We start from the raw sequence: 72,089 nt of genomic DNA, 5'->3' as shown, positions 1-72,089 counted from the left end.
TTGATTTTTTGCCTCCACAATCTTTCCTCATGGCCCAAAAGTATTTGAAATCTTTTTGTACACTCTATTTCTTTTATAATGAATACCTCATTGGAAGGGTCACTGTGTAAACTGTGATGTAAGGACGAGAACTGTTGTCAAATTGTTGCAATGGATTCCCCCGCATAACCAAAAACCTCCTTGTTCCATTTACACAAGTCAGCCCTTAACCTCTTTAGTTTTGTAACAAAGTGATACATGGGTGTACCTCCCACTCTACCTTTCCAGAAGCACATATAACATCAATAAAATCAAGATACTTGAAGGGTTTTGGGCAAACCAGACCCAAATCTGAGATAGATACCAGTAAAGGGTAGTGACCAGAAATCCCCTTAAGAAGTAACTCGACTTTGGATTCTGAATAAGCCAAAACCCAGTCAGTAGTTGTCATTGCATGACCCAATCTCCTTCTAATACAGCTCCTTCTTAGTTAGCTGTTAGACTAAAAGAACCACCCTCTGACTACTCTAAGATCAGTTAAAGAACAATTCGACATCACTTGAGCAAAAACACCTGAATCTGTAGGTAAAGAACTGCTACCCCCACTCTTTCTGAATTATCGAATAGAGTTTTAAAGTCCCTTAATATCAACCAAGGAACTGTAATAGCAGCCCTTATAGATCACATATGATCCCATAACATAATCTTTTGGGACACAAAATTAAACGCATAAACCCCTGAAACCATTGAAGTTCTACGATTGCATGTTCGAGTAGCCTCAACATTTAGCATTTGATCATTTATGTTAAGTAAATTCAAGGATTCCATAAAAATAAGATTCTATATCTACCGTTAACCTCATTGGCTATATCATTATTATAAAACCCCAATTTTTTTACCAAACACGATTCAAATCTACATGCAAGTTAGTCTCCAATAAGAATAAAAGACCACTATTGTGCAGATTTTTTATAACCCTGCTATCAGAAAATCTAGCCCGGCTTTGAAGGCCCCTGACATTCAAGGCTATAACTGACATAAATACAATCTAAAAATTTGATTGTTTGGTAAGGGAAGCCATTGCGGCATGTTGTGCCTTATGAAAAATCCCCTTCTTACCACTAATAGCGAATAAAGAAGCTTTTTCATCTGCGATCTAGTTCGAGCTTTGGTTAGCCCCTCACCGATCCGGCACCCGCTTACTAGGCTTATCCCCCTTATCATCTTTATCTGCCAAAGACATGCCAGGCTTATCCACCTTATCATCTCTATCTGCCAAAGACATGCCAGGCTTCAAAACTGTTGGAACCATGGGATTTTTAGCGTCAAACTTTTGCTGATAGTTTGCTCCTTTTCCATTGAGGTCATAACACTTCTCCAACCTCAAGGACGACAACCAACCTATCATCAACATTCGACTCTAACCCTTCTCTCTATACATCTATCAACATTAGACGGTAACTGCTTTAGCCCATCATCTACAACAATATTCAAATCCAGCCCTTCTCTCTCTACATTAACAGTAGATGACAACTTTTGAAGCCCAATGTCTTCGTCATCAGCAGCTGCTTCAGCAGCATCCAAACTCACAGTTTGATCCAATGATATATCAAGATCCCGAAGAATCAGATTTTTTATATTATTTTAATATAAAATTTTCCTTTTCTAACGCATACCTGCAGCCTGCAGCCACCGTTTACATTATTTTAATATAAATTTCTTACATATATACCGCAAGTACCTAAGTACTTAGGTACATACCTGCAGCCTGCAGCCACCGCTTACATTATTTTAATATAAATTTCTTACATATCTACTACTGGTACCCAAGTACTTAGGAACCACAACCATAATTAACCAATGTTTACATTATTTTAATATGAATTTCCCACAAATACTTAAGTATTTAGGAGCCACATTATTTTAATATAAATTTCTTACATATCTACCACAGGTACCGAAGTACTTAGGAACCACAACCATAATTAACCAATGTTTATATTATTTTAATATGAATTTCTCACAAATACCTAAGTATTTAGGAGCCGCAACCATAATTAACCAATGTTTACATTATTCTAATATGAATTTCTTACACGTCTAACACAAGTACCTAATACTTACAGGCCACCACCATAATGAGCACAAAACTTTATGTATGGGCCAACCGATCAAGTTTTTTATGGCTATTTTAGCCATTAATCGACAGATGTGGGACTATCCCTGCTTGTTTTTTAAGTTGCGATGGAAGACATATGTCATTTTTTCTTTAGCTAGTTCTTCTACTTGATGCCATTTTTTTTTTTTTGTCACAGAAATAAACATGATTGAATTGTGGCAATGTCGAGCAATGAACAAGCCACTTTTATTTATCTATTTATTTTATTATCTTTATTTTTTCTATTTTTTAAGGGTAAATTTTTTTGTTTTAATATCATAATATTAAAATTTATAAGGGGTTCTAATTTTTTATTTTAATCCTATGAAATGGAATTACTTACCCAAAAAAAAGAAAAGAAATGGAATTGTTTTCTAATGAGTTTGAAATCATGTTTATTATAATATTATAATTAATAATTATACAGACACCCAGACAGAAAAACAGTGTCACAATATTCATCTATTTTTACAAAGTAATGAGAATACATAAAGCATCACTTTTAATTTCTTTTAGAAACTAAAAAAACACTATTTTTAAATATTCATAATAATTTTTTAAAAAATATTTTGAGACAAAATTTGCTAATTTGTCCGATTTTCTTAATTTATTGTTAAATTTTTAGATTTTTAAATTAGATGATATTATAAGACAAATTTCAAAATTATTTTTATTTATATAGTAAAATGATGATAAAATAATAAAATACCTACCAATAACTCTAATTTCAATACATAATATCGTCTTTAGTTAGATTTTAATAAATATTAGTTAGATTTTAATAAATATTTGATGACAGGGAATGAACATCTCAACATTCGCATATTGATGAAATAAAATGAAAGTTAATAATATAGTATCCCAATTTCTTATTGAATTATTAGAAGACAACATTTATAATGAATTTTAATATATTTTTTTTGATTTTTTTAAGGCTTATTCCGATCGATTCGATCGACTTCCGATCAAGATCACCGATTCATCGATCCAGTTGGATTTTTAGGGTTCGTAATTCGAAGCACCGATCTGTTTTTTAAACCCCTGTACTCAACAATGGTATGGGCAACAGCATCCGAAACTTCATCACCTTGCGCACGGGAAGAAAATACCCCTGCAACCGAAGTCTTCATCTGAATTGGAGCATCATTGACATCGTCATCTTTGTTCTCAACTAGAGCTTGAAAAGCGTTAGACAAAGATGCCACGTTTTTCTTCTTATATATCGTCTTTGTTCTTCCCTCTTGACAACTTTCCATCCTTCCTCCCCGGAGGGTAATAAAATAGCGGAGCCACTGAGTCTTTGCAATACTTCTTAACTTCGACGAATCCCTTAGGACAAAGGTTGTATTGCATAGATTAGTCATATGTCCAGTTCTTTTACATTTCAAACTGAGTGGCTGAGATAAATTCATATACAATCTGGCAATACTCTTTACCCATGATATCAAACCACACCTCCTTTAAAGACGCTTTATTCACATCTATTGAAACACAAATCCTTCGCTCAGCGTAAGATTGCAATTCCCTAAGTTTGTCCATAAAGATGGGCTTTCCTACACTTGAAGCAATTCTAAACAGTAACCCAAGCTCCCACAAAATAAGAGGAAGATTAGGGAGTTTTATCCATATTGGGACTGTCTGTCGTGTGCGTCTAGTAGGTTAAACCAAGGGGTCCCATTCCTGTAACACCAAGCATTTTTTATTGAAAACCCATAGGCCACCGGTTCGAGCTATTTCCATTTCCTCCTTCAATTTAAAGCGAAAAATAAGAAATCCATCTTCAAGTGAAATGATGTCTAGTTCACTCTTCAACCTCCACATCTTTTGTAACATGTCTTTGTAACATGTCTTTCATATACATCCATTAAGGTTTGCATCTCAAAAAATATGTCATAAGACAGTTATCCCACTTTTCAAAAAAAGATTTAACCATTTCGTTCACGCATAACAGTTTCAGTTGACGTAATCTCCAGACTATCAAAATAACACACTCCATTTTGGATCCTTTTAGCACCGAAGAGCAAGTCCATAGGCTTGCCCAAATCCCAACAATTGTTAGGGGATGGATCCTTCAGCACCTCGGTCTTCTCTTTATAAAGAAGATTTTGTAGAGAGCGAAAATTAGAGCTGCAAAAATAGAGAGAAAATGATTGTTTTTTTTAATCCTTGGGTAAGTGTTCTAGAGAGCCCACACTTAGGCTTTCATGCCAGCGAAGACAAGTAAGAAAACATATACGCGTTATTGCAACGGTTTTCGCACTAGCTGTTGCTTCTTTCTTTCGAGCTATAGTTTGTTGGGGAAAAAACAATCCAACGAATGCAAGAAAGAAAACGGGTGTGCATTAACGTAACAAATTTCGTTCTAGGCTAGTCGTTGCTTCTTGCAAGAAAATAGATCCGTGTTAACACAATGGCTTTTGCGCTAGCAATTGCTTCTTGCTTTCAAGTTGTAGTTTGCTAAAAAAAAAAAAAAAAACTAATTAATGCAAGCAAGAAAATGGATACGCGTTAGTGCAATGCCTTTCGCGCTAGGCTAGCCATTGCTTCCTGTAAAAAAACGGATGGGCATTAGCGCAACGGCTTTCGCACTAGCCATTGCTTTTTGCTTTGGAGCTGTAGTTTGCTGGAAAAAAAAAAACCAACAAATGCAAGCAAGACAACGGATGCGTGTTAACGCAACAGCTTTCATTCTAGGCTAGCCATTGCTTCCCCATAGGCATAGGCAACTTGCCGAACTACGTAAATTTTTGTGTGTTGCCACATTTTTTTTTTTTCACTAGTTTTCTTTCCCTTGTTTTTCCCAAACCTTGGTTTTTATCCTCTACATAAGATATATCCATTTTAATTGTTATAAGAATTAACAAAGTTTTTAGGACATATTAAATGTATGCCAACCAATTAAAATAAATTGTGTGGAATACTACAACTTTATGTGTACAAGTACAACCATTGCCTTGTATAAACTTTCTCTTATATGAAAACTCATGTTGCATAGCTTATACTATACGACCTCTTTTATATTCTTTAAGCATTTCGAGTCATTTGTGTCTTATTCTTATAGGAAAAGGTATTGTGTGTCCGGGGACACAATTCTACATTTCCATTCCCTCTCCCTCACGCACCAAGGACTAAAATGAATGGTGAAGAATTATTCTTCAAAATTATAAATTGTTTAATTTTTAAAATTTATTTATTTATTGCTAATTAACGATCCTCGTCTTGGAAATTATATATGTATAAAACCTATCTCAAAAATGGTTAATGAATAGAGGATGCACTGGTACACATAAGTAACTTGAAGGGGTAAGTTAGGTATATATACATTGTTTTTATGAGATTGTATACAATGAGACCATTTATCTTTTGGTTCAAGGAGGTCATAATTACTTACAACCATCCGATGTGAAATCTTATAGTTTGAGTGTTAAAGTTCGAGAAAATTTTGTTTGAAGTTTGAGTTTGGTCAATTAAATAAATGCAGCCACACAATTTCACATCTAATGGTCAAGATTAATTGTGACCATCTTGAACCAAAGATAAACGATTTCACCATTTACTTTCCCTTTTTTATTTGAACGGTAAATATGTATACATTTTTACAGTAAATCGACAAACATATAACACATTCATATGATACCATATTTTTGTAGGCCCACAATTATTTCATTCATTTCTTTTCCCATAATGATCACATGGAATCAGTCACCCAATTTCATCGAGGGAAACAATAAATTTAGAAAAACAAACAATGAACCTTGTTTTAATTTATTTGTATTTATCCAACATAAAAATACTTTTATTGTTTTAAAAAATTCACAATAAACGTATGTATAGAAACTTTCATGTTTGTAATTTTCATTCTTTATTTACATGGTTTTAGAAAAAGAAAATTGAGAATGCCGCTTAGTTCGCCTTTTTTTAATCAGGGAATTTATTTTTTTGTTGGGACAAAGAGTACTTGCTTATAGTAATAGAATTGGGCCGCATTTCTACAATATGCGGTCTAACGGTATAAAGCATCCATCTTAAAGATGGATGCAAATAGGTGGTCTATCTAAAAACAATTGTAACTAATTGTCCAAATATTTTTTAATATTATTATTATTTGTAGATTCCATTTTATTATTTTTATTTTTTCATATTCGTGATCTCCATGTTAAAGATTACATATTCTCTAAAAATCATGATCAAATTATATTTAAAAAATATATTTATTGCCAAGCCCTTATTTTTACAATATGCGGCTGGCCGTATACTACCACGTCCATAGTAATATGGGTATTACAGCGTAGGGAAAAGCACATTATAATCCTCCATCTACAACCAAAAGATTGGAAAGAGATACTCCCTGTTTTGCAAGTTAATCCGCCTCACCATCACCGTCCATGTACACATGGGAGAAGGAGACATTCAACGACCACAATTTTCATCCATACCGATCTCAACTTCCAACGTACTATTTGTCTTTTAGAACACCATCTTAGTACCTTTATCCTTGCAAAGGAAGTAAAGCCTCACTTTATAATGCATCGAAAATTGCAATTCAAGCATTGGAAAACCATTACATCGATCATCTTTGCTTAAACATTATGGTTATAGAAAAAAAAGTAGGATTTTTTTTCTTTTGACAAAATTCAAAAGTTATTAAAAATAGATGCAACTTACACAAGGGAAACTACATTATCAGATATCAAAAGCGAACCCAAATCCTCTCCCCTCTTAGCCAATAAATCAGCCACATCATTTTCCTCCCTATACACATGGGCTACGGGATAAAGTAAAATATGACATCAAATCAAAGGTTTGCAAACCGATCAATCTAAGTTGCCAAGGGAAACGTTGTTCTTTCTTACACCATTTAATAACATTCAGTGAATCCCCTTCAATAATGAATCCACTTCCAAAATTTCTGGCCACCAATAATTTTAAACCATGGAATATAGTAAATAATTTAGCATGGTTTGTCGTAGTAACTCCATACGGGCCAGCACATGCAACTATTACATTTCATTGTCAATCACAGACCACTCAACCGAATCCAACTAGGCATGGATTGCCCAAAGACCTACCATCAAAATTTAACTTGAAAACACATTGGTCTGGTGGCTTCCATCTAGCGCATAGCCTATTTTAGGCACATCCAATTGAAATAGATTAAAAAGATTAATCATAACATCAATCTTCGATATCCCCCTTCCTTCCTTAGTAACGAACAACGAAGACCATAGAGATAGTGTGATGTTGTTTGACACCTTATCAAAGCTACAAAGCACCCCTTCAAATGTTATATGATTCCTCTCCAACCAAACTTCCTACAAGATAACTCACCGTAAAATCTTTTAAATAGATCCACCAATTTTCGGTAAAGGCACCTCCATTTGAATTATCAAATCCAAAACATATTGTGGTAAAGTTAGATTTATCCCCATGATTTGAAAACACCACCACCAAATTTTGGATATGAATAGCAATGAATAAACAAGTGTGCCCAGTCTTGCCATCTTCATTACACATTAAGCACACATTCGTGATTATTTTCCCTCTCTTAATCAGATTATCAACAATAAGAACTTTATCTTGAACCGCTAACCAAAGGAAAACTTGCATTTTATGAGGAAGAGACCATCCCTAAATCTACAAAATCTTAGGAAGATTCCATCGCACTATATAAAAAAAGAGTAATTTGTAAACAAATTTGACAGAGATCTGCCCATCATTTTCTATTTTCCACACCAATTCGTCCTCATAATGCTGCCTAATAAACATCTGCTTAAAGTCCTGGAAAATGTTGATAAGCGGCAGATAAAGATAACTTTGAATTCCATTATAAGGGAATATGATGTTTCAACTAACCTTATTACCTCTAACTTCCACTAAATCTGGTATCGTAACTTGGGGAGAACTGACTTTTTCAAATAAAAAAGGATAAACATATTTTAAGGGTAAATCTCTCAATCACTTATAATGCCAAAATGATACTGAAGCCCCCTAACCAGCCAACCACCTAATATTGCGTTCCACCATCTGTTTGAAAGCATAAATATCTCTCCAAAGAAATGAAGTTATTATCCCTTCCATCTCCTTTATTAATCCACATACTAAAATTATCCACGCCATATTTAGATACAAGCACTTTACATCAAAGCTGCTCTTTACAGTGAATACTTCTCCACCACCATTTGTACAAAAGTGTAGCATTCATTAGTGGTAATCTTCTCAATCCCAGACTCCCTTCACCCTTGAGTGTACATACCTTATCCCACGTAATAAGATGATATATACTTCATTTCTTCTCCAAAAGAACTCTATAAGAAATTGTGCATCATGAATTCAATATGCCTCCCCATAACCCTTGGCATAAGCATTAAGGACAGATGATATATTGGAAGATTTGCTAAGCACGAAATTAACAAGGTAACTCAGCCCCCTAAAGCGAAGCACTTAGGCTTCCAAAGATTTAGCTTAAATTGTACTCTTTGTATAACATTGTCCCATGCAACAATGGGCAGGTTCCCATCTGAGATAGGTAAACCCAAACATTTGAATGGAAACACATCCACCCTAAACCCAAGTCTCAAAGCTAGATCTCGAACCACCTCATCGTCACAATTCACCACGATCAATGTTGTTTTTTTCAAAATTAACTTCAAGCCCATTAACACCTCACAACAAGCCAGGAATCTCTCAATATTATTGACTTAGGCAATATTCGCATCACAAAACAGCAATGCATGAGAGATTTGTATACCATTCTGAGCAACCTTAAAGCCTGTAAAATTCCCCCTATCCACTGCATTGCAAATCATTTTATTGAAACATTTCGCATACAGTGTGAAAAGAAACGGTGATAAAGGGTATCCATGTCTAAGGCCCCTAAAAGCCCTGAAAAAGCCTTTTGGGCTTCCATTAATAAAGATAAAAAAATGTGCCGTCGAAAGACAGCCAAAAATCCAACTTCTCCATCTAGAACCAAAGTCCATATTTTTCATAATCTCTAACATAATACACCGCTCAACTCTATCGTAAACTTTTTCCATATTCAACTTAATCACCACACCCGGTTCTTTGGTTAACAACCTCGAGTGAATACACTATTAAGCAATGAGCACACTATCAGAAATCAATCTATTTTGAATAAAGACTGACTGAGTATCAGAGACAAGCAAAGGAAAGACAGTCTTCAACCTCTCTTATAGAATTTTAGCGATAATTTTATAAAGGCTAGTAAGCAGACTGATGGGCCTAATATCATAAGGAGAAGAACTGACATATCTCTTAGGGATTAATGTTATTAAAGTAGCATTAATACCTTTAAAGAATTCTCCCATCTCCATAAAATCTCTAACCATCTCCAATAAGTCCAGCTTAACCATTGGCCAAAACCGTTGAAAAACGAATAATGAGAAGTCATCCGGTCCAAAGGACTTATCCCCAAGAAGTATAAACGCAACTCTCTTTAATTCTTTCATCGATACCCCAATTTCAAGGTTATACGCAACCGTAGAGGGAATAGAAGAAAAAGCTAAGCCATCCAGCATAGGCTTAAAGGGAATTTATGTAGAAAAAACTTTTTGAAAATAAGAAATAATATTAATCCCCCATACAATATTATCATCTTCAACAACATCAGGAATCACTAAGCCTAAAATATCATTGTCTCCTTGGAGCACTAGAAATTGTATGAAAAAACTTAGTATTACGATCCCATTCGCTAAGTCATTTCACCTTAAACCTATATTTCCAATAGCTCTCGTCCAGCTTAAATAATTCAACCAAAGAGGACAATAAATTATTTCTATTACACAAGTCAACCTTAGAAATGAGACCCGTCAATTGAACATCCTAATCCCAGCTCTGGATATCAAGAAGGATTTGGTTGATTTTGATTTTAAGAGATAACCAGTTCTCAGCTTTGCATACTAACAATTTATGCTTAACATTGATGAGTGTTTTATGAAGCTAAAAATTAATTGAACCAAGCTAATTGAATTTTCCCATGTGGATTTTATTAAATCAACCACCCCAGGTTCATCTAACCAACCAGGCTCCAACCTAAATGGCCTCCTTCCACCACTAATTAAATTTATATTAAGCAGTAATGGAATTTGAATAGATGAAAGTCTTGGCAATGCTTTTACAGTTGCCAAAGGGAAGGCTTCCATCCAATCCCGAGTCACCAGAAATCGATCTAACTTGGACATTACCAAATGAGCCTCACTGTTATTGAACCAAGTAAATTTGACACTCGTAAGAAACAGATCAAACAACTGAAAGCACTCAATAAAAGAATTAAACATATGCATCATAGAATCGATAGGTATATTCGAAGAGGTTTCATTCGGCCAACAAATAAAATTAAAATCACCATCAAAACAGATAGGCAAATTATAAGAGAGCAAAACATCACCCAAAGCATTTAGAAAGCTTTCCTTGAGAGCAAGTACAACATGAGCATAGACATTAACAAGTCCCCAAGAAATCCCAGAAGCAGGCCTTTGAAAAAAGATAGCAAAAAATTTATCCCTTCTCAAAACTTCCAAACTATGAAGAGTAAGAGGATATCAAAGAATGCATAATCCCTCAAAGGCCCCTATAGCATAAACTCCCTCAAACTTAACTGCCCCATGACCCCAAATCTCTTTAACTATAGCAAAATTAGGAGCAGTAGACTTAGTTTCTTGCAAAATTACAATATCAGATCTATATTTTTTGAATTAAAAGCTTAATGTCATTCCTATGTCTGGTATCACCCAAACCTTTAATATTCCATGATAAAATAAACATTAAGGGTGAGAAGAAGAACTTGACCCCTCCATGAAAGAACTAATATCGTCCCCTTCTTCAAAAACTGCTTCAGCATTTTGAACGTCGCTCGACCTAGAGGAGTCACTGCCGATGTCCACCACAAGATCTTCATTGAACCTGATACCCGCCAAGGCCTTAGGCTTAGGACCCTTAGCTACTGGACGAGCTAAAAATCTAACAGGATGGTTCTCCTTTTGGGACGAAAGCTGCAAACCTTTCTTCTTGGGAGTCACAGAGTGCGACTCTTTCACTGCAACTATTTTAGCTTTTTTAGCCGCCTTCATCTTTTCCTTGATGGTTTGCACAGTAATAATTAGAGGAACCTCAAAAAAGAAGCCAATATCATCCACCATTGAAGCGATCTTGCCCTTTACACCAACAAGACCCTCTTCTAAAACAGAATGGTTGCACTCAGACTTTTTGAACATATCAGCTGGCTGAGAATTCAGGACCTCCAGGGAAGCATTAGAACCTACACCACCAATGCCCTCATTACCACCAACTACCTCTGCCCGCACGGATTCTTGAAAACCTTCTCTACCAATGTCATCAGCCAGATCCATATCTCCCATACCATCATTAACCACCTCTTGAATCTGTCCAACACGTAAAATTGTTGCTTCATTGACAAAATGGAGAAGTAATGGCTCGCCTTGAGGGACCACATTAATTGGTTGATCCCAACCAGCCTCCACCACAGCCAAGTTATTCCCCTCTGGGACAAGGGAATCATCAGCAACATCGATTGGAACATCATCCTTAATGACAAACTCGTGATTCTGCTTCTCCTGTAAATCATCAATCAGAACCAAGGCCAAGGGATCAATGGGTTCCCTCTCCACCGAATGCAAGTGCGCCTTCTTTTTAGCAGTCAGGCGGAAAGGGAGGAACCTCATTTTTGAAACAGCACATCACCAGAGTTAAACTACCAGAAAGAAAGTCTTCACTGGAAATGGAAGATGGCTACAACGAACCTTATCTGACTTGGATGGAACTAGTTGAGGGCAACGAGAGAGAAAGACTCCCTACCATAAAATCTGATAAATCCAATTGGTGTGCCCCTTTGTTAGCACAATACCTAGAATATTGCAAATGATCCTTTTCCAGTGCCAAAGGATCGACAAATGGTGGTGAAGTGGCTTTTTTCCCAAAAAAGAGTGGATCACCTCCTTACCCCTTTTTTTGTATAAGAAGGCTCTGGTGTACCTGAAAGATCATCATCAGCAACTAAAGGCCGCTTACCCCAAATTTTTTAATACTTAGATGGTAAGAGATAGTCAAAATAATTGCTAGGAAAGCAGCCCACTTAAACCCAAATCTTTTTGAATTTCAAAACATTTGAACCCATAGGACCTCCACGTTTGTTCCTCAACTGCAGAAGGTGGGATTGGAAATTCGTATTGTGCCTCTAAACCTTAGTACCAACACCAAAATAGTTCAGATACTTTTTCTTCTTGTGGCTAACCACCGTCCAACCATCATATAATATAGGTTGATTACAATCAGAAACCAAAACTGACTTATCAGCTTTATGATTGCAATCCTCTTTAACCGAATCAATTAAAAAACTCTCGAGGCCCACTTGTAGGTGAATCTTGGAGGGAAAATGATCCTTGACCAAACGCCATAGTTTAACACGAACAGAATCCATGAGACCCACTTCCAGCATCTCCCAATCAATATCACAGTACGAGCCGCAAACATTTACCAATTTTTGGAAGATGGCAAGTTTCCAAGTATGCAATGGGATGCCCCAAAATCTAACCCAAACACATTCCCTCTCAACTAGAGACCCATGAATCGAAGGACACCAAGAATCTAGAGACAGAAGTTTACCACAAACTCTGACAAATCTATTAAGTGAAAGCACAAAATTAACCTCATCAGCAGATCTAAGAAAGAAAATCACTATCAACTCCCAGAGAACGAACTTTCGGTAAATAGGATTGGCCCCATCTCCGCCTAGCCCAGTCCCCAGTCCAAAAACATCATTAGAGGGAGGAGAAAATTATTCCACAACCACCAAATTTGTTCTAAAACTGGTATCCTCCACAAACTTTCTATCAACAACTATAGGAAAGGAAACCATCTTCAACTTCTACAGGGTGCCAAAAAAACAAATATTTATATTGTAACAAATTATTTAGACTGTCGATTTCAATCGAAAAATAAGTGTTCTTAAATCCGCAAGATCTTTACCATTTTTTGAGTTTCAAATTTCATAGTTGGAGCACATACAATGCTCCAACTATATGCCATTGTATATGCCATTTTTTTTTAAGTGTGCTCCGTTTTATTTAAACCTTTTCCCTTAAAAAAAATGGCATATACAATGCTCCCGTAGGAGCACACTTCGCATGCACTCCCTCGCTCAAAAAACAATTGTTTCCATGTTTTTTTCTCTCTAGAATTTCCTGGGCATCAATTTTTCTAGAAAATTCTACTCCCTATAGTCTCTCTCTATAAAATCCCTCTATAATTTTCAGGACGTGAAATTTTTCTAGAAAATTCCACTCCCTCTTCTCTCTACTCTCAATACTCTTTCTCTCTCTATAAAATCCCTCACCACCTTTTCTTTCTCCTCAGTTTCAGCGATCGAGTTCTTTCCACAAGAAAACCGGTGGAAAAATGTCTTTGATTCCAAGCTTTTTTGGGTGAAGGTCCAATGTCCATGGCCCCTTTTCTCCCGACATTTGGGACCCCTTTGATGCCTTCTTCCCTTCTCCTTTCAACACAAACCCCAATTCCTTTTCTTCCCTTACCAATCCCAGTGATTCTACTTTCTTGAATGTGAGGTTCGATTGGAAAGAGACTGAAAGTGCCCATGTGTTTGAGGCCGATCTCCCTGGACTCAAGAAAGAGGAGGTGAAGGTGGAGTTAAAAGATGGGAAGATTCTGTAGATAAGTGGAGAGCGAAAGAAGGAGATGGATGAGAAGAGCGACAAGGTCGAGAGAAGCCAGGGCAAGTTTCTGAGAAGGTTCAGGCTCCATGAGAATGCCAAGGTGGACGGGGTGAAGGCGGCCATGGAGAATGGGGTCCTCATTGTGACTATTCCCAAAGTTGAAGCTGTAAAGCCTGATGTCAAATCCATTGATATTTATGTCTGAGTTTCTCAGTTTTCCGGCTATGTTTCTGAATTTTCCGTCTGAGTTTTTGGATTTTTTTAGCTGAATGAATGCTAGGGATATGCATGTGCATGCATGTAAAGATATTGGTAATCATGGGGTTTTTTACTTGGAATGGATGAGAAGTAAATATAGTTTTGAATGTGTGAAACTTAATTGAATTTTGAGGAATGCAATGACTCTTCTCTTTTGATTTATTGCTTGCACTTGAATCCACACTCTTTGAAATTTTGCTTTTTTGAATAATTGTGTTAACACTTCTAATGGCCATTTTCATAGTTTTTGCTTCATTTTTCATGTGAAAGGAATAAAACGCTCACTTCAGCCCGATAAAATTGAAACGGTGCAGAAAAGATTAGCATGGCTCCTGTCCTAGGATGACATGCTCAAATCGAGAAATGGTCCAAGAATTTTTTTTTTTTTTTTTTTCTCAGATTCAATTTATCATACAAATTTATCTTTTTTGAAGATTAAATTCAAAATTTTTTTTGTCGGATTGAAATTATCATACCTACTGGAATAATTTTGACAAGCTTATCTTTTTTGAAGATTAAATTCAAATTGTAAGATATATCGGAGATATTTTTGCTATACTGGAAATTATTATTTTTCTTTCACAGATTCAAATTATCATACTTGCTGGATTTTTTTTTATCTTTTCTGAAGATTAGATTCATTATTATTTTTTTCATATTTAAATCATCATACCTACTAGAATAATTTTGACAAGCTTATTCTTTTTTCAAGATTAAATTCAAATTATGAGATATAATGGAAATTGTTTTGCCCATTTAATATAATTAGATCAAGAAAAATCCTCTTTTGTCTTTCAAAAATCTAAGTTTCTTTTTATCCTTTTGAAATTATATTCAAAATTATATCCTTTTAAAAGTTATATTCAAATTATGATGTTTACTAGAATTTTTCCTTTTGCTCAACTAATTCTTAAAACAAAAAAATTTCTCTTCCATCTTCCTAAAATCAAATTTATCTTTCTAAAATTCAAAATTATCATATCTGCTGAAATTGTTGTCCAATTTCATTCTTAAATTTTTATACTTCCAAGATTTCAATTTTGTTTTTTCTCACATTTATTTTTCCAAATTATGATATGAAATTTTTGCCCAATTTCCATTCTTTTATATCTAATACATGTCTTTCTTAATTCTATTTTTTTCACCGAGATTTCAGTTTTTGCCTTTCCTCAATTTTACTTTTCCAAAATAATGATATCAGCCGAAATTATTGTCTCAGTTACCATTCCTAACTGTAATACATGTATTTCTTAATTTTGTTTTTTCAAGATTTCAAGTTTCAAGTTCGGCCATTCTCTATTTATTTTTTGATGTTTTCAGTTCTTCTCTTTCTTCAAAATAGCTCTAATGTACCACCATCATCATCATAGTTTTTTCTCTAACTATTTGGAATTGGCTACACAAATTCAAGTCCGTTTTTCTGTTCCATCAAGGGCCATACTCTAGTGAGGTTCTAAACTCTCGTATATTTTCTTGCCACTTCCAACCATCTATTTTTAGGCCTACTCTTTTTCTGTTTTTAGCCTTCTACTTGAACTAACTCGGACTTCTTAGCTATTGTCATATTGGGTCTGCTCTACTCTCTCTTATCTTATCGTGTATTAGAGCCACACACGATTGTATTCATTTCGAATTCTATCCATTCTTGTCTCGCTACTTATTCAAAATATAACTTGATGTATCTCCAAGAAAAATGCCCTTATATTTTTAAAAAATTTTAAAATTGACAAATTCTTCTTTGATCCTTCTAATACTAAAACCCAAATGATGATAAGTACTAGAAGTTTTGCTTAATTTCCTTTTTAAATCTAACATATGTTAAGTTTCTATTTGTTGTCTTTCGATTAGAGTAACTCTGCTAGATCTTACTAGAAAAATGCCATATTTTTTGGTGAAATGAAAAAATATTCTTTCATTTTACATTCAAGTTTCAGAAAAGGGTCTCATATTTTTTTGAGATAAAATTATGTCACATATTTCTTGATATTAGAAAAAGCACGCATATTTTGATTTTAAAATTAAGTTTCCAATTTTTGTATTCTTTTATTCTTGATGGGATCTCTTTCTTTTTTGTGTGTCTAAATATCCTACATATCATGGTATTTAGAAGGAGGCACGGTTTCTACGAGTTAGAAACGAGTCACCTCTTAAAAATCTATTTTTGAGATGGATTTTTTTACTTAATTTTTAAAGATATGTAATTTCTAACATGAAGATCATGAATATGAATAAAGAAATAAATTTTGAAAATTAAAGATAGTAATTCTATTAAGAAAACAGTTGGACCGTTAGTTTTAATTGTTTTTAGATGAACTACCTATTTGCATCCATCTTTAAGATTGATACTTATACCTTAGGACCGCTTATTATAGAAATGCATTCTAGCCTACATGAAACAATTTTCCTTTAGAAAGTGTCCCTTTAAATCTCATTTCTCATTTTATAAGCTTATGTTACCTTCTTTTTTAGTTAATTTTTTACAAAATTGTAGTGCCTTTTCTTCCCCGTCCCCCCCCCCCCCCCCCCCCCCCCCCGGCCCCCGCAAGTGTCATATTGGTTCAGTATTTGAAGTTTCAAATTCATTTTTGGGTGCGCACAAAAGAACAACTATTCATATTTTACCCATATCTTTTAATTTTAAAGGTACCCATAAAAATACACTTGACCAGGAATACTTGAAAGATGGTGAATTGTTAAATTATTGGCAAGCTAGGAGTATTTCGATAAATTTCCATTGATTTTTTTAAAAAAGCTTAAGCTATTTGCAACTTGAAGTTCTAAATTGGACATACTTGTCTTTTTTTTTAGTAGCGAATAAGTAGTTTCGGAACTTTGAGTTTCAAATTGAAGATACTTGCGTGCAGTGTTATGAAACACAAAAGTATTTGATCTTGGCCAAGGCAAGTTTTTCAGATGAGTTCAAATAACTCGCCAAAATTTAATCCTATTAAAAAAGAAGAAGAAGTTAGAATAGAGATATATAATATAATCCGCCTCCATTCAACCTTAATTTGTTGAATGGTGTAGCGGCTGGATTGAGTATGACAGTCACAAGAGATCTTGGGTTTGATTCCTATTTTTTTTACACTTATATTTTGCTTCATATCTTTTAACACTTCGAAGGCAACATTATAATGGGGGGATTGGAACCTTTGTTGTGACGTGCTCTTGTATTTTGCTTTATGCATTTTAACACTTCAAAAAAAAATAACGATAAAGAGGGCGACATTATTTCAGGGGGATTCGAACCCTTGTTTTTTTTTTTTTTTTGTTGGGGTAATTCAATGGGGATAATGAACCCTACTTGATTTTTAAATCGTTAGTGGTTTTTTAATGCACTAGGTGAGAATGGAAGCTTAGATTTTAGATGGGGCTCAAGTGGTGCTACGACCACGACCCCAACCCCATTCTCAAATTCGAACCTTTGTTGTGACGTGCAATGTGCGTGAGCACCATTCAAAAAAACCTCGTGTAACTTTTGACTTGAAATAATTTATGTAAAATTGTAAACTATAAAACTTTTGGATACACTTTACTCGGTGGAATCTCGCCTTGCCCTTAGGGCGACGCCTAGTTGCTCGCCCGATTTCAAGTGACCTTGGCCGAGTCTCATAACAGCGATTGCATGTTTTTTGTGTGATTTCTTAGCTCTATTTTTGCCTGACTAGTCTTGCACTTGGCAAGGTTGGCTCAACTAAATAGAGAGCTACGAAAAAGAACAGGCACTGGTTTGAACATTGGATAGTAAAACGAAATAAAAAATGCTACAAAAAAAAAATGGAACTCGAGTATAAGTGTTTGCACTAAAAAATATCAGCAGAGTACTTGGTTCCCCACCTTGGTTTCTAGTACAAACATGTCGAAGAGTTGGTAGAAAAAGGGTCCCGTCAAATTACATTCAGAACAAGAATTGGACCACAAGGCCGTATCTCGCTCGAACTGTCAGCAAAGCTGGTTTTCCATGCACCTTAGCTTTGGAGTTAAAAAGAATTTTTTTCTGACAAAGGAGTTTAATAAAAAAAAAAAGAATGGGGATTTTAATGAAGATCTCTTGAAAACAGAGAGACAATAATAATATCAAAAACTGAACTACTTGAAAAAAAAACTTCAAATCATATTTATGAACTAACTCTGGAAACATTTAAAGATGATAGCAGTAAAGGAGAAGGGAAGGGAATATGAGCTTTAATAGAGGATCTTAGTGAGAGAGAGTTTAATGAAAGTGATGAGTGTTCATTAATGAAAATGGGCAATGAGACTGTACCGATTCTGATTAAGTGGTTGCACTGTCAATCCCGATCTTTCAGGTTTGGATGGGGCAAGTGAATGTAAGAGGAAGAGAACCCGAAAGGTCTAATTATCCAGGTCGTCTTCGAGATGAAGTGTAGTCGAATAGGTTAAAAGTTTGAGTTAGAAGCTTGGGTAGAGGTTCAGATTTGATTCTAGGTTTACTTGAGCAATATGCGAAAATTCCCCCTGTGACTTAGGTTCAATTCAACAAAGTTTACGCACTTAATGTGTGAAAATTCCATTTTTAAACCTGAGGTCAAGTGGTCTATTTATAGCCAAATCAGTCTTAAGACAGCCATTGAATCTTTTCTGGGGTCAATCCGGAAACGCCACTGGCACTGGCACCGGATTTGACTGAATCAGCATTAATTGCCGCCTCCGTTAATAAGCACTGAATTAATTGCTTTTTTGTCATGTGGTTTGATCGGGTACAACATTGTAGGCGGTGTGTCAGAGGTTTGGCACCACTGGTAGGAGCGTCATTGCCAATTAGAACTGCTCCTTATACAAAAGTATCACGTGTCATGCTCTGGGGCTTTTGATCAAGGTCAGCTGCCACTTGGACTTCCTCCAACGCCATTTTGAATGGTGATGGCTTCTAAAGGTTATCCCAAACGCATTGTACTTTCGGCGGCTAACGAGACACTTCCTAGTCCACCAAAAGTCGACACGTATGCTTATATCGTCATCAGAGGGCATGTCAGTACAGGCTGACAAGTGTTAGTCCATACTGACAAATATCATTACTTGGCTTTTATGTCACTTCTGTAGACCACTGTTGTTTTGAGGCAAACTGGTCTTTTGAAATTCCATGGGGCGCCTGCACCATTGGTAGTGGTGCCGAGCCCTTCACTCTCCTTTCGAACCGTTTTCTAGATGTTGTGCTCTGGTTGCCTTTTTGTCATCGTTGGGAATTGTATTCTTCTTCCTAAGTCACTCTTGGTTTGACAATTTTGATTACTGTTATGACATGTTTCAGATCATAAGTGATTCAGCCATGTTCGAGTGTTTTAAGGCTCTGTGGGGTCCAGTTTACAGCTGTGTCAAAGTGGGTATGAATGGTTTGAATATTAGGATGGTTTAACCAGGGCATTTTAATTCGTCGTGGTTTCCTCAGCCGAGATCGGGGTGTCTACAATAAGATAGAAAAAATGTGAGATTTTTTTCTTAGGAAGTTTATCAAAAAGAAAAGTATACAAAGATACCATTTACTTTTAATACGAGGAAGTCACAATCACTCTTGTCCATCAGATTTCAAATCATGTGGTTGTAAATGTGCCATTGCCTAGACTTAGAGTTAAAAAAAAAAGGGTGAGGTTTGTATAAGGTTGCCTCCTTATATTGTAGCAGTAAGGCAGAACTATAAAATTTATTTAGAGAGATCATTTCATCATCGAAAACCTTATAATAGCTTCAAAATCTCTTTTTATCCTTAGTTATAAAATTTAAAATTTAAAATTTGTATAGATTGAGCATATCAAGAAATACTTGAAAATAGACGGTCTAGATAAATTGTTACAAGATGCACTATTTTTTGGACTTGAAATTCTTTTTCTTCTTCATATTCATTCATCTCAAGGTCGAGATGATCAGTTGGAGAGTTCTCCTATGCTGGAACACTCTCCACTATGGAATTTTTGAGGTACACCTTACTTCAACAGTACAAGGTTGTAACCTTATATAAACTTTTTCCAAAAAAAAAATGTCTCAAACTTTGTGACACATCCCGAGATATTCAATTTGACAAGTAATGGCTTGAATTGTGACCTCTTTGTAATAAAGATAAATAATATCATCGTATATGATTCCTTATCAAAATATCCATGAGAGATACTATGTAAGCATTTATCACTATTCCAACTCACCATCATGTGTATTATGATGGGTATTTGAAGTTAAATCAATCTACATAGTTAAAATGGTAAATAGTTCATCTCTCATAAGTATTTTACTAAATTTCACTTATTTGTAAATTCTAAACAATAATAAGATTTATGGGTAAATGTCCTAAAAATACGAAAAATTGAGACACGAGTATCGTAAGAGACCATTTTCCAAATTTTTTAAAAAATTGAACTTTTTATAAATTTCCTTATTTCTGTTTTGCAAAGTTTCCATTCTGTTTTCCCCTAAGAATTAAATTCTTTAAGAAGTATTATCCCAAGAACATGAAAGAGATCAAGAAATAAGAGTAAGGCCTCGAAAAAACAAATGAAAGGAAATTAAATAATAAGACGTGGTTTACTAGGGAAAGTATATTTTTTAAGGAATTAAAATAGTGCAAGGCCCCAATGAACTGTGGAGTACTTCTATTTTCTCTTGAAAATGAATCCCCATGACTTTTTCGATCGTGTATCTTGAATTAGGAGAATAATCTGCGTACTTAGAAGGAGGCTAATTAAGAAGCATTTGAGCAATCATTGATTTTCAGTTCAGTATGACTATAATTTAATCGGTGCGGTTTGTATAGAGCTGAGGCTCTAAACAATCAAATTAAAGCCCACCTTCAAATAGTATCGAGAAAAGCAGTTTCAATACTGGAAATCTTTGATTAGCCTTAAAATATATTTTTATCTTTAATTATAAAAGTTAAAGCATAAAAAATAGTGTAGATCGAGCAGACCTATGAAAACTTGAATAACTTAAAAATTGACGCTCCAAATATGCATTTTAAGATGCACCATCTCCAAAACTTGAAATCCTTTTTTTTCTTAAGTCCGTGCATCTTGATGTCGAGAATATCAATTTGAGGATATTTGAGAATCAAAACAACCTCTTCTATTGAGATTTTTGAAGCAGGTTCTAATTTGATTATTTAGAGCCTAGGCTCTATATAAATTTTTCCCTAATTTTTATTATAAAAAGTATAGTGTTTAGTTTGAAATAAAAAGTCCTTCTTATTTCAATATTTCCATTTTACTTTTGGAAAAGAGCCTAGTTAAAATACAAACAGTTAAGAGTTTTAGAAGGAAAAAAATTATATATTGCAGAATTAAGGTGCACTTAAAAAATCCATCGAAAATTACTTTTTTGACAGTGAAAACTCATCTAATTGACCATCTCAAAGTTGAGATGTATGGATGGATGAAAAAAAAGATTTCAAACCCCAAAAATAGTATATCTTGCATCATATCTTCTTCAATAGCTACGATCTCTACTTGCATATCCTCTTCAATAGCTATAATTGCTATCGGATCATAAGTGGGTCAAACCGGGACCTGGATTTCTTTCTCATACCCTTCGCAATTGCTACTCGAAAAAAAAGAGGATACATCCTTTGTTTGAGAATCACTGTCAACAGGCAGGCCAATATCTTTTGCTTCAAGCTCCACAATGAAATCTTCTTCAAGGCGGTGAGACAGAAGAAACCAAAGTTAACAGATACAAGCCAAGTTGCCTCTTTATCTCTATCTCTTTCCAAAAAGAGGAGAGAGAAGCATTGTTTGTCAAAAGGAATTAAGGAAGGGATAGCCACGTTGACCGTGCAATCTTCATCAAAGCAATAGAAATCTGCATTGGGCAGCGCATCCACTGCCATATTCACATTTGTATTACCAATATTTTTAGCCAAGAACAGTGGTCTTGCCAGACCATCCCAAGAGGTGTCTGAGGGTACCGCAACGTACTCCTGAACAACCGAGAACTTACCAGAAACAATCGTCTCAAGAATCTCCTTCTCAGAATTTGAATTCAAATAAGTAATCTCCTCCTTCCAAAATTGTTTAAAAACCCCTGCAATGAATCCAGAAAGCGACCAATAGGAATCCACCTCTTCATGAATTTGGGGGTTACAATTTTTTTGAATTTCAAATTCCCTGCACCATTGTAATTTTTCGGGTTTGAATTCCGGCCAAAATTACCGAAAGAGACATTACCGAAATGTTTTCCGAGCTCCATCATATCATTTCCAGTATGCTCAGCCTCCTTTGAGATACCAAGCATATTCTCATTCTCCATCTCGTTCCCCCCCATAGAAGTAAAACTCTCAAACAATTTCGAAGGACGCAGACCATCATTATCTGAGATTTTAACTTCAAAAAACTCCTCATTGATACACAATTGAATAGAACTGGGGAGGGATTAACTTGAACAAATTGAAAGGTTGGACTAAAAAAAGAATCCCAGTCTATATCCCAGTAGACCCTACATCATCCTGTAATCTTTTTTATAATAGCCAAGTTCCATGTTGATAAAGGAACACCCCAGACTTTAATCCAAACATATTCCAAACGTTTAAAAGATGCATGATCCGATGCTTTCTACAAATCCAAAGAAAGAAGACTACTTCAAACTCTGCAAAATCTATTAGATAAAGCCCTATCCGCTTCCTTCTTCGAGCAAAGCTTAAAAACAATCTTGTTAGAACCAATGATCTTAACATCATGACGATAAGACAAGTTCCAGCCTCTCTGAGCCCAATCCGCCATGCCAAAAAGTCCTTTACAGGAGGAAAAAATGAACCGGATACGAAAAACTCCGTTTTGATATCAAGTTATTCCCAATCCCTTCTATCATTCACTACCGCATACGAAAAAGGGGCACACTAAACAACCCTATCATTTATGCCGTCATCTATTTTCCCTACCAAAACTTCCCTCCATTCCCTCCTTCCTCACACTTAACCCCCTTTAAAACTCCAAAAAACCTAATCTAATCTTCAAAACGAATCGCCAACGAAGTCCTGCAACCCAAGCTTGACATCACAGGCCAGCTCCAAAGTAGGGTACATTCTTGGAGTCGATTTGCCGGTCAATACTATACCATACCATACATAACCATTCCATCCTATTTCTACTTCTTTGCACACCACTCTCTGCTTTTCACTCAACTTTCTTCACAAGTAGATCTCACGCCTTTCTCAATCCTTCCCAAATTCCCAAACTCTTTCTCTGTAAATCAGGAGAGAGAGGAGTCTTGCTTGTAGATTTACGTTTTGAGAGGTGGCTCTGGAAGTGGCTTTACAGCCTGTAATTTTACCCCTAGAGAGAGAAACCCATCGCCAAGATGCAATCCAACCAAACCCTTGTCCTCCCTCTCTCTGTTTTAGCCACAGCTTCTACTCTGCAACTCTCGGAGTCTCAATCCTAACCTCTGCACTGCAACCCACCCCAAACCCTCGCTGCCCTTCAAAACCCACAGTTTTACTTTTTAGCAAGGTTTAAAAAATCGCCAAGTCGAGTCGGACTCGTCCGGTTCGACTCGGGATGGACTCGCATGGTTCGACTCGAAAATCGCCTGATACCGAGCCGGTTCCACAAATAAGCCGGGAATCGCTCGTGTCCAGATAGAACTGGGCGATTCCCAATAGTGAATCGCGAGTCAGATCGAGTCATCCGCAAGAACACAGGCTGCACAGTGTTCTTCACGGGATTTCAAATTTTTTTATCATTTTGTTATCGATTTTCAACTTTTTCAGCCGTATGAACGAATCTTGCAAGCTTTAATTCAAATTTCTCATCCATTTCAGTCAATAAAACGAATTAAAAAGTATCGTTTTTTATGAACAAATTTGGATCGAAGAGTGAGTTTTAGGGTTTCCGCCATTTCACTGATTTCAAATAGAAGATCGCAGCATTTTTTGTAAAATTTCAGGGTGAGTGATCGTAAGAGTGTTGGTCAGAATTTTTTGTTCATAATTTGTGATTATCTTGGAGGAATACATATCAATTTTGAGTTTGAAGGCACGGGTGCACGAATAACAAGTAAGAACTGTGCTTTCTTTTTTTTTCCGCCATGCGATCAAATTCAGTCAATATTTTACAAATCATGTATTAAATTTATAGGGTTTTGATTCGTTGTAAGGTTGTTTATCATCACATGTATTCAATTTGATTATATTTATTCAATTTGAGTTGGATTTTTTAGAAAAAAAGACTGATGTCTGTTAAAAAAACATGGACTAAGGTTTTTTTTTTTTTTCCACCATTCTCTCAATTTCAGTAAATATTTGGGAAATAATGTGTTGAATTTATAGGGTTTTGATTCGTTATAGTGTTGTTTATCATCACATTTATTCAATTTTATCTGATTTATTCAATTTGAGCTTGATTTTTTAGATTGAATGATTGATGTCTGTGAAGAACTGCGTGTTTTTTTTTTCCCACAATTCAATCGATTATATTTAATATTTTGATAATAATGTGTTAATATTATAGAACTTTGTTTCCTTATAGTGTTGTTTATCAAAACATGTATTCAATTTAATGTAATTTATTCAATTTGAAACGGATTTTTGAGTTGGAATGACTGTTGTTAGGTTGGTCTGTGAAGAACTAGGTTTTTATTATTATTATTATTCATGATCAATTGTTTTGAGAAATCGTGATTTTTCAAAAAATTGTTTTTGATTATCATGAGGAATTAAACAATATTTTTAATTTTTATTGTTAAATTTCTAGTTCAAAAAATTGTATGTTGAAAGATTATTTAATGCAAAAAAATACATGTTATTACATTTTTAATGCAAAATTGTAGTATCATGAGGAATTAAAATGAATATCATTGTAAAACAATCGTGACATGTTATTATATTTTTAATGCAAAACTATATTTTTTAATTTATTGTTAATGCAAAAAAATACATTAACAAATACATGTAGTTAAACTGTATTATATTTTTAATGCAGTTTTGAATTAAAAAAGTATTTTTAATTTTTTAAATTTTTAATACAAAAAATACATGTTGTTAAACTGTATTATCATGAGGAATTAAAGTGAATATCATTGTAAAAAAATCGTGGCATGTTATTATATTTTTTAATGCAAAACTGTATTTTTTAATTTGTTGTTAATGCAAAAAAATACATTAACAAATACATGTGTTAAACTGTATTATATTTTTAATTCAGTTTTGCATTAAAAATGTATTTTTAATTTTAAAAATTTTTAATGCAAAAAATACATGTTGTTAAACTGTATTATCATGAGGAATTAAAGTGAATATCATTGTAAAAAAATCGTGGCATGTATGATAATTATATTATCTTGCAATTTTCAATTTTATTATTAAACTTTTAATGCAAAAAATGTATGTTTTTTATAATTGAGTTGTAGCCATGTTTGGAGCTTGCATTTTTTATTATATTATCTTGCATATTTGTAATTGAGATGTACGACTCTTTATGATCATTTCAATCAAGTTGAGATTATGCCGACTATATCATTGTAAATTTTATTTGTGGCATTATGAATAACTATATCATTGTAAATATTTTTTGTGTCAAATATACGTGTAGTGGCATTATGGATGACTATATTAATGTAATTTTTTTCTTGATTCTAAGTGTGACTTATACAGACTTTTGTTTATCTATAATGTTGCATAAATTTTTTTTTTTTCTCAGTAGCAATTAATTCATGTTTGTCGAAATGAAGATTTGTGAGAAGTCCATATGCATTGTGAATTACTATACCATTGTAAATATATTTTTTATTGATACTATATCAATGTAAATTTATTGTTCTACATGTAGTGGCTGATATATGCTATTTTTATCTATAATGTTGCATAAATAAATTATTTTTCCCTGTAGGAATTAAAATATTGCATTAACAACAAATATAACTTCAGGAACTACCGCTACATATTATCACTACACATGGTGATTATCTTCATGTTGAATTGTCAGGTTAATTTTTAGTATTTTACATTTTAAAGTTGAACCATGGCAAGATCTGTGGACGAACCTGCATGGCAACATGGGGTCAGACTTGATCCCAACAAAAAAGACAAAATTATTTGTAATTACTGTCAAAGAGTGATAAGTAATGCGGTACATAGGTTCAAGCAACACTTGGCAGGGGTTAAGGGAGATGTTTCTGCGTGCAATAGTATCCCTAATAATGTAAGAAAGCAGATGACGGCATTTCTCAAGGCTACCAATGGTAAAAAAATTGCAAAGCAGATGATGGATGAGGAGATAGCTAATTTATATACGCCATCAAGCGAGAATGATCCAGAAGAGCAATATAATAATGACTTGGAGATGACCACAAGAATGAGTTTACATGAAACATAACAGAGCGAACGCGGGTTTAGAATGCCTGGTGGTTATGACATGAGCATGCATGGTGGGCATAGCTCAGACATGCATGGCAGCCCAGCTTGAGCATGTATGGCGGGCCCAGCTCAAATATGTATGGAGGGGTTGGTGGCAATATGTATCAAGAGGAATCAGACGTTGAAAAAATTGTTTCTAGCTTATCTAGGAGTGTCAGTATTGCAGGTCATGGTCGTATAGACCCATTTCTCTCAAAGCCTAAGTCAGAACAGATGACCCTCAAAGGCATGATGAAAAGTACGAGAAACATCTTGGGCAGATATATAGGAAAATGGTTCTACGATAAAGGGATCCCCTTTGATGCAGTCAATAGCCCATATTTTCCACTTATGGTCAACGCAATCCATAGAGCCGAGCCCGGGGTAAAACCCCCGACGGCATATGAGCTCAGTGGGCCAATATTGGATGAAGAGGTGGAGGAAGTTAGAAAGTGGATTGAAAAATATAAACAAAGTTGGCCAAGAACAGACATTACTCTCATGACTGATGGTTGATTGAATAAAGTTAGTAAAAGGAGTTTGTAAACTTCTTGGCTTAGTCCCCAAAAAGTATAGCTTTTTTGTTTAGCAAAGACGTATCAGGGAGGAAGAAGGATGCAAACTTCTATGTACGACTATATGATCAGATAGTGGAGAAGGTGGAAGATAAGCATGTAGTCCAGTTTATTACGGACAATGCGCGTGCATGTGTTTCTGCGGGCAGCAAGTTGATGGATAAGAGGAAGCATCTAGTATGGACCCCGTATGCTGCACACAACATCGATCTTATGTTAAAAGAGATCGGTGATATCAAAATTGTGAATGAGACTCTCCAGGAAGCAAGGTTGGTGTCAAGATTTATATATAACCATTCTAAAATTTTATTTTTATTCAGAAAACAGTCTAAGAAAAAAGAGATAGTCAGATCTGCCATAATATGCTTTGCGACAGATTACTTGGCTGTGGACTCCATTGGAGAATCTGAAGGTGCAATAAAGAGATTGTTTATCAGTGAAGAGTGGTTAAATGACAGCCTCGCGAAGTCCAGTACCGAGCTAAAAGTGGACGGCATAGTCTCAAATAGGAGGTTTTGGTCTCGATGTTCCAGTATCGTAGAGGCCACTGCCCCTTTGGTCACGGTGTTAAGAATGGTGGATGCTGACAAGAAAGCTACCATGGGCATCCTTTATGAAGGTATCGAGAGGGCCAAATCAGCTATTGGGAAGAAGTGTAGTTTTGCTAATAAAGTGATCGAGATTATAGAAATGTGGAACACTAAATTTGGACGTCCAATTCATTATGCAGGTAAATATATATTTATATCATTAGAATGTTTTATTGTAAATTATTTTTTTATGAAATTTTAAATGACATTTCTCTATCTATATATTTTCCAGGTTACTACTTCAACCCAAAATTTTTCTATTTGCCACCTGAACATCCCCATAAGATTATAGAAGGGGTCAGTAGTAGCAATACAAGAGGTATTATTTAATATTTTGGTAAGAACTTGATTGAGTTGTTATATTTGTGAGGAGTAATGCACTAAAACGAAATATTTTGTTTTAGCTTGCTATGTATAGGGATGCTATAGGATCCTTCGGAACTAGACTTGTCAGGAATTCTCGACTAAGATGGATCCAGGTTATCCCCTAACTAATATTTTGTTCATTCATATATTTAATCTTATGAATTGTTCTTGCCCTTACAATGCTTTTTGCATTTTAATTCAATTGAATGGTGGGAGATATATGGTAGTGATGCACCTCTCCTAAAGAGGATAGCAATCAAGGTGCTCTCCCAGACATGTTCTGCTACTGACTGTGAGCGAAACTGGAGTACGTTCCAATGGTTGCACACTACTAGAAGAAATCGACTCGCTTTGGAGAAGCTTCATAAACTAGTCTACGTTCATTACAACTTAAACCTCCGAGAGCGGCAAATAAGAAGGAAGCTTGAAGACTATGGACCGATAGACTTGGACACAATATTTATCACAGATACATCACAACAATTGGTAGTAGAAGAAGAGGAGCCAATGTTGCACAAGAGAGTGTTCCTCGAGGCTATCAATGAGGAAGATCTTGAAGAAGATGATGAGCATGAAAGAGGAAGTAGCCTGCCAACATATCCACACTTCATCGAAGATGTCGATGATATTACACCTAATGAGGGAGAGTGGGAAGGGGGTCTAAGGGTAAATAAGAGAGATGATGATTCTGAGGCCACCCAATCCTAGCCAAATTATTCACATAATCGAGTCCCAACAACAAGAGAGTAAAGATGAGCACGATAATCTAGGTGAACATAAAGGATAGACAAGCTTTGGGGATTTTGGATTAAGACCACACAAAAATACTAACACTCAGGGATTTGGGTAAAGTTAGGTGCCCACTAATTTGGATGATTCGTTTTTAGATCGAGTCAATGAATTGTCACGCGAATTCAATCAATGACACCAGCGTGACCAAGATGAAGAACGACGTCGTCTGTCATTTTATTTTTAGATCATATGTTACGAATTGTATGCTTTATTGTAGTTCATGTATGATGATATACTTAATCCATGATAATTCTATGTTTATCCTTTTGTGTGATGTAAATTAAATGGTAAATAGTAGTTCATGCAGAGAAAGAACATATCAATATTCGCATATTCATGCAAAGAAATGAAAATTCTTAATGAAGTACCCTTATTTCTTATTGAATTCCTAAAAACCAACATTTATAATGAATTTTAATATTTTTTTCTGATTTTTTTTAAGGCTTAATCAAACCCATTCAGCCGATTCCCTATCCGGATCACCGATTCGTTGATCCGGATGGGTCATCGATCCGCTTTTTTAACTACTGCTTTTTAGCAATGCAGTATGACTGATTATCGGACTTATATTGACTGGTGCAAACCCTTCATCAATTGAGTTATGGAATTCTTATAACACTGCCATATAATAACTTATATGAGTAGAGTAATTGTTCCCCTTCAAAAATAATAGGAAAAGATTATATACGGCGTCAACCATATAGTTTAAAGTAAAGCACACCTTTAAAACCTACCAAAAAATGTTGTTTCTATGGAAAACCCTCCAATTGAGCACTTAGATTCGAGATGTAAGGATTAATACTCACCATTTTTTAATCTTTAAATTTCAGTACTAGGGATAACAATAGATTTTGATTCCATAGTAGGGGTTTTTGGCACCTTGACTGCATCTTTTAACGGAGTTTGGAGGTATGTCTTACATCAATTATTAAGGGTGTGGTTTCTATAAGGTTGCAACCTTAGACAATCCAATTAAGACGTACCTGTAACATGTAATTTTTTGGTAAAAATTACTAAGATTATATTAAAATATATTTTCATATGTAATTATACAATTTCAAACTTCAAAAGTGGTTAACATCAAGTAGATCTATAAACATATGAAAGTCCTGAAAATGGACGGTCTAGATAATGTATTGCAAGATACATTATTTCTAGGACTCAAAATCGTTTTTTTTTTTTTTTCCATATTTATATATCTCAATGTTGAGATGATCAATTGGAGGGATTTTCAACACTAAAACAACCTTTTCCAATGCAGTTTTGAGGTGCATATGTAATTCTACAATTTAAGGTCGCAACCTTATATAAACTTTTTCCATTATTTAATATTGACCCTTTGTATAAACTACACCAAACAAAAAGTGTGTAACTCCTTTCTTACCATGGAGGGTAAGTGAAGTTGGTGGATTTTGCGTGGTGCCACCAATCAAATCATTAGTTCTTAAATTTCTAGTTAAACAAAAATTAAATACTTAGTCATAAAAACTATAAATAAATAAATAGAAAGTAACATATTTTTTAATTTGACTTACAAAAAAAAAAAACTATCTTTATAATGTGAATATTCAAATAAAACTATTTTTTCATTGAATATTCAAATAAAGTTTATTCATAAGGATTTTATTACATAAGAAATTTCCTAATTTTAATCCCTAATTTTAAAAAATAAAGAACCATTATGAAAAATCTAAAAAATGTATTTTTTTTTTGGCTATGTTGATGGTATAAATGGGTATAGATTGTGGGATTCTATTAACCACAAGGTTATAATTAACCTAGGTATTATTTTCAAAGAAAATTCTATGCCGAAAAAGAAAGATGAACCACTGTTGAGGTGGAATGTACCCATGAGAACCAACGAGAAAGAGGTCAAGACTAACAACCTGAAATTTGATAGTATTTTTTGTTTCAAAAAATATTTGGGTGTATTTCAAAACAACGATATAGTTTTGTAGTTCTTTCCTAAATTGTTCTGTAGAGAGAAATATATGGGTTTAAGTCCCACATTGAAGAAGAGAGAGTTTATTAAGTTGTTTTTAAGTGCACCTATTCCTATGCATTATACTCTTAGTACAAATGTGAAAGAGATGGTGCATACGTGAAGCATGCAAAGCGTGTGACACGCACGCATACGTGCGTATGCAAAGGTGCTTGATGGCGCTCATTACCATTTTGTGTGCCCGGCTCGTATGGGGGATCCAACAATCAGATAGTCGTTGATGGAGGCTGTAACATCAGCCATCAAGAGAGTTAAAGTATAACTTGGATTCATTGATGGTGTATGTAACTATCATTACAAGTGAGTTAAGGAGCTACATTTAACTTGTGGATATTGGTGGTGCATGTAACCACTACTATGATTACTATGCAGCCTCTTGTGGATGTTGGTGGTGCATGCAACCACCACTATGATAACTATGCAGCCTCCTTATAGCTCTATAATATGGGCCTCTTTCATATACGAGATAGATTTTTTTAGCATAGCCTCTCTATGCACCTTTCTCTGCAATTCCAACAAGCACAACAGTGGGCTTATCTCTCGCTATTTACTTGTTTTTTCTAATTTTCTCTCTCTAATACATCAGCCTAGTATGTGAGTTCCAAGCTTAGGTACATAGAGCTTAAGAACATTCAAAAATATCTTTTTGTTTTGATGTATCCTGATGACGAATTGCCCTAATTATGCATACCAAAGAAAATATTGAAGGGGGCAAATATCATCTTAAAATAACGCTCATGTATGCTCGAAAATAAGAAGAGTTCGAGATCTCATTTTTGAAATTATATCGTGTTTTGTCCACATTTCACCCAACCAATTTCCAGCAAAATTATCCAAGAGCTTGAAGAATATTGAAGTGGTCTTGAATTAAGAATATCAGATAAGACCAAAAAGACTCATGTGATGCTTAACGATTATGTCTTATCCTATGCTTGCTTAACATATGGTCAATTTCTTTTCGTGAGGCATGTGAGGTCGATGCAACCGGTCAATGGAGAGCATTCATTAAAGAAGAGATAGAGGCTATGTAAAAAAATAAAACATGAGACCTCGCCAAATTACCCAAAGAGCGAAAGACAATTGGTTATAGTAGGCCTTCAAGAAGAAGAAAGGTCCATATGATACTGTTGAAAGGTTCTGAGCTCGATTGGTTATGAGAAGTTATACTAAAAAATCAGATATTAATTTTCATGATATTTTTTCTCCTATTGTGTGCATATCCACTATTAGAGTTGTCTTAGTTATAGTTGTTGTTCTTGATTTACGGTTGAAACAATTAGATGTGAAAACTAAATTTTTGCATAGTGACCTAAAAGAAGAAAATTATTTGACCCAATCAGAGGGCTTTATTGAGGAAGGTAAAGAAAATTTAGTTTGTAGGCTTAAGAAATCGTTGTATAGGTTAAAACAAGCGCAAATGTATTTGTACAAACGATTTGACTCCTTTATGTTGAGTTTGAATTTTCGTAGATGTGAAGCTGACTATTGTGCCTATTTTTATTGTTATGACGATGGAAGCTTTATTATCTTGATATTATATTTCGATGACATGATTGTTGCAGAACCAAATAAAGTGAATATTGCGACACTTAAAGCTCAATTGGCTAGGGATTTTGAGATGAAAGAATTAGGAGCTGTTAATTGAATTATTGGGTTGAGTATACTTAGAGACAAGAAGAATAGGAAAATATGGTTAACTCGAAAGAGTTATGTGGAGATGGTTTTGTTGCGCTTTAATATATAAAATGCCAAACCAGTTAGTATCTCATTTCTTGTGCTTATGAATTTGTCTTTGAAACAACGTCCTAGCATAGAAGGAAAGAAGACAGATGTCTCAAGTACCATATTCATCAACAGTAGGAGCCTCATGTTTGCTATGATTAGCATTAGACCAAACGTAGCACAAGCAGTGGGAGTTGTGAGCAGATATATGACAAATCCTGGTCATGAGCACTGGAACATTGTGAAGTGGATCCTTCAGTATTGGAAGGGAACTTGCAATGTTGGTATTTGTTACAGTGCAAGGGATTTGAAAGTCACGATTATATTGATTCAGATTTTGCAGGTGACTTGGACGAAAGAAAGTATACTCTTGGGTATGTTTTTTCTTTTGGAGGTAGTGCAGTTAGTTGGTTATCAAAGTTGCAGTATGTGGTGGCATTATCTTCTACAGAGGCTAAGTATATATCACTTACTCATGCATCTAAAGAAGCAATTTGGTTATATAGGTTACTTGGTGAATTTTAAGTTGTACAAGAAGGTATACCGCTTCATTGTGATGACCAGATTGCCTTGTTTCTAGCAAGGAATCCAGCCTTTCATAATAGGACTAAACATAATGATATTCAGTATCGCTTTATTCGTATTGTGGTAGAAGATTGATGAATTTTATTGTAAAAAAATCATATTGATGACAATCTAGTGGATATCTTCACTAAGCCCATAAGGAAGGAGAAGTTCACTTGGTGCAAGACTTCCTCAAGGCTTGTGGTTACTTGATGACTAATAACTACTCGGTGGCAATTTTTTAGAGCAAACTAGTAAGAATAGAAACGTGCCTTTAAGTGGGAGAATGTTGGATATACAACGAAACCCATGTTTTTAGGAAAAGAAGAAGTTACATGATCTTTTCTTTGGGTCCTTTTAAATCGGAAACTGCATCCTATTTTTATGGGAGAAGCCATGAGGAAAAGATTAAGCTAAATCTCTTAAGTGTGGGAATCTCATGTAAATCTAAGAGGAAGATATAGAAAGCTCTCTAACTCCAAAAATAGGATGGGACCTCATGTGGATATTTTGGGGGGTTTCTGCTTCATAAAAGTTAAGTTTTGTAAAGAGAAAAATATATGAAAATTAAGAGATACAAGTTATAGAGAGAAGGGAATGTTTCCTATAGTCATTTTGTGTGGGTATTCTAGAGCGAAAAATATCTTGTTTAAGGGATTGAAAGAGAGAGAGAGAGAGAGAGCGCATGTAATCCATTATATTCTTGATGCTTGTATGAGGTTTTTCTGATTAGTGGAAGAGAACTTTGTTGCCTCGTTGACGTAGACAACTTGCCAGATCACATAAATCTTTGTCTCTCTTTTTTTATTTTTTTGTATTATTTTTCTTTCTCTTATTTTTATCAAACATTAGTATTTAACCTCTACACCACTCTCTTTAAAATTCTTTACCCATCCCCCTCAAATATAATCTCTCTCCTTCCCACTCAAAGCTCACATCTCTTTCTGTCTCTTCCCTTCTCTCTCTCTCTCTCTTTCTTGTTTTAAAAGTTGCATGCCCTAAATCTTCTCTAGGTATTGAACTCTTCTTATTCTTGTAACATGAGTCCACCCCTTAACCTTGGCTCAACAATGTAGTATAGACATAATAAGACACGCCTTCAGAAAACCATGCTAGGAGCATTTCTTTGACTTCAATTTACAAAAATAAACTTTTTCCATTCTAATGAATAAAATCAAAAAATCAAAATTTGAAAAAGCAAGGTATTTTTTAACCCCATAAATATAGGTCATCCATTTGATGGGACTATTATTTCTAGACCGTAGAGGGAATTTATTTGTCTCAAATTTTGTAGAGGGCCTTATTATAAACTTATGAAAAATTCTAAAAAACGAATAAATGATTTTGAGTTCTTAAATACTTAGATCTCAATGCCCACCTAATTGATGGCTTGAATTCAGTGTTAGAGGGACTCATGTTAAAAATTTTCTAGCATGCAAAATTAATTTTCCTTTTTTAGGACCGATTGTTTTTTTTTGGGTCAGTCAGTGGGGAAGAAGGCCCCCTACTTTGTTTTTTCATTAATTTAGTAATACATTCATCTTACAACCTTAAAATAGGGTAGTTGCAATGACGCCAAACAAGAGCACCATAGCCAGTATCTGCCCTCTTCGCGAGAACATCATCAACCATATTTGCCTCACGATAAACATGTACAATAGACCATCGATAAGTAGAGAGTCTAATGCATCAATTGTCAGCATTCATCTATAACCACCACGGAGCACCGCAATGATTCTAAATACCATTTCTTTTAGGACCGATTATTGGGATGAATAGACCGCATTGGTCAAAAATTACCTATCTCAATCAAATCCTATAACTCACTCGGCCAATTCCCTTTACTAAACCAGGAATCGAACCATTCCTCGCTATATGTTGATTCATGACACATTAGTATCAAATTTTATGTTGATTTACATTATGAAAACTTTGATCATTGGATCTCTTTTTCCCATTTTTTCTTCATTTTTCATTCTTCTCTTCGTCATTAGTGGAAGAGAACTTTGTTGCCCCGTTGACGTAGACAACTTGCCAGATCACATAAATCTTTGTGTCTCTCTTCTTTTATTTTCTGTATTATTTTTCTTTATCTTATTTTTCTCATACATTAGTCTTTATCCTCTACACCTCTCTCTTTAAAATTCTTTACCCATCCCCCTCAAATATAATCTCTCTCTCCTTCCTGCTCAAAGCTCACATCTCTTTCTATCTCTTCCTTTGTCTTTCTCTCTCTTTCTTGTTTTAAAAATTGCATGCCTAAATCCTCTCTAGGTATTGAACTCTTTTTATTGTTGTAACATAAGTCCACCCCTTAACCTTGGCTCAATAATGTAGGATACACATAATAAGACACGGCTTCAAAAAACCATGCTAGAAGCATTTCTTTGACTTCAATTTACAAAAATATACTTTTTCCATTCTAATGAATAAAATCCAAAAATAAAAATTTGAAAAAGCAAGGTATTTTTTAACCCCATAAATATAAGTCATCCATTTGATGGGACTATTATATCTAGACCTTAGAGGGAATTTCTTTGTCTCAAATTTTGTAGAGGGCCTTATTATCAACATATGAAAAATTCTAAAAAATGAATAAATGATTTTGAGTTCTTAAAGACTTAGATCTCAATGCCCACCTAATTGATGGCTTAAATTCAGTGTTAGAGGGACTCATGTTAAAAATTTTCTAGCATGCAAAATTAATTTTCCTTTTTTAGGACCGATTGTTTTGTTTTGGGTCAGTGTTTTAAAACCGTGATTTTCAATCCGGATCGCAAATCCATATGTGAATCAGATTGTTTTTTTTTGGGGAAGATTTCTATGCTTTCCCCACAGCATAAAACTTATAAACTTTCTATTATCCAACCGTCCATGTTGAATGGACGCTAAGATTGCCCCAATCACAATGTCACATCTCTATACTTTTTTTAAAAAAAAAAATTTCTATAAACTATTTTAACAGCAAAACTTGAAAGTTCAATCCTCTATTAAACTCGCACTTGCGAAAAATATTAAAAAAATATTTCAAATAAAATAAAATGACCAAAATACGCCTGAAAATTTCAAGGGGTATTTTGATCATTATATTTTCTTAAAAAACTATTTTTAATATTTTTATAGGTGCGCCCTAATAAGAAGATGGCACGTACCAAATTTCATATTCATACAATTTGTATAAAAAAACTAAAAATAAAATATTTTGAGACGTCGGATCTAAGATCAAACGGTGAGTGGCTCTCTTGATCAAAATTGGATGGTTGTTTTTTATTGGGTAAGTCAGTGGGGAAGAAGGCCCCCTACCTGGTTTTTTCATTAATTAAATAAAAACGTAATACATTCATCTTACAGCCCTATAATAGGGAAGTAGCAATGACGACAAACAATAGCACCATAGCCAGTAGCTACCCTCTTGGCGAGAGCATCATCAACCATATTTGCCTCACGATAGACACGTGCAATAAACCATTGATAAGTAGAGAGTGTAGTGCGGCAATTGTCAGCAATCATTTATACTGCCACGGAACACAGTGCTGATTCTGAATACCATTCCTTTTAGGACCGATTATTGGGATGAATAGACCGCATTGGTCGAAAATTAACTATCTCAATCAAATCTTATAACTTACTCAACCAACTCCCTTAACTGAATCAGGAATCGAACCATTCCCCTGCTAATATGTTGATTCATGAGACATTCGTATCAAATTTTATGTTGATTTACACTATGGAAACTTTGATCTTTGGATCTCTTTCTACCCATTTTTTTTTCATTTTTCATTCTTCTCTCCATCATTATGTTCAGTGTTTTAAAACCGTGATTTTCAATCTGGATCACCAATCCATATGAGAATTGGTCGAGACCAAACTAGTTTTGAGATGTATGGATACCAGCCTGATTGCCCTAATCTATTGTTTTTTGGGCAAGCTTTCTATGCTTCCCCTACAGCATTAAACTTATATACTTCCCCTTATCCAACCGTCCATTCTGAATGGAGGGTTAAGATTGCCCTAATCACAATGTCACACCTCTACACTATTTTATTTTTAATTTTTTTTACACCAAAATTTGGACATCCAATCCTCTATTAAGCTCGCACTAGCGAAAAATATTAAAAAAATATTTCCATTAAAATAAAATAACAAATTACCCTTGAAAGTTTTAAGGGGTATTTTGGTCATTATATTTTCTTAAAAAAAAATTATTATTTTTATAAGTGCGCCCTCAATGAGAAGATGGCACGTACCAAATTTCATATTCATACAATTTGTATAAAAAAACTAAAAATAAAATATTTTGAGACGTCAGATCTAAGATCAAACGGTGAGTGGCTCTCTTGATCAAAATTGGATGGTTGTTTTTTATTGGGTAAGTCAGTGGGGAAGAAGGCCCCCTACCTGGTTTTTTCATTAATTAAATAAAAACGTAATACATTCATCTTACAGCCCTATAATAGGGAAGTAGCAATGACGACAAACAATAGCACCATAGCCAGTAGCTACCCTCTTGGCGAGAGCATCATCAACCATATTTGCCTCACGATAGACACGTGCAATAAACCATTGATAAGTAGAGAGTGTAGTGCGGCAATTGTCAGCAATCATTTATACTGCCACGGAACACAGTGCTGATTCTGAATACCATTCCTTTTAGGACCGATTATTGGGATGAATAGACCGCATTGGTCGAAAATTAACTATCTCAATCAAATCTTATAACTTACTCAACCAATTCCCTTAACTGAATCAGGAAATGAACCATTCCCCTGCTAATATGTTGATTCATGAGACATTCGTATCAAATTTTATGTTCATTTACATCATGGAAACTTTGATCTTTGGATCTCTTTCTACCCATTTTTTTTTTTTTTTCATTCTTCTCTCCATCATTATGTTCAGTGTTTTAAAACCGTGATTTTCAATCTGGAACACCAATCCATATGAAAATTGGTTGAGACCAAACTAGTTTTGAGATGTATGGATATCAGCCTGATTGCCCTAATCTAATGTTTTTTGGGCAAACTTTCTATGCTTTCCCTACAGCATAAAACTTATATACTTCCCCTTATCCAACTGTCCATTCTGAATGGAGGACTAAGATTGCCCTAATCACAATGTCACATCTCTACACTATTTTATTTTTATTTTTTTTTACACCAAAATTTGGACGTCCAATCATCTATTAAACTCGCACTAGCGAAAAATATTAAAAAAATATTTCCAATAAAATAAAATAACAAATTACCCTTAAAAGTTTCAAGGGGTATTTTGGTCATTATATTTTCTTAAAAAATTATTTTTAATATTTTTATAGGTGCACCCCCAATGAGAAGATGGCACGTACCAAATTTTTCATATTCATATAATTTGTATAAAAAAAACTAAAAATAAAATACTTTGAGACGTCAGATCTAAGATCAAACGGTGAGTGGCTCTCTTGATCAAAATTGGACGGCTGGATGGTAGGGGAAGTATAGATCTTCTATGGTGTAGGAGAAGTCTAAAAACATTTTCCATGTTTTTTTAGGTTCTCTCTAAAGGGAAAGGTCTCTATACTTCCCCTACAGGATAGAAGATCTATGCTTCTCCTACCATTCAGTCGTCCAATTTTGATCATGAGAATCTCTTACCATTTGATCTTAGATCCGACGTCTCAAAGTATTTTATTTTTAGTTTTTTTATACAAATTGTACGGATGTGAAATTTGGTATGTGCGATCTTATCATTGGGGCACACCTACAAAAACTATTAAAAATAATTTTTTGTTAAAATATAATGATCAAAATATCCGTTGAAACTTTCAGGGGTATTTTGGTTATTTGATGTTATTGAAAATATTTTTTTTATATTTTTTGCTAGTGCTAGTTTAATAAAGGATTGGACATCCAAAATTTGGTGTCAAAATAGTTTTTAGAAAAAAATTAAAAATAAAATAGTGTAGAAACATGACATTGTGATTGGGCCAATATTAGCCCTCCATTCAGAATAGATGGTTGGATAAAGGGAAGTATATAAGTTTTATATTGTAGCAGAAGCATAAAAAGCTTGCCCCTCTTTAACTTCCCACTCTATAAACTCTTATTTTAATTTTTATTTTATTTTATTTATTTTTAATATTTTTTTGATCGCCGATATAGACCAAGCTAGACAATTAGACTCATTTCCAAACGTCAATCAAGATATTCGATAATGATCTATGGGTGAACGATCCGCACCGCCGATCTAAGTTTTGAAATCTACGGGTGAACGATCGGCACCGCCGATCTAAGTTTTGAAACACTCATTCCGTTGGATGGCCGATTCTGGTGATTGGGCCTATTCGAATCAGTAGAATGGGTGGACCATCCCGAACCCAATTCTCGAAACACTTGATAAAATAAACCAAGAAGTTTATACGCACTCTCTTTCTCCCCAATTCTCGAAACACTTGATAAAATAAACCAGGAAGTTTATACACACACTCTCTCTCATTGACGCATTTTTAGTTGTTAATGGGAACTCTTTTTGGCGTGATTCATCCAGTGACCAATGAAGAACGTGAGCCACCAAGGGAGACCCCAAATATGCATGCGACAGGCTTTGCTATGTTTTAGTGGGAAATTAAATATTGCAAAACACGGGATGGGACAGCCATTCACATGTTTCAAAGATCATATTTGTTAAAAAATAAATAAATAAAATTACACTATAATCTAAAGTTTTAGAAAATCAGCGGAGCAAATCGAAACAAGCCAGTTCAGATGAGAATCATCGAGGCTAGTCTAGTTTTGCCCAAATATCAAGAACCGGCTGATTCATTCGCCACAAGGTGGTTCTAGCAGGTTCACTGACAGAGAACTAGTCTCACTTTATTTTTTTACAATTTTTTGGTACCTTACTTTTTTAAATTTTGTATTAGCCACTCTGATCTAGACTGATTTTTCAGAGAGGCAATCTTGGAAATTGAACCGTATGTTTAAACCTTGCTCTAATAGGCAATGATTTCATACAACCATTCTATAGTAATATGATGCAACAACCTTAAAAAAGCCTTCTTATGGCCATTTGTTTAATCCAATTTTGAAATATACACTCTTTCATTCTAATGAACAATCACAAAAAATGAAAATTTGAAAAACAACCTAGAAAGTATTTTTTTAGCTCAACTAACATAGGCCATTCATTTTGGTGATATGCTTGAATTATAAAAACTTTATTAGGTTTTTTCAAAGCAATCAAATAGATTAATAGATGGATGATGATGGAGTGGGGTTCTGGCCCACCAGCTTTGACTTGACCAGCTGTTGGGTCGTGTTCTCTACTTTCTGTATTGATGGCATGGTAATGACCTCAAAAGCACTATAATTTTTCAAATAGAGAAATGATCCTCTAAGACCCTCCCAGACCCATACGTGTAGGACCCCAAAGGATCAGTGACACAAATCTCTAGAAAAGTCAGGTCCCGCACGCATGTGATAACTTTTCTAGAGATCTATGCCAATTAATGGTGATCCTTTGGGGTCCTACACACATGAGTGTAGGAGGGTCTCCTAGGATCATTACTCTTTCAAATATAGTGCACCTTCCCAAAAATTTATATTGTCCGTACAGCTTTCCAAAAGTAAATATTTGACTGATTGAAAAGTAAATATTTGATTGATTGATCGATAGCAAGGTTTAAACAAATGGCGATCCCAATCACAACCATTCAATCTAGATCGGGTATAGGTCATACCATTATGGATCCTTCAATATATCGAGATCCGGGCAATTCTCTCCTCGAAATTCAGTTCTAGGTGATCCAGATAGGCGAATCGCTGATTGCACTATTTGAGGCACCGAGTCACAAGTTTTCAAGCATTTTGATCCAAAATTGGGGCTTTTTGTCCATCTCTAAGGCCCTTTTTTCAGATAATTATTGCTCTAGAATGATTGCAAATTGCTTATATAACCATTATGCTATCAATTTTGAAAAACATCAGATTTGGCGATCAAAATCAAGGGTTTCTTAAGCTTTTGTAGAAATTCACTATTCTATCGATTTCATCTTCGATTTGTCATCAAGTGTCCTGAAATTTGGTTTTATTTGAAGATAATTAAAACCTACACAATATTCTATTGCTAATTTGTTGGATTAAACTAGTAATCCTCATCAATTTTGCTTCCAAATCTAAGAAATAGAAAAGTTCCTAATCTTTTAACAGTCAACGAAAAATCGAAGAAATCAATGGGTATTTTAGTTGATTTAGATAAAAAATTAGTGGGGATTTTGATCCACAACTTTTTATCTTTGAAATAGATCAATTAAATTTCATTTCATTTCGTAATTTTTTTTCATTGCGTATAGATCAATCAATTAAATTTCATTTACAAAAATTAATGAAAATTAATAATTTTTTAATAGATTAGGGCTTTTGATGCATTTAGGTTATTGATTCATATGGTGTGTGATTAAAGTTTTACTTTTTATTTTTTCTAATTTTATGTCACTATTTTTTCTTTTATAAGAAATCACCTTGTTTTAAGATATTTCTTTGAAATGTCTTAGCATTGAAATTTATGAAGGGTTTCATTTTTTTATGTTATAATTTGGTAGTGTTTTTAATAGTTTTGGTTACATGTTTGACGTAATACTATAATATCATATTATATTATATTACACATTAAGAAGAAAATCTTGTATTTTATTTATTAATTTGTTAGTATTTAAATTATGAAATATTATAATATTCTATTATATTATACATTAAAAAGCAAATCTTGTATTTTGTATATTAATTATTTGTATTTAAATTACATGATGTATTATTTTTTGTTATAGTCGTATATAAGATTTTTAAAATTAGATGATATAAGACAAAGTTTAAACTTATTCTTATTTGTATAGTAAAATAATAATAAAATATACACTAATAATTTCAATTTTAATATATAATAATATAGTTCGTTATGTTTTGATAGTTTTTTATGAGTAGAGAGAATTAACAAATGTTTGATGTAATACTAATTTTGCTTTATAAGGGGTATTATTTTTTTTAATCTTATAATATAAAACTATTTTATGGTATTTTTTTAATTATATCTAATACAATATCATAATATTATATTATAATTAATCATTATACAAACATCCAGATAGGGAAACATCACCTCAATAGTCACATATTTATGCAAAATAACAAAAGTACATAATATAACAACCCCAAATTTTTTTAGAAACTCAAAAAACATTATTTTTAGAGAACTTTCGTGATTTTTTGAATTTGTTTTGGGCTGAGACCCGCCAATCCGCCTGATTCTTCAATCCAACACGTTTTTGAGGTGGCCGATTCAGGTCACCGATCTATTTTTTTAAACGTTGATCGATAGGATTTTTTTTTTTTTCATTTCATGTTTCAATTTGATCACTCCGTGTTTTTGTAATTTCCATTTTATAAACTTAAATATTTAATTGTCTGAAAGTGGTCATGATAGTTTGGATAAATGATACTTTTATAGTTTTATGTGAATAAGATAAGTAGAATGGGACCAATGTTTTAGAAAACGAATCCGCAACATAAATCTTCCATCTAGAAAATCATGTCAAATCTGGCTAAATCTGGCCTTAAAAATATTTTAAAAACTCCTTAAAAAAATTTTAAAAACTTCTAAAAGACCTTTAAAATATGTGTTTTTGTGTTTCTAAACAAAAGGGGGATAGTACATTATATAATTCATTATTTTGCAAAAATACGTGCATATTGGAACATTGTTTTCATGTTTAAATGTCTACTGACCACGTTACATTTGGAACAAAAAAAGAGCATACAACCATCATGGATATGAATATGATACGACCTAATACCATAATGAAAGAGGGCATGTTTTTCATCTTCATTATGGTGTTGCCAGTCGTTGAATTGTCTAAGCAATTCATGTACGCCTCAGGATTGCAACACCAAATTGACTATGCACGAGTCCTGCATGGTTGGTGAATTATTGCTCTCGTAGCCCAAAATATTCAAGGCTTGTCCACCCCTTGTACTAACCCCTACCCTCTTGCTCACCCTAACCCTTTCGTTGCTAGGTCTCAAATTGCGTATATCTTGGTTGGGACTGGACGGCCTCATAATCATATTCTCTCATATCCACCCATACCCCTTTCTCACACTTCTTGGATAAGTGCAATATCGCTTATATCTCCAACGCATTGTAGATATTGTCGTTGGGGAACTTCGTCCTCCTTGCTTCTTAGAATCTTTTTCTTCTTGCTCATCATCAATTGCATCAAGGAATGCTCTCTTGCATAGAATTAGATCCTCTTCCTCCACTACCTACTACTCAGATGTATTTGCTATAAATATGGCATCTTGGTCGAACGAATTGTACTCCTCAATCTTCCTTTTTATTTATCATTATCGGAGCTTCGAATTGTAATGAACGTAAATAAGCTTTCGAGTTCTCACTGCAATCATCTGATTTCTCTTAGGAGTGTGTATCCACTAGAAGGTACCTAAATTTTGCTCATACTTAATAGCAAAAATATGTAAGGGAAAATACCTTAATTGCCATTAATTTTAAGTGAGGTGTGTTAACACCATAATACTCCCACCATTTAGCTCAAATGAAATGCAAAGGGTGTTGCAAGAAATGGCTGAAATATTTCATTAGGTGAATGATGTGAAGAAAAAAAATGTAATTAAATAAGAGATTACCTAGCTGTATTGTATTGCAAGAAATCTTAAACTATTCTTTAATCATGTCTCATGGACTTTCAATAAGAAAGTTTATTTGGACTTTCAGGGCAATAAATTGTCCCACTAAATTATCTCATGGACTTTCAGGGCAATAAATTGTCCCACTAAACATCACTCGTGATGGTGGTGCCTATTCTCAGCCAACTCTCCTTAAACTTTGCAATTCATTTATTAATATCATCAACCTTTTCTATAAGATTGTCCCACTAAGCTCATATGTTGCATGGGCTTCATCATATTCCTTGCTTCTAAATTGCAAAGACCATAGACCTGTAATATGCATCGTTGGTTGTGTTGAAGGGGATCGGTTATCGTAGAACCATTTCCCAACAACCCTTATTCATTATTTGCCTTGCACCTTTGAGCACACCTCCAAAGATCATCGGTAGCAACTTAAGTTTCGAGATGAATTGGTCTATACGACCTTGAGCCATTGGCCACATCTGAAGTATAGGATGAGATTGCCCAAGACAACCCTTCTGTTGTAGTAGAAATGGCACCAAATTGTCCTACACCCCCATGCATGCCCATACTAGGCGCTTTCGTAAATACCCATGGTGGGCCCTACATATATATACTTGGATGTGCCCCTCCATTCATGCACATGTATTAACCACCATACATACCCATCATGCTCTCTTGACAGTGCACTTCTTCCGAACTTGCTCTCATCACAAGCTCCATGTCAAGGTTGAATTGCTCGTCTGGACCCATCCCACATGATGGCACATGGAGACTGGCGATCTCCTCATCCATCTTCTATTTGGCTATTTTCTTATCCTTATTAGCCTAAAGAAGAGTCGCCATATACTTCCTCACATGGCTAGGTGCATTATTACATGAAACAACCTCCCCCATGACCTCTACCAAGTGCTGCTTGAATAGATTTACTCTACTACTTTGAACCATGTGGTAGTAATTGTAATCTATTGTCTTCCTTGTTTAGATCATATATAACCCCATGTTGCCATGCAGGGTCTTCCTTAAATTGAGATATTATTTTTGAGAGGTTTTCTACTGAACTCAAGTAATTTTTTTTCATTTTTCCTCTATTTGATGTAATGTACAGGGTGTAAAACAATTTTCCCTAAACCTTCTACGGTTTTCGGATGAAGAAAATAGTAGTTACAAGTTACAACTGCTTTGTTCTAAGTAATAAGTTGTAACTTAATACTATATAACATTTTGTAAGTTACAAGTTGTGTTGTTTTACAATCTACTGCCACTATAATATTTTGTAACTAGAAGCTATTGGCCATAGGGGTCGCAATGGGTTGGATCCGGTTGGACCCAGACCCGGACCCAGACCCGAATATATTTGGGTCCAGGTTTTTGACTTGGACTTGACCCATTGGGTCCAAAAGTTAGACCATACCCGTACCCGTCGGGTCTCAGGTCTATCCCATTGAGTCCTTGCTCTGGTTGGTTCCATTGCACCTATCACTATGAGTTTGTTTTTTTTTTTTGCCCTTTTTAAAGTATCATATACCCATATTATAGGCAACAAGGACACAATCATCTGCCATTAGATGTCAAGCAATCTAATTTGTCGTTTAATAGCTAAAGATGACTATGAATTCTTATTGTATATGATCCTTAATACACCAATACAAATAGGGCTTGAAGTATTTTATCTCCAACAGTTTATGGGTGCGGGTCGGGTCCAATCGGACCCAGACCCGAATAGTGTTCGAGTTTAGGTTTTTGACCCAGACCCAACCTGCGGGTCCAAATGTTGGACCCATACCCGGACCCAGGCCCGGGTACCACCCCTAATTGGCCATAATTTCCTCCTAGTATGATCGATTAGATAATCAAAATAAATTTCTCTTAATATTTCAAATTGAATTGATCACAAGAATATCAAATATGGATCCAATTAGTGATCACGATTCTGAAAAATAGTTACAGGCAGCACGTCTTCTTTGTGATCAATTAAATGATCATAAAATATTTATTAACCTGAATAACTTTCAATATCATAAATATGATTAAGATAATGTGAACAAAATTTCTATCACATGATCAATAATATTTTACCTTGAAAATTTGATCAAGAGATTAATCTAATTAAGACAATACTGTTGTTGTAAAACCATCATCAACTAACCACAAATTGCTCTCTAAATAATCAAATACATGATCATATGTTCAGTTGGAATAAATCTCTAGTGATTTCTGATCAGAAATCACAATATGCTAGTATAAAAAGATCACCATATAATATTCACATTTATTCATTCATAACTTACAATCCCTAAATATGATGATCCAATTTTCTTGATCCAATCAATTTAAATCTCATATCCACGATCAATCGGATAGAAATCAAATTAAAGATTAAATCGATAGTTATTGTAAAAAAAACAATTATCAAATAGTGCTTTTCTTACGTGGACCGTACACAGAGAGAATAAAGCAGTTATTTAAAAATCGGTGACCTAGTCTGGAATCGGGCGATCTGGATTGGGAATCACTATGACCGTCCTAGATTTGGTAAAAAACCAGGATTATGTCGATTCAGAATAATAGACTCGTCGAAACAACCATTTTCGACATTTCTTCAGCGTGTCTGACCAATTCTTCACCGAATCCGACTGATTCTTCACTGAGTCAAGCATGAAAAAAACGATAAACAATTTTTTCTTAAAATTTGGGATAAAAAGTACCGATTCCTCTAGTTCAACACGGGTATGGGTGTGATCCAAGGTTCAAAAAATCGGTGATCCGATCTATAATCGGGCGATCTAGATCGAGAATCAGCTAGATAGTCCCGGATACTCTAATAAAACGGGATCCAGCGTGTCTCTACATTCGCCGAGTCTATGTAACAAGCACTTTTTTGCAAAGTCTTTTTAAAACTAAGGACAACCAATAAACTATGTAACAAGCGCATTTTTTAAAAGTCTTTGAAAAACCAAGGACAACCAATAAACTATGAATCACCGAGTCTATGTAACAAGGGCATTTTTTAAAAGTCTTTTTAAAACCAAGGATAGACAATAAACTTCGAAGGACATTTTTGAAAAGTCTTTTTAAAACCAAGGACAACCAATAAACTATGTAACAAGCGCAATTTTGAAAAGTCTTTTTAAAACCAAGGACAACCAATAAACTATCAATCGCCGAATCTATGTAACAAGGGCATTTTTTTAAAGTCCTTTAGAAACCAAGGACATACAATAAACTCCCAAGGACATTTTTGAAAAGTCTTTTTAAAATCAAGGACACACAATAAACTCATAACGCACAATGCACAATTTCTTAATCAAAAGGCCATGTGGCCCACCAACCAATGATCGGCTGCCCCACATGTATTAAACGTGCAATGTTTTATTGACTTAGTGTGGAGGCTTTATAGAGGAAAAAATCTGATTCTATTTTTCGAAGTGGGACTAATTAACCTTCATCTTTACATCTCATTGTCTCTCTCGCCTTCTCTCCCTCTCTCTCGCCTTCACCTCTCTCTCTCTCTCTCACTCTCTCTCTCTCTCTCTAAACTCCTAGTTTATTAACAATCTCCCTCTCATGTATCTTATTTATAGTTATGTAATGTATTATTTTTTTTGTATTATAGTTATGTAATGTATTATAGTTATGTAATATATTATTTTTTGTTATAGTTGTAAATAAGATTTTTTAACTTAGATAATATTATAAGACAAAATTTAAATTTATTTTAATATGTATAGTAAAATAATTATAAAATATAAATTAATAACTCTAATTCCAATATATAATATTATAGCTAGTTAGTTGTTATAACTTTATATGAGCATAATCAATATTTAATGTGATACTGATCAATAAGGGGCATTATTTTTTGGGAAATTTTCATACATGACGCTAATTCTCCATCTTATTTCATGGTAGATCATCTTTCCATTTTTCTTTCAAGCGGCGTAAGGAAACCCTAAGGATTTCACCGTTCCCGCTCATCTCTTATCTATGTTGTTTATTTACTTTTGACCGTTAAGATTAACCCCAACAAATCGTTTTATTCTATCTCAATCGAAAAGTCTTTTTAACCCTATTTTGTACCTTTTCAACCCCATCTCTCTCCTCTCTTTTCCCTTGTTTTCATTTTTACTGTTATGATCTCTCTCTCTACTACGGCAAGAGCTCTCTCTCTCTCTCCATTCACCATTGTAGCAGAGTTTGTTCACCTCTCACCCTCTCACGGTAAGTTTCTCTCTCTAAATTTTATTGAGGGGACTTTAGATGGAGAGACCCGAATGCTTTACTCTTTTATATCAGCTGTAATGGCCGAGTTCCCTTTGAAAAGTTTCAAAAGAATGTGGAGAAAGGATGGTTAGGGCCTATGGGATTTACCCAAGAGCTTCATTTTTCAACCATGATTGTCTTCCCAATGCTCGCAAGTAATTCCATGGAGTTCCTAATACAAAGTACCATGTTCTTTTCTTTTTTGATGGAAATTGTGTCTTTGATTATGGAAATGGTGTTTTCTATCAGAAAACAATGGGATTTTAAGGATTTAAATTCATGGGTTTTAAGGTGGTTTGATATGGGTTCTAGACAAAAAGTGGTGGCTTTTTCAATAATGATTGATTTCTAAACTTTTATAGGTATTTTCCACACTCGTTGATTCATAATACAATCCATATTTCAAACCCAGCTCTCTCGTCTCTTTTCCCTTGTTTTTATTTTGACTGCGGTGATTTCTCTCTCTCTACTGCGGTGATCTTTCTCTCTCTAGTTTTCATTTTGAATGTGGAGAAAGGATGGTTAGGGCCTATGGGATTTACCCAAGAGTCTCATTTTTCAACCATGACTCTCTCTAATCTTGTGTTTCACTGCTCTCTAACCAACCTTTCCCTCTTTAACCCTAATTCCCAATTTTATCATTATATTAGAATATTTGGCGTTATGGTTTGGGATTTTCCTAAGTAGAAGGGATTTTGATTGTTTTTTCAAATCAACATCCTATTGTTAGTTGAAATAACAATGTATAATTCTATTACATTATTTATTTTGAAGCCTCTTTGATGTTTTGAAATTTGAATATAATGTTAATATATGATTCCTCCTCATGAATAGCTTACATTTAGCATTTAGATAAGCCACTACTTTGTATTTTCTTTTTTCTTTTTTTTATTGGTACCATTGTAAAAATTACATTATTGAAACAATTTTATTATTTTTGGTCCTATATTCATAGGTTAGTTGAAATATGATGAACACAAGCAGTCGATTGTTCTTGTGTATCCATGGTGGTGAGCTTCGCTCTAGCTCAGATGGCAGCATAGAGTATGTTGGTGGTAATTCAAGTGCATTATCTATTCACCAACACACAAAGTTGGAGGAGATAAAGGAACATGTAGCAACACGATTCTCCATACACTCATGTGCAACGTCACTGAGTTATATTTTCCCAAGTAATAAGAAACACCTTATCACCTTAATTAGTGACAATGATTTAGAAACGATGCTACTTACACATGAAGACTCCAATGAGCTCGAAATATATGTCTTTGATAGATGTGAACAAAGGAGTGATGCTCCTTTGGTAAACATTCACACAAGGTATGTTTATCATTTGTTTTATATTTATATCTATACATTATTAAGTTAGTCTAATAACCTTTTTGAATAGTAGCATTTTATTTCATTTGATATTTTAGGGGCAACGACGGCTTGAGGCTTCAGCCCTCCACTTCGAATTTTGAGAAAGGCAATAATTATCCAAATAATATGCCTCGCTTGCTCAACACATGGGAAAATCTATTAAGTGGCATTTGACAAGAATTTCCTAGTATATATGATTTTCGTTATGCTCTTAGCAAGTATGCGATGGCACACCACTTTGAATTTGTATACATAAAAAATGAGAACTATCGGATAAGGGCAAGATGTAAGAGAAATAAATGGGAGATTTTAGCCTCTAAAGTTCGACAACGGAAAATGTTCAAAATCAAAACTTGGAAGGGAGAGCATTCATGTTGTGTGGGGGCAAGCATCAATGTCCATAAGATAGCATCACAACAATTTGTCGCCGACCTCATTAAAAGTAAGCTAAGTGGCACCCCAAGATACAAACCCAGAGAAATGATGAAGGATATAGCTCGAGATTATGGGATAGAGCTTTCATATCTTAAAGCATGGCAAGACAAGGAGACCACGATTAATGCATGGGTCCCAAAATGAGGCTTACAATCGCCTCCCAGCATACATCGATCACCTTTTATAGACAAATCCTAAAAGCCATGTGGCACTTCAAAAATGGCCAGCTAATAAATTTCGACGAGTCTTTATTTCCTTCGCTGCATCAATATATGGCTTTAAAAATGGGAATCACCTACTCATTTTCCTTGACGAAACACGCTTTAAAGCTTGGTTTCTTAGAACATTGCTTGTTGTCACTTCTATAGACTCTGAGGATGAGATGTTCCCAATTGCATATTCTATTGTTGTTGCAGAGGATTCTGACAATTGGTTTTGGTTTCTAGAAAACTTGAAGAGTGCTATAGAAATGGAGCGATCAATCACATTTATGTCTGATAGACATATTGAGTTGGTTAACAACGCTCAAAAAGTGTTTCAAAATGCTGAGCATACCTTTTGCAAGCACCATAGGCCAGAAATCTTAAGAAGGAAATGAAATATATTCCTAGTGATGTTAAAAAGGCTATTATATCAGCTTTTCAATGTACCACACACACATTTAGGCGAGATGAATTCAACTAAAAAATGGGAGATATTCAAAGCCATTCCCAAGAGGCATATAGATGGGTAATAGAGTCATCATCAGAGCATTGGGCTACTGCAATATTCAAGGGAATGCAGTATGGACATGTTACAACTAATGTAGCTGAATCCTTTAAGAATTGGATTCTTGAGGCTTGAAAACTCCTTATATTACAATGCATATATCAAATCAGGAGGCAAATAACTCAATTAATGACCGAGTACGTTTTGGAGTTTGAAAAGTAGACTACTATTCTCTCCCTCAATGTGAGATTGGCAGCAAACATAAAGAGCTCTATTTCTATAAGTGTTATAAGGGTTTCAAGTGAGGAATTTGGAACAATTGGAGACCACAGGAGTTGCTCTGTGAATATAGTCACACGAGAGTGTGAGTGTCAGGCATAGCAGATCATGGGATTACCATACAAGCATGCATGTAAACCCCTATATGTGGCCAAAAGGGATTTGTATGAATATTGTGATGAGTACTTTCACAATTGTAAAGTATCGAGAGAAATATTCTAAACCAATTAGACTTGTCTTACTATTTGATATGTCATTGCATGGGGAGTCATTTTCAGATGAGCCAGATGTGCTACCACCACGGACAAAACGCTCTCCTGGTCATCCTAAGAAGAAACACATTCAGTCATAAGAGGTGGAAGTGAGACCTATTCGTTGTAGCAGGTGTGATCAGTCAGAACATAATAGGGCAAGTTGTAGGGTTGCTATTTAATAAGAGGTTAGTAAATTTTCCCTTTGTTATCTGCATTTACAATAGATTTGCTCTTGAGATGGCATTTAACCTTTTACGTACCCAAAAGTATTTAAAAACTATAGCCTTTTATTTGTATATATTTATACTCAAGTATTTTTATGTTAGTAAATATATACTTTAAAGGATTTCATTTATTCTCGCTTATGGATATCTCTTATTTGCTTCTATAGGTTTGGGTTTACTTGACCGGTCTTGTATCATCTATTGAGAAGTTAGATGAATTACATAACCAGGATCATGGGTTTAGAATCATATTGTACTGACATCAGTGTGGAGGCACCACAAATGCTTTTGTTTGTCAATATTTTGAGCTTCAATTCTCTACAATGTGAACTATCAGCTTTGATTTGTTAAGAGGAATGCCTATATGTGATTGTTTGTTATAGCACTCGACTACCATCCAGATCGGCACATTATGATGTCAAAGCACAAATCGCCTTTTCAAAGCCTTTTAAAATTTACTATGGGAACGACAAACTCTGCAAATATTGTCGAGGTACACCTTCTGCAATCAAACTTTAGGGGCGTGTTGGATCAACTCTACAAATTCAGAGAATAGGGGCTCATCATTCTTTCTAACTATACTCATCAACCGCAACAATCGCATTTCCTTTTCTTTTTTACTAATAGTTGTGTCAGATTTTCTCCTCCCTCATTATTCATGTGATCACTGAACATATTGTTTTTTAATGAGGAGAGCCCCTGAAAGTAATTGGTTTTTGTCTATGTAACGATCACTTTTGTAAATTATAATTTACTGTTTGAATATCATTGAATTCAATTCTGTGCTAATTTTGCCAATAAAAATGAAGAAGAATTCAATTATGTTTAAATAGTGTGTGCACACATATGTGTGCACGAGAGTGAAAGAGAGTTTACACAATATAAAAGGAAGTACAAAAACTCCACGTAAATTTATGATTGTAGTTACATCAATCGTCTTAAAATAAGTATCTCACAAATCTAAAATAGATTACAGATTAAGCTGAGAATCCAAATCTCTTTCAATGAGCTAAAGAAACCTCAAAATTTTATAAACCTTCAAAAGCCAAAGTCAATTCCTCATATCCAGCAATACCCATGATAAAAATCAAAAGCTTTTCTAGGAAAGCAATATCAATACAGGGCTTAAGATGGGAAATGAAAGAGAAGGCTACTTATCTTTACTCAGCTAAGCTAATCATCCACCATGTCATCTTCATCTTCATCTCCATTGAGTTCTTCCTCTCTTCTCAATTGGCTACAAACATTGCATTCCATTGTATTGGATGGTGTGCCTTGGGATGGGGGTAGAGGACCCATGGTTCCGCCACACTCTTTATTGGGGCAAGTACCTCATGAAGAAGTAAGCATGAGGAAACTCTTGGTCATCTTCTTTATTCTTTAAAGCCATTTCTTCATCTTCTTCCTCATCATCCTCCTTCCAAGTCTTTTCAACCATGCAACGATCACACTCGCATACAAACCCATAATCCTCAAAAAGCCTCTTTTGCATGTCTGCATATTTCCAATTCACAGGGAAAAATTAGGCAGATCACTTTCCCCTCTGCAATATCATGCAGAGCTCTGATGATAACATCAGTATTCCCATGTCTTAGTTTATCAATGTAGTCAAACATGCAACACCAAGAGTAGAAAGCCATAATTCTAATGAAGAAACTGTTATTTGTTCTGAAATATAATTTTTTGTTGGATCACTTGTTTTGAAAAAATATCAATTGTATTGAAATGCCACACTCTTATTCAGATTTTTTTAAAATATTGACGAGAAGCCCCGAGAATTGATTCACATAGTCTAGTTGACTATCAACTCAATATTACGAAAACCCACTATTAGAAGAAGAAGATAAATAATAAATAATTAATAAACAAAAAATAAAAAGAAAACTGGCTCAACTATGATTGAACAAACTTGTGAGTTGTGACAAGAGCAACAAGACCCAATGGAAATTTGATGGAAAAAGACCCACATCTATTTTTAAGAAATCAAACAAAGAAGCCCAATACTTATTTTGAGATTGCACTAAATTTTTACTAGAAGATCACTAGTTAAGAATCCCAAATTTCGTTATGACAAACCCGATATGTATTTTAAAGAGCAAATAAATTCTGATAAAACAATACCATATAATGACCAAAATCATCAATGTCATAAAAAACCATAAAATTTGTTTATGAACCTAGTTCCATTCAACAAAAAAACACAATATCATATTAAAATCCCATTTGTTTTAGGCAAAAATACAGTTCTTAGGAAGAAAAATAGACTGTTCTGAATCAATGAGTGTGGGAAATGCCTATAAAAGTTTAGAAATCAATCATTATTGAAAAAGTCACCATTTTTTGGTTTAGAACCCAACTCAAACCACCTTAAAACCCCACAATTTTAAATCCTTAAAATCCAATTGTTTTCTGATTAAAACACCATTTCCATAATCAGAGACACAATTTCCATCAAAAAAGAAAAAAATAGGATGCTTTGTATTAGGAATTCCATGGAAATACCTACAAGCATTGGGAAGACAGACAGTTGAAAAATGAAGCTCTTGGGTAAATCCCATAGGCCCTAACCATCATTTCTCCACATTCTTTTTAAACTTTTCAGAGGGAACTCTGCCATTACAGCTGATACAAAATAGTAGAGTATTTGGGTCTCTCCATCTAAAGTCCCCTCTGTAAAATTTAGAGAGAGAAACTTACCATGAGAAGGTGAGAGGTGAGCAGACTCTACCACTGTGGTGAATGGAGAGAGAGAGCCCTTGCCGTAGTAAAGAGAGATCACCACAGTCAAAATGAAAACATGGGAAAAACGATGAGAGAGATGGGGTTGAAAGAGTGCAAAATAGGGTTAAAAAAACTTTTACATTGAGATGAAATAAAACGATTTGTTGGAGCTAATTTTTATAGTTAAAAGTGAATAAACGAGGGAGATAAAAGATGAGCGGGTATGGTGAAATTTTGAAAGATTTCCTTATGCTGTTTGAAAGGAAAATGAAATGAGGATCTAACATGAAATAAGATGGGGAATTAGGGTTCCGTATGAAATTTTTTCTTTTTCTTTTTTATCATATAAAATAGATTTTTTTAAAAAAAAATAATCATTTTATACAAAAAATGAAAGTTATTAATACAATACTCATATTTTTTATTTGATTTCTAAAAAAATTATTTATAATAATTTTTACTAATTCTTTTAAATTTTTTTAAAAATAAATCCGATCGATTCAATCGTTTTCGAATATGAAATACCGATTCTTGAATCGGGATTTTTGAGTGGCACTAGTCCGTCTTTTAAACTACCGATTTATATGTGCGTGGCGTTGAGGAACACTATCCACTTTCCAATACAAAGTACGTATAAACCAACTAAACCTGGCCACGTGGCCAACACGTAGGGGCCCCAGTCCCTACCGCCTATTCAAACGGAATCATTTGATAGGGAACCCCGTTCACACGTAGAAGAAAGAAAGTCATAAATGGACAAACTTTTGTTTCTACATGAGCGTTATATTTGGCCTTTGTTATTGACCATTTTATTTTTGGCCGTCGTTATGGACCATCTAGTATTTACTAAAAAAACATAAGAAATTGGGTGAAATGGAGGCTGGCACGCATTGACTGGCGTGTGAAGTGCTAAAGATTCCCACTCTATAAAAGCCTTTTTTGAAATAAGGAAAATAGTTTTATAAGACTGCAGCTCTATCAAAATAAATAAAGGCTCATTTTAAAACTCCTTGAAAATAGTAATTTAAGTATTGAAAAACTTTTACATCGATCATCTTAGCTTCAATATTATAGTTGTGAAAATAAATTAAAATTTTAACATTTAAAGATAGTGTATATTGTAATAAAATATCTAGATTATCCATTTCAACCTAAAAAATAAGCATTCAAATATCTGCAAGACTTGTATATTTTTTGAGTTTTAAAATTTATTGTCGGAGTTGGAAATTGATTTTAAAGTTATCATGAAGATTTTCATTACCAAAAAAAGCTTTCCGATGAGGATTTGATTGAAGGCTTTATTTTGTTTTCATAAAGCCTAAGCCTACTCCATCCTTTAAATAAATGCGACAAATATCCAACCCCCCCCCCTTAATTCTCTTACTAAAATTTACCCAAAAAGAGAAAAAAAAAAAGTTATCAACTAAAATGGCAGGATGACCCATTTCTTGATCTGATGCATGTGCCTGGTGCACCTAGAGCATAGACTGGTGCCCCAGTTGGACGGTTTAATATATATAAAAATGGTGCGGTTTGTATAGCGTTGAAGCTTTAAATAATCAAAGTAAAACACACCTTCAAATAGTACCAAGAAGTATAATTTCAATGTTGTAAATCTTTGTGATAACCTTAAAATATATTTTCATCTCTAATTATAAAATTTAAAGCTTTAAAAATAGTGTCGATAGAGCAGATCTATGAAAATCTTGAAAATTAACGATCCAAATATGCATTACAAGATGTACTATTTCTGTAACTTCAAATCCATTTTTTTTCATGTCTATGCATCTTGAAGTCCAGATGATCAATTTGAGGATATTTGAGCTTTCTTCTAGTGAAAAATTTGAGGTGTGCTCTAATTTGATTGTTTAGAGCTTCACACTTACATAAACTTTTTACATATATCTGTGGTCACCTTAAAAAGAAAAAAAAAAAGAAAGCTAGTGACATTCTTTGAGAAGGTTTCTTATATAACTTTATAGCATTTCTCTCTCTTCGTACCCTTCTTCATATCAGGGTAGAGGAAGTTCTTCAGTCTAACGAACACCTATCAATCTAACATCGTTTTAGAGAGAAACCCACTCATGGCCAGGCAAAAAGACTAGGAATTAGGGACCTGCACAAATGAGAGAGGGTTTGCCTCAAAGTTAGGAATTGATGGGGTGATAGGACTAACATATCAAAATTCGGATTGGTAGGGCAGATCGTCACCCACATATCTGTGTCGGGCTACTAAATTGGTGATTTGGATCAGTTTTAGATGTAAAGAATGGTCTTATTCAATGTGGACAACCTCCTAGAGCATTTGCGCAACAAAAAGTTGATCGTTAATTGCCATGATTGAAATTATACATGATTTGTTTTCATAATCCACTACCTAGCCCATACCTCAATGGTTATTTTACCCAACCCCAATCAGAAACCAAACTTAATCCACTTATAGTGTTCAACTCATCAGGCGAGTGACTAGCCTAAGTAACTCAGGCTCGCCCCAAGTTGGATGTCCAACTTCGAGTTCTTAAAAAAATATAAAAGATTCAAAAGAAAAAAAAAGAAATTGATTTGTAAGATATATTTTTTTAAGCGTGTATATAATATTCCGGTAGGAGCATAATATTAAGAAGACCTGCTTCAAAGTATTTTTTGAATATTAAATTTTGTGAACCACCAAAAAATCACTAAATGATTATAATCAAAAGAAAAAATTTAAATTTTTATTTTTTCTAACACAGATTTTACTCTTTAAAAATTGAAAGATCTCTATATAATATTGAGACATTATTTATTTCAAGTGCATAAACGGTTCAATTAGGAATTTTTATTGAGGGCAATACATGGCTTGCGTCCCCGAATTCCTAAACTTAATCCTTAATGGGCTTTTACCAAGGGAGTATAAGAACAACACAATCAAGCGGGAGCATAATATCATTTGGTGTTTTCTTTTTCCTCCTCCGTTTGGCGCAGCCCAAGACCGCCAGAGTGGGGACCACGCGAGGCCGTAGGTGAATATAGACCACAGAAAGTAAAAAACTTCGGCCAATCTTAAATTGACACGAACACTGGTGTACCCCAAGGCCCACACAATGCAACTGCGGCCGTAGTACAACGCTTTTATCCTCAAGTGACGGGACGGTCACTAACCCTGTTTCTCTTATGGGGTGGTTAAGGGCATTTTTGGCATTACAAAAGAGGTAATGGAGGGTTATGCTGCATGTCGATGTTTTTTTTTTTTTGTAATTTCTTTTCCTTTTTGGGAAAAGTTTATATAGAGCCAAGGCTCAATCAAATTTGAGCTTATTTCAAAAAGTTTTTTTTAGAAGATGTTGTTTTTATGCCCAAATATTCTCCAATTCATCGTATCGATATCAATGCATGGACATGAGAAAAAATGGATTTCAAATTTTAAAAATTGTGTATTTTGTAATGCATTTTTGGACCGTCAATTTTTAAGACTTTCAAATTTTCATAGATCTATTGATCTATACTATTTTTGAAACTTTAAAATTTATAAATAAATATCAAAATATATTTTAAAAATGTCACAAATATTTTCAATATTAAAACTATATCTTTCGATACTATTTAAAAGTAGGCTCTAATTTGATAGTTCTAAACAAACCACGCCCTTTCTCTTTTTTTTGGGAGGTTTCATCGTTTCCAAAAGAGCACGAGGAGCTTATCACGATGGGCGGGCCGGTTTGAATGATCTGGACCGTTGAATTGAGAGACAACCTCGGCTGCACGTTGCCTGGAACGAACGGTTGTGGCACGCCGTCTGGAATGTTCTCCTTCTCGAAGAGTGTATGTTATATAGCCATTGGGTGGGCAGGGGAGTGTGCTCTGCTCGTGCCTTTGAGATTTAGGGTTCATCGCTCTCTTTCCACTCCTGCAAGAAAACAACAGGCGAAAACTTTTAGGTGAGCTTCCCTTTGATGCTTAAAGGTCATGGGATTAGGGTTTCTTCGGGTATAAAGCGCTTGTTAGTATTTTCATTTCAGATTTTCTCTCTCTCGCTCTCATCCGTCTATCCATTATCTATCTTGGTTAAAGAGAGCGAAGCCCTGAGTTGATCGAGTCTTTCAGTGAGTGGATCGATAGAGCTGAGATGCCGTGTTGTACAATATTTTCAGTTCATGTTTGATCGCTCTTTCTCTGATTCCTTGATCGCTTTCTCTCTAATTCCTCTGTAGACGAGGGGTCTGAGTTGAACGATTCTGTTGAGGCCAGTGAAACCAGGAAGTCCATCAAATATGCCTTCTCTCTAATTCTTTTGCAGAGGAGCGGAGCTCTGAGTTGAGCGAGTCTATTGAGGCTCTAGTCAATGGAACCAGGAAGTCCATTAAATATGCCTTTGTGTTTTTCACCATCTCTCTCTTTCTCTATTTCTCTTGGAATAACCATCATAAAGCTCTTGTCGAGTGGAAATCCTTCCAGAGAAAAGCTCTCGCTCTCTGGTTGCATAGATTGATCAGCTTATTCTTTACTGAGTAATATACTCTTCATTTTCAGATTGCGATTTTTATCTATCTCTTTGTTTCAGTGATGTTTTTGGCATTTTATGCTAGGACGTTCCAATTCAGCTGCTATCAGCCAGTGAATTTTGCTTGGTTTTTCCATCCTTAATTGTGTCTTTTTCTTTTTTCTTTGTTTTACGGGTTTGACGGATTTAGTTTGATATTTATCTGCTCTATGAGCTCTAGATTGCTGTAGCATCTTTTGGTTGTTTATTGTGCTTGATTGCCATTAATCTTCTTTGTGAGCTGCAGTTTGGAGCTCCTTTAATTTTGTGTGTGTGTCTCTCTCTATGTACATGTATTTGTTCACAGATGGGTTTGATCTGGCCATTCCTTTCCAGTACTTCGATTTGAGGGTTGATTGCTTTTTGCTCTGTTATTTCAGTTGCACTTTTCATGTTTAGAGGGCTTATTTTAGGGAATATGAGTTGATGATCTCTCTTTTATAGTGTTACTTCTTAGTTTGATGGATTTTCTTTGTTTCAGTGATGTTTTTGGCATCTGATGCTAAGACGTTCCAATTCCGCTGCTATCCCGCTAGTTAATGTTGCTTGGTTTTTCCATCCTTAATTCTGTCTTTTTCATTTTTCTTCGGGTTTGATGGATTTAGTTTGATATTTATCTGCTCTATGAGCTTTAGATTGCTGGAGCATCTTTTGGTTGTTTATTGCTTGATTGCCATTAATCTTCTTTGTGAGCGTCAGTTTGGAGCTCCTTTAATTCTCTCTCTCTCTCTCTCTCTCTCTCGCTATATATATGTATGCATGTATGTATGTATACACACTTTTATCTTCTTTTGAGTTTCAGTTTGAAGCTCTTGTCAATGAATATAATTGTGTCATAATTTTATTATGAATGCTGATCTATTGTGGAATTTTCTTATTTTTTGGAGTTCTCTAAAATATCCTTTCTGGTGCTTTCATGTTGAGAATTTTCATCTACTTTTCTTGTTTACGTGCTTTTTTTCTTCTTTTTTTTTTTTTTGGCATATTAGCTTTTTTAATGATGCATTTTTTTTTTTAATCCAGCTAATATGTTCCTGTCTAATCGGAATTTTTATTAGTTTTTCTTTTAAATGTTGATTCTAGCATTTTTTTTTTCATGTTGAACATTCACAGGTAACATCATGAGCAAGTGCAAGTGCTACCCGGAAGTCTGTGAGGAATATCAGAAGGCTGTTGAGAAATGTAAGAGAAAGCTCAGGGGCTTCATTGCGGAGAAGAACTGTGCACCGTTGATGGTCCGTACTGCGTAAGTATTCCTCACTCGAAGATTTGATCAACAAAAGCATTGCCTGTATGACTACTTTTCTACATTGGATCTTGTATGCTGTTCACATCAGTTATTGTGTATGGAAGTTGTATTGGATTGGAAATAACAAAATGCAGAGTATTAGACTTAATGCTTCTCCACCCCAGGCCCCCCTAAAACAAGGTGTGCAAAAGAGTTGCAAATTGCTCCAAATCATGATCCCTGAATATGAATTTGAGCTTCATATCACTGAGTGCCATTACCTGTTCCAATGGACCGTGCATGTTTGATTTGGAGGCAGTAGATTCAGAGCATTTTTGGAGCCTCAAATCATTTGTTTTCTTTCTTTGGCATTGGTGAGACTGAAATGGAACTTTTTTGGACCTCTTACTGGCCTTGAAAACGGCTTTGGATGTGGGAAGTGTTAAGTCTGATGCATTCTAGGGATGTACATAAGGTTTTGTGCCTTAGTAGTGTGCATAATAAAGATATAAGAGGCTATTTAATGCGATGAAAAACTACTGCGATCAAAAACTTAAGAGACTGTGAGGCTATTTTTCGTAGGCCAGCATTTCAATATAATATTCAGTTACATTAGGAGATTCCTTATGATTTTGGGAAAAACTTTTTCATTTAATTTATCGAGCTTTTCTTTATTATTGAACTCCGTTGGATTTGAATTTTGTCGACTCTGATGGGAAACTCTTTGTTGCAGTTGGCATTCTGCAGGAACTTTTGATGTCTGTACTAAAACTGGGGGTCCCTTTGGGACAATGAAGTACCCAGAAGAACTTGCCCATGGTGCTAATGCTGGGCTTGATATTGCTGTTAGGCTATTGGAGCCTATTAAGGAGCAATTTCTGATATTGACTTATGCTGATTTCTATCAGGTTCAAGATTCTTTGGCATCTCTTTGCTTATTATCCTATGCATAATTTTCTTTTTTGGCATCTCTTTGCTTATTATCCTATGCATAATTTTCTTTATTCATATCATAAGTTAGTTAATTGTTTTATATCTGAACTAAATGTCGAATTTTTGTTGTAGCTTGCTGGAATTGTTGCTGTGGAAGTTACAGGAGGACCGGAGATTCCTTTCCATCCAGGAAGACAGGTAATAATTTTTATTTTATATGTGATAACAAGTTCTTCCTCTCTAAATATGGACAACCGCCCTCTTGACATCCTTGGGGAAAAAACATTCCTCTTCTGCCATCCTACAACTACATCCGTGTGCATATTTTTTTATGTTATGGTTGATGGGCTTTGATGCACATTGTCAGATGTGTATGCATAGTGTTATGATTGGAAGTTTCATGAAATTGGGCTGTGAATTAACCTGTTTTTTATGACATTTTTGTATGGGGTATAGGAAATTTATCTAGCTATGAATGTTACACTTGTGTTGCTTAATACTTACAGTTAACATAATCAATATTTTCACCAGCACAGGATTAGAATATGTATGTATGAAAACTGAATGGTAGAAATACTTTTAGGGAAAATTTCGTATGGAACCCTAATTCCCTGTCTTATTTCATGGTAGACCTTCTTTTCATTTTTCTTTCAAGCGGCATAAAAAAATCCCTTAGGATTTCACCGTACCCCCTCATCTCTTATCTCCCTCATTATTCACTTTTGACCATAAAAATTAAGCCCCAACAAACTTTTCTATATCATTTCAACCCCAAAACGTTTCAAAAACCTTTTTAACCTTAAAAATTTTTTAACCCACCCCATTATATCTCCAACCCCATTATATCTTTTAACCCAAAAACGCTTCAAAAATATTTTTTTATTATATTTTTTGCCTTTTCAGCCCCTCAATTCTATGTTGAGGGCTCCTTACCTCTCTCTCACATTGGGTTAAAATGATATAAAAGGGTTTGTTGGGGCTAATTTTTATGGTAAAAAATGAATAAATGAGGGAGATAAGAGATAAAGGGGTACGGTAAAATCCTTAGGGATTTTTTTATGCTGTTTGAAAAAAAATGGAAGGAGAGTTTACCATGAAATAAGATGGGGAATTAAGGTTCTGTACGAAATTTTCCCATGATGAGTCGGCTGTAGGGCTATGCTGTTAAAGGATAACAATATCCATGTTCTATTTAATGATCAGTAAATATCTTGGTTGAGTTCATACGTGTCTTCTTAAATCAAGAACGATGTATATCGATGATGTAGTCAGTGGTCAGTAAACAAGAAGAAGAATCCATCCAAAGAACCTGTGTTGTCATACTTGTTTGAGAGGGTATGGCTAAACCGAAGAATCCTCCTAATGTAGATCCAACTATAAAATTGGTGCCTTATGCATTAAATTTTGTGTATAGTCAATGGTTACCAGCACTGCCACTTAGATAGATTTGTATTTCAAAATGTACATGTGGTAATGATTGAGTGATCTGTACCTTTGCATTTAAATATTGGGACCACCAATGCTATGTGTGGGCTATAGAGGACCAACATATGTGGCTCCATATTGACTTTCATTTATTTAAGATTGTCTGTGATACATTAAAGATAATGTTCATTTTCTACTTTTGAATGATGATTGTACCTTTGTATTTGTAGAATCATAGGAACTTGAATGGATGGATATTATCCTTGAAGGGTTATTACTTTTGATAACTGTATGTTTATTAGTCTTAAAGTGCTGATATTTTGTATCTGGCCATGTCAAGGATACTTGCATCATCTTGGTCATAGAATCTGTTTCTAGTCACTCACTGACATTTGGCTGCTATGTCGTGTTCCTACTTAATAGGATAAGACCGAGCCACCAGTTGAAGGCCGCCTCCCTGATGCCACGAAAGGTTTGACTTTAAAGTCTCCTTTCATGATAGCAAGAATGACGTTTTCATGAATGATGCCCTCTAAATATTTCAAGGTGCCTGACGATTTAGGTCCTTTTGGCAGGTCCTGACCATCTGAGACAAGTCTTCATCAAGCAAATGGGCCTTACTGACAAGGACATTGTTGCTCTATCTGGTGCACACACCCTGGTATGGTTGGTTTATGAATCACATTTTTTTTATGAAAACCATTGGGCACTACTATGAGGACTACTCCTCACTTTGCTTGGAACGTGAAAGTTTGCCTTCTTGGATCCTATCTTTTACAACTGGCACATTTTGCGGGCACACTTGATGGAAGATACAATGAAATTCCTCTGTAAAGCGTAAATAATTAGAGAGAGCCATGTGGCTTCTTCTGTCCTGCAAAATAAACTTGCAGAGCTTACTATTTTCTGATTTCTTAAGTAACAAAATAAAATATTTTATTCGCCACCAATAATTGATAGCACCATAGTGTGTCTGTAACTTTATATTTCATCCATTTAAGAAAAAAATCAAATCATGAAATCCCATGAATTTGTTTCCAAACACAAAAGCTAACTCAATTACTTTTGCTCTGCTGGAGCTTTGGTTATTGAGATTCTATACGAAGCATGCCTACTGATCGAAGAAAAATATGACACGTCACTCTTTTGTACAGGGAAGGTGCCACAAGGAGCGTTCAGGATTTGAGGGAGCTTGGACTTCCAACCCTCTCATCTTTGATAACTCCTACTTCAAGTAAACACTTTATGTTATTGCATATTGTTTAAACATGGGATCATTGTGTGCTGAATGTGGTTATGGTTACAAGACATATACATGCACATACATACTGTGTATGAAAAAACTTGACTGGTTAATGGACCTTAGGCTTCAATTAATCACTTGAACAGGCCAGTCCATGTGCTCCTAAACACCTGCTGGGCTGGTTGGTTAATTTTCTTGTGTGGGATTTAGACTTGAAGCTTCATTTTAATAGTTAAAAGGTATAGGGGGAAACCGGAATGCATAGACTGTGACTAAATTATTGCTCTAGCTTTTGTAGAATACACTGAGGTTTAATTTCATAATAATGAGGTTTCTGCATTCTTGTATATCAATTCTGATTAATGACCAAAAAAAACCTGATCCGAGAATGCATAAAATAAAAGTTGATCATACTATCATGTTGACCATAAGGACATCTGGTATTTAAATGAGAATATTTTAAACATGCTCATAAACCAAAATTTGTAACCTTCATGCTGTAAAAAATGTGCGGTGTTTGGTAATAGGGGTGGTGTTCTTTATGTTCCTGAAGGAAGTTTTGTTTGTGAAGCCTCTTGTTCGGTTTTATCGTTATTAGTGTATGCAATTTTCTCTCTTCCTTGGATGCCTATGGATGTTGGTGTGATATGATAGGAATAAGTCTTCCAGGAAGAATTTTGCCCTTGGGTAAACCAAGAGGGGAATAGTATACTTTAAATGGGAGACTAGATAGTGGCTTCGTAGTCACGTACTTTTTAAGGTCATTGCATGTGTTATGGTTCCATATTGTTTATATGTGAAGCAGTTGGCCTACCAATTGTTTTTGTGAATAAGATTGGTTGGTTTCAAACTGTTCAGGGAGCTTTTGAGTGGAGAGAAGGAAGGCTTGCTTCAGTTGCCATCTGACAAGGCCCTGATTGAGGATCCTGCTTTCCACCCGTATGTGGAGAAGTATGCAGCGGTATGTGCTCACCCTATGCATTATGTTTATTATCTCTAGTATCTGTTAGTAGTAAGAGAAGTGACTTCCCAATTTGCTGGGAAGAGTTTTCAGCTGGGATGTGATGTATGTTGTTTCATTGCAATTCACTGAATTGTAATGCGAGTGGTTGCATAGTAATGCTTGGTGTTGGGGCCCATGATAATCTTCACCAGGAGACATTGGGTATCTTTTCTCAATATGTCAAATGCTATGGTTTTGCTAGCTGCTCTGAAGCAAATTGTGGGAGTCTTCATCTGGTGTGGGAGTTCGTCTGATATGAAATGTGATTTTTACAGGATGAGGATGCCTTCTTTGCTGACTATGCTGAAGCCCACTTGAAGCTTTCGGAGCTTGGGTAAGAAATCCTTTTGGCTTCTTTTCATTTTTCTCTTTCCCCCTTCCTCTAGTGAATGCTGAGATAGGCTCACATTAAAATGATATAATGCTTTTTACTAATGATCATAAAAGACGACTAAAATAGCTCTTCCTGGTTTTGTCCTGTTGCGTTTTAATTAATTGAGTTCAATGCTCTTTGTGTTGCAGATTTGCTGATTGCTGAATGCTTTAAAGATGGTGCTAGTGGTATTTTCTCCTGCTTTCCCTCGATTTCGTTATGGCGTCATACTTGTGATGGGTTAGTTGCTAGGTTGGGAGTTGGTTGGATAAATAATAATACAGTGGTGTGTGGTCCATGTAGATTTTGGTCGATTTTTGTTGGCTTTTTTGCCTGGTAATATTTTGTTTCGTGACAGTGGACGGTGTCTTTTGTTGTGACTAAATTTGGTACCTTCAATGCTTGTTACTGGAAGAAAATGAAACACCGCATGTTCTGCATTGTATACTGCAGTGATTACCTTAAAAATATGATTAACTGAAAAGGACACCCCAATGCAGTGCATCTTGTGACCCATAAATATTGTTTCAATCTTCATTTGACTGGGCTGGTCCATGCGAGATGATTAAAAACATGGGTGCCTTGTAAATACCTCTTTGGCGGTTGCTCGTTGCAATCATGCCTTTGGAGGTTCCGCAGACCCTAATTTTTTTATTAAACGATCAGTCATTTCTATAGTGAAAGGAGTAAAAGCGCCATGAAAACAATAGAAGATGAAAAAAAATAGAGAAATACAAGTACAGCTAAATCCTGGTGTCATCACCTAGACCCTAGCCTCGTAGTATTAAAAACCTCCAAGCGGGCTTCAATTAGATGTTGACTGTTGTACGAAGGACTTTACCATACCTGTTCATCTGAGGATGAAGCGAGTGCTGATGGCTTCATGGGCAATTGAGAGATTACTATGCAGTAAAAAGAGAGCCTTTTGAGGCAGAAATTGGAGAGAGAGAGAGAGAAACATTGCCGCCCACGTCAATGGCTGATTCTATCAACCCTGGGTGAAAACTAATCCTTTCTGTTAAATGCATGTGCAGTGGATGTCTGAGAGAAATTGAAGGACCTGTTTCTTTGATGTTCGATAGTTCTTCGTAGGGTCCCGTTGCATGCTTTGGGAGCAATGCATTGTTGCGGTAGTGACATTGTCTAGCCCATTGTTGGAAAAACCGACCGATTTAACCGGTATTGCTCAGTTAGATCGGAATCGGCATTGGCCGGTTTCGGTTTTGGACGGTTCGGGTGATTGATCAATATTTAACAAAAAAATGTATATAAATTTTTAAAAATAAGAAATTTGGTTTTTAATATATTTTTAAATATTTTTTATATTATGGCAAAAATTAAAAATTATTTTTGTCATTAATGTCCACTTTTATAATCTCTTTTCGTAGAATTTTAAAAATACCTTTGGCCACAAATCTATTTTTTTCCATTAATTTTCAAGTTCATTTCGATATTTGTTGTCTTAATCATTCTTTATATCCTTTTCATATTTTAGTAGATTTTTTTTTTGTATCATTTTTTTTTCAACAATTTTCAGACCACTCGGGGCTTGCTTTGTTAGAATGATTGAATTGACCGATTTACTGGCTAGGTCGATTAAACCTCTTCCAAACCCATGTTTGATAAACAGTTGAGTTTTGATGTTACGAATATTGGTTTAGCCCATGAAATTATAAATATACAAAAAGATTATAAGTTCACAGTCACTCTGTTCGTCAAATTTTAAATTGGGTGGTTGTATATCCATGGGTTAGATTCAAAGGCTAAAATGAATTTCTTTTAACTTCATGACACTTCCCAAGCCATGCGATTTGGTGGTATACAATCCTATTTTGTTCTCACGTTATTATGCTTGCATGAAAATAGGGAATAGTAATATATCATCCACTCCAAGCGTGAAAGGTCCTATTTTGTTCTCACGTGATCATGCTTGCATGAAAATAAGGAAGAGTAATATATCCATCCACTTCCAAGCGTGAAAGGTTTTCACATATCCAAGTGGACCTTTACTATAAAGTCGAATCTTACCCTTGAAAGTTCCATGTTGGATCCTCCAAATGAAACATCGAGATGTAGAGCTAATGTGTACGAATATTTTTAGGAAAAATATATCATTCATACTATTTTTTGGGCCTAACCTTTTGGTTGTACGAATGCTTTTAGGAAAAATATATCATTCATACTATTTTTTGGGCCTAGCCTTTTGGTGAGAATGGAGTTAGAGCATTAATCATCGGATTACTATCATCAAGCTCCAACCCATTCTCAAATGGTAAGTCAGAGGGGATTTTTGGACTCCTACCCTTTTGGTGAGAATGAAGTAAAAAACCTCATAATGGGACTGAGCAATACTATCGCCAAAATCCTATATCTTCTCTCGAAAGTGGTAAAGTCAGTGGGGATTTGAGCCCTACCCTTTGGTGAGGCCTTATATCTTTTCTCAAAAGTGATGAAGTAAGTGGGAATTGACCTTTCCTGATTTTATCGTCACCATGAACACTGGTGTTACGGTAAGTTGAAAACCATTCCACGGCACCCATAAGTACCTTGTTAATTTAATTTTCGCTCAAAATGCCTTTGATAAATCGTTTGCCTTGTAACCAGGCGTAAATTCTTGAAGGGTCTGGTATGCCTTGGTCCAAGTCTTTTGTATATCCATTCTTATGGATCTAAACCGATCATTACTCGGTTATAGGGCTTTTGAGATTTTTTAAATAATAATAATAAATTGCTAAATAATATGAGGGGTTTTGATGCATATAGGTCTGGATGCATATGGTGTGATAATCCGCTTTTTTTTTATTTTTATTTTATTATTAATAATTATCTCAATTTTTATAGCTCAACTTTAATTTTTTTTTGTAATATGGAAATTTTCTGGGGCATTTTATTTACATTGTGTATCTTATTTTCCATGTATTTTTCTAAGATATATTGATTTTAGTTAATGGCACTGCTGATTTTCCTGTATCACTGTACTATTGATTTCCTAGAAGTAGAGAAATGAGATTTGAATCTTTTTTTTTTTGGATCATGTTTGATCCAATTTTGTTCTATGATCAATTGGATGAATGTTTAATAACATTTTGATCAATTCTATTAAGTTTAAGATGAATCAAAAACTCAAATAAGATACGCACTCTCTTGGTTTTTACTTCAAGATAAAAAACGACAAATTTGGAGGCAACTATTTTGATTAAAAAAATTCTATGAAACTTTACGATGAAATCTGCATTGAATGGGTGTGGTTTGGATAAGGTTGTAGCCTTTAAAAAATCAAACTAAGGTGCACTTCCAAACTTTGTCTTGCAATTTGGTGTAGAAAATTCTTAGGATGGTACGATAGTCTATTTTTATCTCTACTCATAAAATTTTAAACCCAAAAATGGTTCAAATCATGTAGATCTATAAAAGCATGGAAATCTTGAATAAGGCACGTTGTAAGATGTATTATTCTTGTGAGTTGAACTCTCTTTCCCCCCTTATCCTGGAGACATTAGGGGCCTATTTGATAACTGGAAGCAAGTTCAAGAACTGTAAATTAAAAGTTCTTAAGTTATGTGAACTTAAGGAGTTCCTGGTTTCTGTGTTTGATAACCTCCCTGGGAAGTTAAGAAGTTACTGGTTTCTGTGTTTGATAATCTCTTGGGAATTTAAGAAGTTTCTGGTTTTCGTGTTTGATAACCTCTTGGAAAGTTAAAGAAGAACTGGGTATCTGTATTGGATTAGAGAAAAGACTAGTTTTCATCCCATTAGCAAGAGTTACATTTTTCATATGTCCACCACTAACACCATATGATAAAATTGCATTGTGGTTTCCAAACCGGCCTATAGTCCGTATCAAAAAAAATATCATGAGGCAGATATCATCTTGAAGTTTTACAAAATCAGTGGCAATCATGTAATTTTTATAAAGCGCATATTATTTTGAAGTTTCCTAAATCAGTGGCAGTCATGTAACTTATTTTCTGTTTCTTTTTTTTGCGAAGAATAAGTGCACATAGTTTCTTTTTTTGTAAAGAAGTATGGACATGCATGAAGACAAACAAAATCCATAGAGAAGTGTAGTCTACCTTTGTGATATTTGTAGTCTCTATCTGATTCTTGTAACAATTTTTTGTTTGCATGATTTTGTGTTTCCATGATTTTGTTTTTTTGCATTCACTTTTTCAATATATTTTTTTTGACAACTTTTCTCAAAATATATAGTACTTATAAACAGTGAAAATAAAAATGCAAAATGTTTCATATCATGGCATTGGAAACAAAAAGATATTTTCAAAAAAAAAAAAGAAAATGCAAAATGCAGAATAGAATAAATTCACTAATCAATGAACATTTCAAGATTTGCATGCTATGTAGCCCAATGGATAAACTACGAGTGAAGTTTGAGAGTCAAAAGTGCACAAAAATATGAAAGACACTTGGGGTCAAAATATTGAAACTCTATGGAGGCATTAGATGCTTTAGAAAAAGGATGTATAATATCCAATGCGTTACAGAGAACTATACTCCATCGGGGTAATCCACATTTGATGAAATTATGAGTGGTGATGAAGAGGTAGGACCCACTATTGTGATCATATACTGTTCTAGGGGGTTGCAGTCCCTCTTTATACCATTTATCATTTCATTAGACGAGGACCATCCCATGGAATATGCAAATGAGTAGCAATTGGATATAATATACACTTCCATTCTTGAAATGTAATAACAAATCATAACATGTAATAACTTTAACACTGATGCATCTGTATCAAGCAGCATTCACAATTGATGCGTCCATAAAAAGAAAACTACATACAAAACCAGTCCATTCAATAATTAACCTGTAATAGTTTAAACATACATAATTCAAAATACAAGAGTGGGAACGAAACCTCTGCTCTATATAAACTTTTTTATTTATAAAATAGTTTAGGAGTTAGTTTTTTTAAAGTGTTAGTAGGGTGGTGTGAGTGGGAACGAAACCACCATGTGGCAACATCTTTTGTTCTTTTTTGTTTTCTTTTTTCTTTTTTTTTTAAATACTTATTTAATCTTTATAAAGTAGATTTCATCTTTTGTTGTTTTTTTTTTTTTTTGAAGTACTCGTTTCATCATTATAAAGTAGAGTTCAAAATTTCTGATTGAAAAAATCTTCTTAAGTAGGTCTTTGGTCCAACAAAGTAAGTGTATGGTATGCTCCGTCGAGAGCATGTTATTCTCAATCAAAAGAAACTAATCAAACAGGAAATATTAAGCCTAAATAAGAAAAATAAAAGAAAATAATCAAACTAGAAATATTAAGGCTAACTAAAAAGGAAAACATTAGTCAGTCGATGGGAGAAATCTAAGCCATCGAGGGCTTCGATGGGAGAGATCTAAGCCATTTGTTTTTCTTTTTTTTAAACATCAGCCAGTCGATGGGAGAGAAAAAAACATCAGCTAGTTCGAACCTCGAATCCTTCCGGTAAGATCTCTAAGCCATCGTGGGCCTCGAGGGGCTTCCTAAGGGCCCAAAGAAATGGTAGCTTAGAGAGCTCTAGACCATAGGCTATCTCATGCACTTGCTCTATATTTAGTCTACACTCACTCCCAAACCCAACAAACACAACTGACCTCAAGGGCTGGGCATCTAGCCACTCAAAGGCTGTGGACCACTTGTTCTTGATACAGAACTAATAAATAGTTTAAACATTTACAACTTATGATCAAAACCAACCCATTCAACAATAACCTGTAATAGTTTAAACATACATAATTAAAAATATAAGAACTAATAAATCAACCCATTCAAACACACATGCACAATACAAGCAGTAAGAAATCAGCTCATTAAACATACATAATTAAAACCTGTAGTCACAAATTAGCTTGCTCCATGTTATTCTTTTTCTTCTTATCTTTTTTCTTTTTGTTTGGCAGCTTTGTTTTTTCCCTATTTAGCTTGAGTTCAATCTAAAACTCATTTTAACACATTATGCAACAAAAGAAAAAGATAAATTATTCCATGGAATTGTGAACTATATTCCATTGATAAATTTTGCCATAAACACAAATCACCTGTCGTTGCATAATATAGAGCAATTATCATGATATGAGACATAAATTAAATGAGAAATTATAATGCAATAATGAATAAGAATTAGTGTAAAACCACTAGAATCATGGATTAAACATGAGTACAAGAAACTAAGAACTAATATCACAACAAGGAAAGCTATTCCACCACAAAAATAGGGGAAAAAAAACAAAAAAAGCATAAATATAGCATAAGCTGAGAAACAAGCTTAAATTTTACGTAATGACTTGAACAAACTCATAAAACCCTAGATATTTCCAATGTTTTTAATGAAGTTTTTGATGTACTCGTACTCTAATAAGAGCTTAAAGATCAGAGCTCAATGAAGTTAATGTATTCATACTCTGATCAGAGCTCAATGAAGTTTTTAATGTATTCGTATTCTGATCAGAGCTCGATGAAGTTAATGTATTCATACTTTGATTAGAGCTCAAAGATCTGAGCTCAATGAAATTTATAATGTATTTATACTCTGATCAGAGCTCAAAAGTCTGAGCTCAATGAAATTTATAATGTATTCATGCTCTGATCAGAGCTCAAATATCAGAGTTCAAAGATTAGAAAAAGCCCTAAACTTTTTTTTTTACCAATTTTCGCTCAGAAAAAGCTCAAAAAAAGCTAAGAAAAAGCTCAACTATCGGAGCTCAAATAAAAAAAACTTTTTTTTTTTTCACCCGATTTTACCAATTTTAAAATATGAAAAAACTCAGAAAAAGCCCTAAACTGTAATGTATTCGTACTTTGATCAGAGCTCAAAGATCAAAGCTCAATGAAATTTATAATGTATTCGTACTCTGATCAGAGCTCAAAGATAAAAAAAACCTTATAAAAAGCTCAGAAAAAACCCTAAACTTTTTTTTTAACCAATTTTTGCTCAAAAAAAGCTAAGAAAAAGCTCAAATATGAGAGCTCAAATAAAAAATACTTTTTAAAATTTTTTTTGTGATTTTATCAATTTTTAAAAACAAGAAAAACCTCAGGAGAAGCCCTAAATTGTAATGTATTCGTACTTTAATCAGAGCTCAAAGATTAGAAAAACCTCATAAAAAGCTTAGAAAAAGCCCTAAACTTTTTTTTTTTTTACCAATTTTCACTCAGAAAAAGCTAAAACAAAGCTAAGAAAAGCTCAAATATCATAGCTATTTTCTTACCAATTTTTAAAAAAGGAAAAACCTCAAAAAAAGCCCGAAACTGTAGAGAACATCATTTTCTTATCAATTTCCGTACAGATTCTTTTCCAGAAAAAAGAAATAGAGAGCCAAATCACATGAAAATTAAGCAAAGTGAGAATTTGAAGACGAAGATGAGATCAATGACCCCTTACCTCGATTTGGTTA

The 72,089-nt window shown here is 34.5% G+C and overlaps 1 protein-coding gene, 1 non-coding gene and 1 pseudogene across 5 annotated transcripts; all 3 read left to right on the top strand.

Annotated features, from left to right (window-relative positions):
* Positions 1-13,455: 13,455 nt before the first annotated feature.
* On the top strand, positions 13,456-14,210 carry LOC105421594 (17.8 kDa class I heat shock protein-like; annotated as a pseudogene).
* A 166-nt stretch (positions 14,211-14,376) lies between these two features.
* On the top strand, positions 14,377-14,481 carry LOC148781002 (U6 spliceosomal RNA). Its single transcript, XR_016039861.1, has one exon. It is a non-coding gene; the product is annotated as a U6 spliceosomal RNA (small nuclear RNA).
* Positions 14,482-57,789: 43,308 nt separating this feature from the next.
* LOC18423687 (L-ascorbate peroxidase 2, cytosolic) lies at positions 57,790-65,133 on the top strand. Of its 4 annotated transcripts, none has more exons than XM_006828285.4 (10): positions 57,790-57,881; positions 59,597-59,729; positions 60,445-60,619; positions 60,777-60,842; positions 62,493-62,541; positions 62,645-62,730; positions 63,224-63,303; positions 64,171-64,273; positions 64,591-64,649; positions 64,838-65,133. In XM_006828285.4, the coding sequence occupies exons 2-10, from the start codon at positions 59,605-59,607 to the stop codon at positions 64,851-64,853; spliced, it is 759 nt and encodes a 252-aa protein (XP_006828348.1). In that variant the 5' UTR covers positions 57,790-57,881; positions 59,597-59,604; the 3' UTR covers positions 64,854-65,133. The 4 variants fall into 4 exon arrangements, 3 of the variants coding, with proteins under 3 accessions (XP_006828348.1, XP_020529970.1, XP_088729631.1); XM_020674311.2 differs by having other exon boundaries at positions 57,790-58,451; XR_016060511.1 differs by lacking the exon at positions 63,224-63,303 and having other exon boundaries at positions 57,790-58,451.
* Positions 65,134-72,089: the final 6,956 nt, after the last annotated feature.

The sequence above is a fragment of the Amborella trichopoda genome, chromosome 8 (assembly GCF_054954075.1).
Source record: "Amborella trichopoda isolate Santa Cruz 75 chromosome 8, AtrichopodaSantaCruz75HAP2 v2.0, whole genome shotgun sequence".
Classification (NCBI taxonomy): Eukaryota; Viridiplantae; Streptophyta; class Magnoliopsida; order Amborellales; family Amborellaceae; genus Amborella; species Amborella trichopoda.
This window is presented reverse-complemented; position numbering and strand designations above follow the sequence as displayed.

Bases quoted from the DNA above. Each gene is read 5' to 3' on its own strand.
- LOC18423687 (XM_006828285.4), top strand. From the start codon at position 59,605: ATGAGCAAGTGCAAGTGCTACCCGGAAGTCTGTGAGGAATATCAGAAG. The intron at 60,843-62,492 runs GTAATAATTTTT...CCTACTTAATAG, and splicing joins CTTTCCATCCAGGAAGACAG to GATAAGACCGAGCCACCAGT. The intron at 62,542-62,644 runs GTTTGACTTTAA...TCCTTTTGGCAG, and splicing joins CCTCCCTGATGCCACGAAAG to GTCCTGACCATCTGAGACAA.